At 43.6% G+C, this 60,948-nt stretch overlaps 4 protein-coding genes across 6 annotated transcripts; all 4 read left to right on the forward strand.

Annotated features, from left to right (window-relative positions):
• Nucleotides 1–3,482: 3,482 nt before the first annotated feature.
• LOC105925030 (olfactory receptor 142-like) lies at nucleotides 3,483–4,961 on the forward strand. The gene has a single exon (XM_012860783.2). It carries the CDS (start codon nucleotides 3,791–3,793, stop codon nucleotides 4,715–4,717), a length of 927 nt encoding a protein of 308 aa, XP_012716237.1. The 5' UTR covers nucleotides 3,483–3,790; the 3' UTR covers nucleotides 4,718–4,961.
• Nucleotides 4,962–18,526: 13,565 nt separating this feature from the next.
• LOC118560514 (olfactory receptor 52K1-like) lies at nucleotides 18,527–22,962 on the forward strand (the record flags this gene model as incomplete). The annotated part of the gene is made up of 2 exons (XM_036131544.1): nucleotides 18,527–19,434; nucleotides 22,941–22,962. Coding segments are annotated over exons 1-2 (930 nt in total), but the record flags the coding sequence as incomplete, so codon positions are not given.
• A 3,333-nt stretch (nucleotides 22,963–26,295) lies between these two features.
• On the forward strand, nucleotides 26,296–39,563 carry LOC105924811 (olfactory receptor 52N2-like). Of its 3 annotated transcripts, none has more exons than XM_036131603.1 (3): nucleotides 26,296–26,383; nucleotides 26,558–26,615; nucleotides 38,527–39,563. In XM_036131603.1, the coding sequence occupies exon 3, from the start codon at nucleotides 38,573–38,575 to the stop codon at nucleotides 39,530–39,532; it is 960 nt and encodes a 319-aa protein (XP_035987496.1). In that variant the 5' UTR covers nucleotides 26,296–26,383; nucleotides 26,558–26,615; nucleotides 38,527–38,572; the 3' UTR covers nucleotides 39,533–39,563. The 3 variants fall into 3 exon arrangements, with proteins under 3 accessions (XP_035987496.1, XP_035987497.1, XP_012716036.2); XM_036131604.1 differs by having other exon boundaries at nucleotides 26,348–26,383; nucleotides 26,506–26,615; XM_012860582.3 differs by lacking the exons at nucleotides 26,296–26,383; nucleotides 26,558–26,615 and adding exons at nucleotides 36,187–36,237; nucleotides 36,336–36,454.
• Nucleotides 39,564–41,805: 2,242 nt separating this feature from the next.
• or112-1 (odorant receptor, family A, subfamily 112, member 1) lies at nucleotides 41,806–55,192 on the forward strand. The gene is made up of 4 exons (XM_036131557.1): nucleotides 41,806–42,227; nucleotides 42,660–43,280; nucleotides 45,130–45,191; nucleotides 53,376–55,192. Exon 4 carries the CDS (start codon nucleotides 53,387–53,389, stop codon nucleotides 54,380–54,382), a length of 996 nt encoding a protein of 331 aa, XP_035987450.1. The 5' UTR covers nucleotides 41,806–42,227; nucleotides 42,660–43,280; nucleotides 45,130–45,191; nucleotides 53,376–53,386; the 3' UTR covers nucleotides 54,383–55,192.
• The last annotated feature ends 5,756 nt before the right edge of the window (nucleotides 55,193–60,948 follow it).

Raw genomic sequence — 60,948 nt, forward strand, 5'->3', positions numbered from 1 at the left:
GAACAAACTGAGTGCAGCCAGAAAGATAGGATTGAAACCAGGCTAGGGGAGTGTGAGTGATGCCAATTGTGTAAAGTCGATGGAGTAGGGTAGAGTGTGAAACTGTGTCGAAGGCTGCACTTAGATCAAGAAGAATGAGGATGGAAATTAGACCAGAGTCAGCTGCTATTAAAAGATCATTGATTATTTTTAAGAGAGCGGTTTCAGTGCTATGACGGAATGGTAGCCAGACTGGAACTGTTCATAAAGGTTGTTGTGAGTTAAGTGAGAATGAAGTTGAGAAGCGACTGTTTTTCCATTATTTTTGAAATAAAAGGTAAATTTGAAATTGGCCTGAGATTATTGTAATTGTTGGGATCTAGTCCAGGTTTCTTCACAATAGGAGTGATAACAGCAGTTTTGAAAAGAGATGGAACAATTCCAGAACCAAGAGTAGGTAGTAGGTACACCGTCTGGCGTTCTGTTAACTGTGACATCATCCAGGGAAGACACATCCCCCGCTATTACCATCTAATGTAGAACAGATTACTGATTCCCTTAAAAAGGACATTGTTTTTAACAATCTGTATAATCTGATTGAATTTGAATTTGGAAAGTGCCTTGAGATGACATGTTCCATGAATTGGCGCTATATAAATAAACTTTTATTGAATTGAATTAATAATAATGTAAAATATTAAAACATGATAATTGTCAGGGTTTTGTTTACCGATGAACTCAGGACGCACACACGGGACTAAAAGTTTGAGTCTTTATTGAAGGAAGTATGCTGAGTGGTGAATGATGAAGACCGGAGGTTCAGGACTGCAGAAGGTCAGGGATGAATGTGATTGACAGGAGCTGACGGCCCGGAGACAGAGAGTCCACACTTGCTAGGGGCTGCTCGGCTAGCAGGCCTCATAGCACTCAGGTTAGCAGTTCATTGGAGACTTTTTAAATCACTTTGAACTGCAACTGGGTCTCTTCTCGTCAGGATAGTTATTTGCTGTTATTCACAGTATAATGGTTATATAAGCATTTTTCCAGGAATAAGCATTTTCCAGGAAGGCATTTGTTTGGGTTATGTGTCACATATGCACCTATGTAAACCAAATCCTATAAAAAAAAAGAGATTGTTAGGCTCATGTTTGGGATTTTTCAGTATAAAGGGATGACTGTACATGTTGTGAAGACGTGCCAAGAAACATCCCTTGTCTGGCTGAGAAGGAAGCAGCTTTGTCTCATCTCGACTTTTTCGTTTTTATTCTAAGTTCCAAAGTTCTCCCACATGAGGAGTTCCCAATTGCAGAACCTCTCACAGAGAGAGAGAGTGCTTTGAGCAAAATTGGTTCTACAGAAGGGGACCTTGCAGTTGTCATTTAATGTTTTTTAATATATCCTGCCTGGAAGTGTAGCATTAATAATTGCTATCTTAGAGAGCAATTAGAGAGCCCTGCAGATTTTACTTTCGCGAGTGGAGCAATGCTAGTTTCATCATAGTGTTGCGCCTGATTATATGCAAAACACTTTCTTAGATTTTATTCTGGGGCTATTTCATCTTAACTGGATACAAAATTAGGATAAGAAAAAGATAAGAAAAAGTGCTAAAAGGGAGAAAAGGTGAAAAAATAGAGGAGAGGATAAGGAGAGAACAAGATAACATCCTCTGAGTCTGCTTCTACACCTGCAAAGAGAGATATAAAAAGAACAGCAAAACCAATTGATAAAGTATTACAGGTAGAAACAACGAATATCATTCGATATCACAGAAGAATACACAGTATTATTTACGACAGCTAAAGCTAATTTTAGGGGTTTCCTGTATAGAAGTGAATTTGTAAGCACCTGTGGGTGTTTGTGAGAGTGCACTTGTGTATGTAAGGTTTATCCATGAGAAAAATGCTCAATACACCCCACCCCGATCCCAGCCAAGACGACCCAGGGGCCCATCCACCCAGAGATGGGGCCAACACGAACCGAACGGGCCAGCCAACTAGAGCCCACTACACGAACCCAGAGGGGCTGCCTCTCTCGCACCCTACCCTCCATTTTTAAGTATCACCCCCATATTCCTGAGGAGAGCAGAAGTGCCTGCCCCAGCTGACCCCCAGGACATAACCCATCCCAGACCCCGATTGGGTGGATCGCTCCATACTCCAGGCCCCAAACTCTGGATGGCAATCGGAGAACAGGGGTGTGAAAAAGACCAAGCCTGCTTCCGCCTGCTTATTTTTCCTTTAACGTCACAAACTGGAACTAGCATGCCCAGAAAGCCTGTGGCAGTTCTCCGTTGTTCTGCAAGGTTCCTCTTCAACTAGAAGTCTGGGACTCAAGCGAGTGGATTCTGAACCATTTCCTCTTGGTTTAGGTAATTTGCAGTAGAGAATGTAAGAAAACAATAATGGTTTGAAATATATATTTTATTGCTGTAGCTCTGTAGACTGCTGTAGCTAGTCGTCTGCATCGGCAATGCAGACGACTGTCCACTGTGGCTCTACGCTCTTTCAGGAGGAGTGAATGCTGCTTGGAGAGACTTGATGCAACCTGCTGGGTTTCCTTAGAGAGGAAACTTTCTCACCAACCTGGACGATTTGATTGATTTGATTTGATTTGAGATGTACATTGCACATGTGCATCTCATGCACATGCACACACACATTGATTACTGGATCAATGTGTGCTTCTGTGCTTTTTTATCTCTCTTGTGTCTCTGCTCTGTCTTCTCTAACCCCCAGTCGGTCGAGGCAGATGACCGTTCATACTGAGCCCGGTTCTGCCGGAGGTTTTCCTTGTACCTTGTTGAGTCAAAATGCTAGTTGTTGGTTTTGGTGAAGGACTGAGGTGTTTTTTCTGTTTTTGCCAACTCATAATGGTTTGCAGTTGAGCTTGGGGCTCATTTATGATGATTGGCGGACTCTGTTGTGTGAACCTGCTTTGCCTAGCTGTTTAAGGATACTTTCTTTTGTAGAGTTTATTAGATCAAGGGTAGTTAATATGCCCTTCGTAGTATATGTGTAATCGTCTAGATATTATGGGTACGGATGATGCCTGGGATTTTGTCTGTGAATTCTTATAGCTCCTGTGACCCCTGGTATTGTTTCATTCCTCATGTTCCACGTCCTACTGACATTAATTTATATTTAGTTACATTTTTGGTAAATTTTAAAGATGTGTTTCTTTCTGAGGGTATTGTGAATTAACATGCAAATCTTGTTTTTGTTGTGCCTGATGGCAATATTTGGTTTGTTGAACATTATTATTATTATTATTATTATTATTATTACTACTATTATTATTATTATTATTATTATTATTATTATTATTATTATTATTATTACTGTTGGGGTTATTGTAATAATAATAACTTCCTTGAACTTCCTGCACTTCATCAAACTTCTGTTAATGATGTCCCACTGCAGCTGTGTGGGTGTCTTGATTACACGTAGAAAAAAAGCGTAATAAAAGACCAGAGAGACGAGCACCAGCTCCATTTTGAAGGGAAGGGGGACTCATTGATGTTTCCATACTGACTGTGGGAAGTAGGCTGTTTGTGTCTCAGTGTTTTAATGAATCTCTGGTGCTTTGAGAGCTTCATCAGGAGATGGTGCTGTAGATGTTGGTTCTTATTTCCAGTTACCATTGGCTTCAGCCTTCAGCCTGATTATGACTGGATGATGGAAAATACTCCCAGTATTATAAAATTGTGTTCAATGTCTAGGATGGAAGCTGTGGTTAAATTCAGTTTAATTTGCGAGACCATTTAACTAAAGGAAACATTTTCATGCTCTAACTGTTGGGGATGTGAGACGTTATGATAAACTCTTCACAGGTTTCATTTTTTTTTATGACTGCTTATATTGACTCCACGGCTCTGACATATTTATATTTCGTTGTCATCTTGCTTTTGTATGTTTTCATAATCTTCTCTAACGTGCTGCTGATTGTGGTGATCTGTGTGAACAGCAGCTTACATGAACCTATGTACATGTTTCTGTGCAGCCTGTTTGTGAATGAACTGTACGGCAGCTCAGGCTTGTTCCCCTTCCTGCTGGTCCAGATCCTCTCTGATGTTCACATTATTTCTGCTCCGCTCTGCTTACTGCAGGTTTTTGTTGTCCATTCATATGGAGCTGTTGAGTTTTTAAACTTAGCCGTCATGTCGTACGACCGGTACCTCGCTATCTGTTACCCTCTGCAGTACAACACCAGAATGACACCTAAAAAGATCGCCGTGCTGATCGCTCTGGCCTGGTTGTATCCGTTTGTAGCGATGTCCTTCATGATGTCTCTGGTACCGGTGAAGCTGTGCCGGAACCAGATTAACAAAGTCTACTGTGACATGCACTCTCTGGTCAAACTGGCTTGTACGGAGACGGCCTTAACGAACATTTATGGTCTCACTGCTACGTTCAGCACCATCTTCATCTCGCTGCTTCTAATCCTCTACACCTACATCAAGATCCTTGTTGTGTGTTTCTCTGGATCCAAACAGACCCGTCAGAAAGCTCTGAACACCTGCACGCCTCATCTGGCCTCCATCTTGAACTTTTCCTTTGCTGGCAGCTTTGAGATTTCTCAGAGCAGATTTAACATGAGTTTTCTGCCAAACGTTCTGCGGATTTTCCTCTCACTCTACTTCCTAACTGCCCAGCCGCTTTTCAACCCGCTGATGTACGGCCTGAAGATGTCAAAAATCAGAAATGTTTGTAAAAATCTTCTTCTGAATGTAAAATACTGACATGCTTTTATTTAGAAATAATAGTAATTGTTTTAGAAACTGATGTTGAATCTTAAAACAAATCAAAGGTTTTATTCCTGCTTAAACAGAGGACTATTAAAGCATATTTTCACAAACAAACCTTCATTCAGTTATGCGTGTTTTTGGACAAAAAGAGTCTGAGGAAGGTATTTTATAAAGGTATCCAGAAGAAAATCAGCATATTGTGATTATGGATTATGTTGGTCTGTAGGAGTTAAACTGACTGAAAGACTGTTTTATGTTTTAGAAATGTTTCTCTGTACATTTTTGATGGTTCTATAATTTACCATAATCTATGAAATGGTGAAACACATTGGAGAAAGAAATGAGAATAAAGAAAGCTTTCCCTAGACAAACATGAGTTTCGTCTGGCTGCTGCTTGGCCATAATTACTTTTTTTATTCTGCTGTCTTTTCAAAAAAAAGTTAAAACAAATTTAATGTTTACAAACCACAATTTTCCAAATTAGTCAGTGGGTTTAAAACTGTCATAAAGTGTCTCATAAATAAAGAGAGGCAGACGATGAAGACCAGTAGGTAGCAGTCACCATGCACAGAGATGGATTGGGCCCTCAAGCCTCCGACCCACATGGATGCAACAGATTAATACTGATTATTTCACAAAATTAACATTTAGTCAAGCTTGATGGTTAAAATAATCATTATTATCCAACTGCACGTGTTTCCTCTTGTGTGGATATTCCCGTGTGTTGGATCTGACGGATGATTTAAAGAACATGATATGAATACAGAGACATCAGGTTGCAGCAAGGAAAGCTTTACAACTTTGAGAGAAGTTTAACTCTACACTGACCAGCTACAATTCCAAGGTTCCTACTGGTTCTGACTGGTGCTTGTGCTTAGTAACCAAACGGGTTCAGATAAAGGGTTCAGATAAAAGCTTCTGTGGTTCCACAAGCAAAAAGGCAAGGGAGACATTTGGAGATGTGAACTGAATTTACATCAAGAATCAAGAAGCTTTATTGTCATAATGTGTTACCATAAGGAAATCTTTTGGTGAGGCAGACATTGGCTCAGAATGCACATAAATACACATTACATACAGGAACAACAAGACATACATACACAAACACACACACACCCACATAGATAGATAGATAGATAGATAGATAGATAGATAGATAGATAGATAGATAGATAGATAGATAGATAGATAGATAGATAGATAGATAGATAGATAGATAGATAGATAGATAGATAGATAGATAGATAGATAGATAGCACTGTGATCCTTGAGATGCTTGGCAAAGGTAACGTTAAGAGTGGCCAAAATGGTCAATGTCCCCCATGGAAGAGAAGGTTGGAAGGCAACATGGAAAGAAATAAGCCAATTGTCAGAACTCCAGAAGGGGAATCCCCCAGAGATACACACAGATACTCATACCTGAGGCCCTGGAAACCACCAAACAAAGGCTACGTTCACACTGCAGCCTGAAGTGACCCAATTCCGATTTTTTTTGCCCATGTGCGACCTTTACCTGATCTTTTTATGACAGTCTGAACAACACAGATCAGATTTTTTCAAATGCGACCCAGGCCGCTTGGATATGTGGTCCTGAATCCGATACGTATCTGATCTTTTCAAATGCGACCTGTGTCTGTACGGCCGGGTCGCATTTATCCGACCTGTACGTCACCGATACTCGACAAACGTCACTATTCTGCGTCCTGCTATGCAGAAGCGGGAAGAGATACGACACCTATAGCGGACAACAATGAGGAGAGCCTTCAGTGGAGAGAAATCCATGTTTACTTTTGCAAACACTGAGGACGCTTGCTACGTGTGACGTCATCGCGTCCTCGAGTGCGCATGCGGGACACTTTGGTTGAACGCATTCAGTTCACACAGGAGATCACATACAAGTCGCATATATAGATTTCACAAAAAAATCGGATTTGAGCATCAAGACCTGCAGTTTGAACGTAGCCAAAGACTCCAAGACTTGGTTTCCAGACTGAAGAGATACAAAAAGGAGATAGAAACCAGAAGAATAAACAGGCTGTTCTCTATGGAACCAGCTAAAGTGTGCTCCCTATTGCAGGGTAATAACCCACAAGCCAACCCACCAAGGCAAGAGACTGAACAATACTGGAAAGGGATATGGGAGAAGCATCACATAACAGTGATGCACAGGGGCTAATAGATCTTAGAGCAGACTACAATAATCTCCCTGAACAACGTCCAGTGAACATCACAATTGCAGACATCCAACAAAGACTCTCAGGTATGAAGAACTGGACAGCACCAAGGCTGGATATGATCCACACCTACAGGCTGAACACGTTGACTTCTCTCCATGAACGCTTAGCGGCACAAATGTACCAACTTCTGACTCATAGCAGCTAGGATAAGTGGGAAAATGGATCAACACATGACAGAGGCCCAGAAAGGCATAGGTGAAAACATCCGAGGAGCCAAACACCAGCTGCTGGTTGACAGAACAGTCGCCCTAGACCGCAAAAGCAGACAAACAAACGTGTGCACTGCATGGATTGATTACACGAAAGCCTATAATTCAATGCTACACACACCCTGGAATACCTGAAACTGTACAAGGTCAACAGTACTCAGAGCCTTCATTGCAAACTCCATGAGGCTGTGGAAAACCACCCTTAGGGCCAGCTTCAAGCCAATTGCACAGATCTCCATCAATTGTGGAATATACCAAGAAGATGCTCTGTGCCCTCTGCTGTCCTGCATAGGCCTGAACCCTCTTAGCCAAATCATCAACAGGTCTGGCTATGGATACCAACTCAGAAATAGGGCCACCATCAGTCATCTCCTGTACACTCCCTGAGGGGCTTAGATCTCAGATGGAACTCCAGACAAAGGAGCATTTTAAGGGCCTCCTTCATCTGGTCATCTCCCCTCTGGAGGAGGCAGTCTGAGGGAGCAGGAACTAGAGAGTTTGTCCTGTAACCTGTAAGTTGCCAGTTGAAAACCCTGCTCTTACTATTTCAGTTGTTGCAGTATGTCAGACAACAAAACAGTGCAAAAGTGACTCAAAATATTAAAGCAAACATTGATTCAAAAGCGAAGTATATTATAAAATGTTATATAATAAAAACATCACTGTCTTTAAGTCCAGTCAACATTGCAGTCTTTAACACTGGCAGACTCTAGACTGTCCACAGTCAGAGGGAAGAAGTTTTTTTCTAAGCCAGTTGGTACGTGCCCTTTGTACCTTCATTCTACTCGATGGAAGGGGAAGAAGTGGCAGCGTACTCAGGTGGGCTGAGTAGATGTCTTCAACCCGAGGCAGAGGATCTGATGTGTGTTGTTTTGGTAGCCTTCTGCAAGCTGTTCTTCTCCACTGCATTGCAGTTGGAGTACCAGATCATCGGAAGTGAGTCAGTGGGGACTTTACTGTGCATCAGTAGAATCTGATCAGCAGCTCCTTGGGTAGACCACACCATCAGAGAGTTCTCAAAAACAAGAGTCTCTGCTGGGCCTTTTTAAGATAATCCTGGATTGATTATTTTGATCCATCCAGAGTTTTATTAAGCTGCATAATTTCCAGTATGGAGTTCTTGATAATTATTTTAGGTAGATTTTGCTTCTTCTTCAATACTTTGTTTACTTTCCTGTCTGCTATTAGAATTAGAATTCAATTTTATTGTCATTGCACTGTCACAAGTACAAGCAACGAAATATGGTATCTCTGCTTTTAACCCATCCCCTTGGGGAGCAGTGGGCTGCCATGTGCGTCGCCTGGGGAGCAATCTGGGGTTAAGGGTCTTGCTCAGGGACCCAGAGTGCAGGCAGTGGGGATTGAACCGGGTACTTGCATCCTTCTCTAAGTGCAAGCGCGCTGCTCTAACCACTAGGCCACCACTCCCCATCGCCAAGGCCACAAACATTCTGATCTTTCATAGACCATGTCCACTGTCTCATCAATAGGAACATGCATGGAGAGTGGTGTGGCAGCTAAAGAGACCACAGTTTCATTTGTTTCCATCATGACATCCCTCACCTGGTCCACAACCTCCATGGTGTTCTGTAGGTGATGTTCTGAGCTGCCAACTAAAGGATCAGGTACAGCCACCAGATATTTGGAAACATTTTAAGTGACAGAGTTAATTGTGCTAACAATGGGTCTTACTGGTGCATCTTGTTTGTGAATTTTGGGTAAACCATATTGACTGGTTGGCTTCACCTGGGAGTACAGAATATAGTCAACAGCATTGTCCTGGTCCAAGGTTTTTAGGCACTTTATCAACTTCTTGTAACCTGGACCTCTTTTCAGAGGCTCGTATGTGGTTAAGTCCCTAATGAAGGTCATGATTTTCTCATGATAATCTTTCTGGATCAAAACCATTGTGCACCTTTGTTTGTATACTGGGAGGATGATGATGTTCTTCTCCTTGTTCAGGGTGGCTAGAGCATCTCTCTCCTCTCTCTGATCTTAGTAGGTGGTGGTTTGGCGTTGCCTCATAGAAGTTGTACTAGACTATAAGTTGCAGGAATAGACAAAAAGTGTGACTTTCATTCAGGTGTGTTGGACCAGGCAATTGAAGACCCCTGTAATATATATCTTCAAAACCCCAACAAGATTTGCCTAACTTCCATAAGTACTACTTGGCAAATAGACTACAATATATCACTAAATGGATAAAGCAAAATCCGTTAGACGAGCCCTGGATAGATATAGAACAGAAAATATGCAATAATATCATGATTTCAGATTTGCCGTTTATTAGCTCAAATATAAAACGGCATACATGCTTTAAAAATATCAATATCAGCTCTACTCTGACAGCATGGTGGGAGTTTCTTAAAATGACAAAGTCGTCACTTATCCAATGCAGTCGTACACCCATCTGGAACAACCCTGACATCCTACAAAATAATAATATGATAAACTTTACATACTGGAAGAATAAAGGTATTGAATATCTGGAACATTTACTTGATGGAACTGAGTTCATCAATTTTTCCAAACTAAATATGCAATATGGCATTAGTAAAAATAAATTTTTGGAATATGAACAACTTAAATCTATAATTAGAAAAAAATTTAAGCATATTAAAGGTGGTTTACAAATTCCAAGTAATATATTAGAGTTCCTAGATTTAAACCCCCCCCCCCCCCAAACTACTGTCTAAATCATACAGGACACTGACTAAAATAGATGATTCAATATCTCTTCCTATTACGAAATGGGAAGAGGATCTATCAGTCAACTTTGAACAAGACTTCTGGGCTCAGATATGTATAAGAACTTTCAAATTGACTAGTAACACCAACTTACAACTAATACAATACAAAATCCTTCACAGAGTACACTACACAGGACAAAGATTATTCAAGATGGGTCTGGCACAATCTAATATCTGTCCACACTGCATAGGCAATCATCCTAATAAATATATTCATGCGTTATGGTTATGCACACCAGTCCAGAGGTTCTGGACACAGATATGTAAGGACTTATCAAAGTGCTTGAGCTGTAAAATTACACCTTCCCCATCAGTTTGCTTGCTTGGTAATTTTGAGGAAAGCCCTCTGGGGAATAAAATAGTTTACATGGTTTTCACTGCACTATGTATCGCAAAGAAAACTATCCTTATGAATTGGAAAAGTAAGGAGAATCTCAGTATCAATCAATATAGAGATCTTTTGTTGGATCATATTAATCTTGAGACAGCATCTGCATCCACATCTGTTCGATCTCTTTGGGCTCCTTTGATTAGCACTATCACTTAGTGGAATGGGGGGTGGTGGGTTGCTTCCTGCAGGGCGCAGTGGCTGGGTGGAGGGGTTCCTGGGACTCTGGGGGCACTTGGAGTGGGGCGCTTGGTGGGTCTGACTCCAGGGTCTGTTGCCCCCATATGGGAGGAGCTTGGGAGGCCTACGGGTGGCCCACAGCACCGCTTGCGGCGCTCTTGGGGAGCTACGCGGGGACGGACGTGGGTTACTGACCTGGTAGCTGTGCTGTCGCTGGGCGGGTCCTGGGTGGGTCTGGGGGCCTGGGGTCCCTGGTAGGGGGGCATGGTCATTAACATCTCAGGGCAGATGCTCTTCCCCTTCTTTGGGTTGGCATTCTGCTAGTGGGGGGAGGGGAGGGAGGGGGAGTAGTGACTTACCCAGCCTGGATGTCTAGTGTCGAATGTATGGTGAGATGTTTGAATGTTAGTGTTGGGGAGGGTTTAAATCTACGGGTGGTGTGGGGGGTTGGTGGACGTTCTGGTGGGCTTGTGTCCCCTGTCCCGGTCCTGGTCCGTGTAGTCTCCCGGTGCGGGTCTCACCTGGGGGGTGGGGTTTGGGATGGCTCGTGTGGGCTGGCTGGCCAGGGTCCCCCATCTTATTAATTTATTTACTTAATTATTATTATTATTATTATTATTATTATTATTATTTTTTATTTATTTTTTTTTTTATTTTTTTTTTTTGGGGGGGGGTTAAATACAGTAGGCATGGGGGGTGGGCTGGGGGAGGTAGAGGTGTTGGTCCTGGTGGGTGGTTGGCTGGCGGGCCCTGCGGCCTCTCCCCAGCCCCCGGGCTATGGTGGTGCCGCTGGAGGGGCCCCTTTCTCCGGGTGGGGCTTTCGGGGAGCGGGGGTGCCTATTGGAGTCAGTAGGGGAGCTGGCTCCCTGGGTTGGCTCCCCAGTCCTTTGCTCCCCATCCCCGGACTCCTCCCTCTGCCTGCTCCATCACGCCGCCACACATGTAGGTCCTTGGGGAGAGGGCGTTACTGGAGGTTTCCACCTTTTGGTGACGTCCCTCTCCCCAATTTTATCATGCATTTTAGACACTTTCACTCCAAACATTTTCACAACGCACATCCATGTAGGCCACGATATGGGGGGGGGGGGGGGTGGGGGGAAGACGTCTGGGGGGGGGGCTTATGTTGTGTGAGCCTCGCCCCGGGCGGCTCCCTTCACCCCCTCTCGCATTTAGACATTGAGGGTTCTTCTGGGTAGTTGCTTGGAGGGGGGGCGCTGGCACCAGCTCCCTTCCGGAGGGGGGGTGGGCTGTGCCGTGCACCCCCTTCGGTGCTCCCAGTTTTAAACACACCTGAGAACAACATGCAACAACACAACATCTGAGCGGGCGTAGGGAGGATCGGGGGTCTTTTGCACACCCCCGATCTCCGATCGCGGCACGGAGTCTGGGGCCTGGAGGAGGTGCGGGCCACTGGGTACGGGGTCTTGGTGGGGGGCTGTTGCGGCTGGCCAGCGGCTTACCGGATCTGGGGCTGACGCCTCTGCTCTCCCCAGGAAGGGATGGGGGGCAGGGGTGGCTAGGGTAAGGTCGGGGTGGGAGGGGGTTTATTAGGTATATAGTGGGTGATGGGGGGCTCTGGTCGGATGGCCCGTACGGGTCGTGTCGGCCCCCCCTCTTTGGGGGGCCTGGTCCGGGGGGCGCCTGGTCCGGGGGCGGGGCCGGGGGTCGGGCACAGGCAGTCGTATTGTTGAATTGTGGTGACCCCCCCCCCCCACTTGGGATTTTTGGATGTGAATGCTATGTGGGAATGTGTGTAAAGCGTCCTTTTTTTTAATTTATTTTTTATTTTATTTATATATATTTTTTTTTTGGTGTCTGTGTGCGGCGAGTGGGGCACAAGGGAGGGATGGTGTGAATGAGGTTTTTTTTTTTTTTTTTTTTTTTTTTTTCCAGGTTTGGGTTCGGTCCGCTCCCTCTCCCAAGATCATCTCAAGTCTCCGCTAGGTGTGGAGCCCATCCCCCCACGTCCTGCCCTCCTCCGCTGCGTTGGCGGGCGCCTTGACCCTCTGGCGCGTTGACGGTCCTCGGGTTTGGGGCGGGTTCCCGGGTGGGCGCCGGCCCATTCCCGGCGGTGGCTTCGCGGGGCCTGGCCCCCCGGGGGGCGGCCGGGGCCCCTGCCGCGGGGGCGGGGCGCCCCTGGGGCCTCTGGCCCCCGGGGCCCATGGCCAGGACCACTTCAGCGCGGCCGGCTGCCGGCGGAGCCCACGGGCTCGTCCCCGCGGCTCTTGAGGGCGTCGGCATTGCGGTGGCTGGGGGATTTCCTCGGGGTCGTCTCTCCTCTTTCCTCAGGGGGGGGGTTGTAGATTTCCTGTGAAGGCCCCTCTCGGGCGCACTGCTTTGGGGGCCCCTTTGGGAGTCCGGGGTTATGGGTCCCCTGACCCCTGCCTCTGTGCTCGGGGAAGGTGGGTCTTCGGTTCTCCACAATCACTATCAAGCCATTTCCTTCTGGATAATTTTCACCTAAACTAGTGCACTCTCACAATCTCCCACAGGTGCTGGGTCCCAGGTATTAAATGTTCACTTATATACAGAAAGGCTATAATTTATTTACTTTCTTTTACTTTTTTTTTTTTTTTAGGTATCACATTACACATGTCAGCTTAAATAATAATACATATGATTTAGCAATGGTATCAAGGTGTTACACGATTGTATCTGTTGCTTTATGTCTGTTGGTTGTGCTGTTCTTTTTGTGTCTCTTTCCAGGTGATGGAGCAGACAGAGGAAGTTTTATCATTCTCTTCCTTTCATCTCTTCTTTCTTTCACCTCTTCTTTCTCTTTTTTTTTCTCTTCTTGTTTTTCTTTTACTCTCCTACTTTCCCATTGTAGTGTCCATATAATTTGAAATTCTCCCTGCAGGAATCACAATAAAGCTATTTACACGCACAAATCAAGCGGAGCATTATGGCGAAAGCTGTTTGCTCCACTTGATCCTCCAAGATATCAATTTTTATTGCCACATTGCTAGACAGGACACTGGGAAAAAAAAAAAAAAACCCAACAAATGAATCCAGCAATGATTCAACCTAAAGTTTTATAACTATAAGAAACTGTTTTCTCATTCTTTTTTATTAGACAATCTTCTCCTGCTCCTTTAGGCTTAAAATCCCCCAAAAAGTTGCATTGTTATTGTATAAAGATATATTGACTAAAATTACATGAGAGAGTTTCTGAAAGTCCAGCTTCCAGTTTGGACAGAAACACTAAAAGGTTATTTTTAAACTGGGATCCATAAAGGTGACTGAATCAGGATTTACATAATAATTTATAGGTGAGGAGCCATTCAACAAAAGAATACCAATCTGTAGATTATATCGCTAAAAATAATACCATTTTAAAAAATGTATTTGATTATTTACAACATTTATCTGATTACGTAAACTTTGTCCTTTCTTTGCTGCTGTTATTTCCAAAGCAGCCTGCTGAAGCTGCCTGGCAGTAACCATGCATCCTCCCCTGGCCTCTCCTATTGCTGCGTGCACTAATTGTCCTGTGTCCAAACGTCCACACAGAGTTGTCCTCTGGGCACCGTGTCAACTCCGCCGGGGCTCATTACTGCTGCGACAACAGCAAGCATGATGCAACCACACTGATGACCTCCAACTGTGACTCTGACACCACCCTGCAGCTCAGAGTGGAAACATTGGGCCATTTTAATATATTTCAGCTGTTTAATTACTTATTAAATGAAAATCATGGATGCAGGTTAAAATAAAACCACAGCAGCCCTTCTACAAAACCTATGACATTGTGACCAAGCTGTTACTCAGTGCTTGTGTTGTCATTTCCCCAAATATTGCTTTAAAAACGATTTTTTTAAAGAAACTATTTACTTCTACTTAAGTAAACTGATGCTTTCACTACTTGACCAGAGCACTCAGCTCTGGTATGCGGTGGTATCAAGGTATGGGCTCATTTCCACGTCTGTGATGGCAGCTTTCATGCAGGAAAATCCAGCAGACAGTTTAACATTTCCTACTTTCAAAAAACACATTCATTCTCTGGAGAAGCTCTTTCCAAACACACTCTAAAGCTGAGGAAGAGGAGGGTACATCTGCTGGACTGGCCTTTGTGTTGTCCTAAACTTTCTCCAGTTTGGTTGATGGATCAGGAATTATAGAGTTGTGACATAAAATGGACAGTCAGTCCAAAACACCAGAGGAGGATAAAGCCTTTTCCCCCCTAATCACCATCATGGATCCACATCTCCCAGCTTTCATGATTTGTTGAATGAGACAGAGATCTTTCTTATCCACAGTATTAATCTGATACGGTATGACAGCAGCTTTACACAACTTCACCAAGTCAGCACTCAGCCGGAGCGAGGCCAGGTTCCCTGAACAGGCCTCATTGATGCTGTCTCCACTGAATCCCATGAGCACCTTAACCATTTCAGAATCAGAATCAGCTGTATCTGCCAGGTATGTGAACATAAACAAGGAAACTGACTCTGGATTGTACAACGCTCACGATACGCTTATACAGTAATACAATAACACAATAATGCAGTAGTAAAAATCAAACACAGTCAACAGTACGGAAAACACATGATCACATTATAAATAAGTTGGAACATGATGTGGCTGGGGGGGGGGTGATGGATCTGCAGTGATGTTTCTGGCCTGTTTCCTGACTTTGAAGATGTACTGGTCCTGAATGGATGTCAGAGCACAGACTGGGTGATGACTGTGTAGAAGTGGATCAGCTCCTCCTGGCAGGTTGAGATTCCTGAGCTGGAGCAGGAAGTACATCCTCTGCTGGGCCATGATGGTGGCAATGTTTAGCTCCCTGTTTAGGTCCTGCAATGTAGGACCTAAGGACCTGGGATAAAGAGTCTGTCCACCTTTTAATTACCTCAGTATCACAAATGGCAGCAATGTTGTTTCTTCCCCTTCACAAATTGATGCTTTCGTTGATGATGTTACTTCCTCGTTGCGTTTTGCATTAGACAATGTAGCCCCCTTGAAAAAGCAGGTGATTATTCACAGGAAGTATGTGAACATTTACAAAGTAATGACCAATTTGAAGAGTTTCAGTCAGGCTTTAGAGCTCATCATAGCACTGAAACAGCTCTGGTGAAGGTCACTAATGATATTCTCATGGCCTCAGATAATGGACTTGTGTCTGTACTTGTCCTGTTAGATCTCAGTGCTGCATTTGATACAGTTGATCACGATATTCTCCTACAAAGACTTGAACATACTGTAGGGATTAAGGGGAAAGCATTAGGCTGGTTTAAATCTTATCTGTCTGACAGATTCCAGTTTGTTCATGTTAATAATAAAAAATCTGCTTCAAACTCTAGGGTCACTTGTGAAGTACCACAGGGTTCAGTCCTTGGACCAATTCTCTTTACTATATATATATATATATATATATATATATATATATATATATATATATATATATATATATATATATGCATTTGTTACTTCCAGGCTGGACTATTGTAATTCTTTACTATCAGGAAGTCCACAAAATGCAGTTCAAAGCCTTCAGCTGATCCAAAATGCTGCAGCAAGAGTTCTGATGAAAATCAACAAGAGGGATCATATTTCTCCCATTTTAGCTTCCCTTCATTGGCTTCCTGTTAAATCAAGAATAGAATTTAAAATTCTCCTTCTAACGTATAAAGCCCTTAATAATCAAGCTCCATCATATATCAGAGCTCTGATTACCCCGTATGTTCCTAACAGAGCACTTCGCTCTCAGACTGCAGGTCTGCTGGTGGTTCCTAGAGTCTCTAAAAGTAGAATGGGAGGCAGATCCTTTAGCTATCAGGCTCCTCTCCTGTGGAACCAACTCCCAGTTTTGGTCCGTGAGGCAGACACCCCGTCTACTTTTAAGACTAATCTTAAAACTTTCCTTTGTGACAAAACTTCTAGTCAGAGTGGCTCATGTTACCCTGAGCTACCTCTATAGTTATGCTGCTATAGGCTTAGGCTGCTGGAGGACATCAGGGTCTATTTCTCTCTCTCTGCTGAGTTCTCCTACTGCTCTCCAGTCTGCATTGTTTGTTGTTATTCCAGCTTTTAACTTTTTGTTCTCTGTCATTTATCTCTTCATAGAAGGTACACCTGGTCTGGTGTTCTGTTAGCTGTGACATCATCAGGGGAGGCAGATCATCCTCTATTACCATCTAACATAGAAAGTACTCCTGGGTTAATGTGAGCTTCTGTGCTTTCTGTGTCTCTGCTCTGTCTTCTCTAACATAGAAAGTACTCCTGGGTCAATGTGAGCTTCTGAGCTTTCTGTGTCTCTGCTCTGTCTTCTCTACCATAGAAAGTACTCCTGGGTCAATGTGAGCTTCTGAGCTTTCTGTGTCTCTGCTCTGTCTTCTCTAACATAGAAAGTACTCCTGGGTCAATGTGAGCTTCTGTGCTTTCTGTGTCTCTGCTCTGTCTTCTCTACCATAGAAAGTACTCCTGGGTCAATGTGAGCTTCTGTGCTTTCTGTGTCTCTGCTCTGTCTTCTCTAAGCCCCAGTGGGTGGAGGCAGATGAGCGTTCACACTGAGCCTGGTTCTGGTTCTGCTGGAGGTTCTCCTCCCTGTTAAAGGGGAGTTTTCCTCTCCACTGTCGCTTCATGCATGTCAGTATGAGGGATTGCTGCAAAGCCATCAACAATGCAGACGACTGCCCAACTACCAAGATGATCCTGGATAAAAGAAAGAAAGAAAGAAAGAAAGAAAGAAAGAAAGAAAGAAAGAAAGAAAGAAAGAAAGAAAGAAAGAAAGACAGACAGACAGACAGACAGACAGACAACAGTTCCTGTTAATCAGACTCAGTTATGGGACTTGTTACAGCATCATAAGGAAGCTTTTCATTGGATTTCAATGCTTCTTGTGCATTTGAAGCCTTTGCTGTGTAGTTTCTCTGCAGCAGTGCATCTCTCTGGGGATTTGAGCTTCCAGCAGAGTCACATCGAGACTATAAAGATGCAGCATCGGAGGTTAACCACTAACAGATCTTCTCACTGTTCCAGCAACCTGTAGGTATCTTTGCTACACAGCTGATCTGCCAGGTCCCATTCCCAGCTCTTATATCTGTTAGGTTTTAAAGATGCTGATGGGTTTTTCCAAACTTTCTACACAGTCAGAAGATCTTCCTGTAGTGAAATGTTCTCCATCTCCTGCTTAAACTATTGTGTGCATTTACTGTAAAACTAGGTTTTGTGTTTTTAGTATAGTAAATATTTCATGGTATTGACTTGTTTTTTCTATTCTGCTTTTTGAATACAGGAACTACTATTTATCACATCTCTTTATAAGGATTTCTAGATACTTTAGTTCTGAAAAAGCAGACCTCTAAATTCCTTCTCAGTTGGTGTGATTATTGATCTTTTACTTTAAGACACTAACTGTGTAACATGAGAGTGAGAGATAAATGTATGGAAATCCAAAAAGGGTCACATGTCAGGTGCTTTGGGACATCTTGTAGATTCTGGTTAAATGTGTCAAATATGCCGACCAATCTATCTCATTCCCTGGTAGATCTTTCTGAGGTCTCATGCCTTGTGTTTTATCATCAGTAACCGGAGGACCATTTAGATGTTTTTTCTGCATCATATATCTCATTTAAATAAATGGATCAGGTTCTTTCATATGTTAGACAGGGTATTAAACAATGTGAATAATTGGTGACCATCCCCGAGAACTGGAATTACTCACCCTGTTCTGGATCTTCCATCAGTTATGGGACATCTTCTCTTTAACTACAGCATCATTTCCACCTATGTTGCTACATTATTCTATATTACAGGTGACATATATTACTGACATGTGACAGATTTATTCATTTGCGCAGATTTTATGCATCATAAATATGTACTTTAAGCTTCTGGACTCTAAAGCATTGTGCTTTGTCTTCAAATGTAATTCTCTGAAGTTCAACCCTTCATATCTTTATGTCTTCATGTCGTTAACTAAAGACAAACCTAATTGATTTGTTCACAGCCTCAGACTGAAGGTGATTTAATTATTCTGTCTGTTTTCAGGCTGACCGAATCAAAGCTGTAACCAGGCTGGATTCAGTAGAAAGATGCAGAACGTCTCCTCACACAAGCACTTCATCCTCACTGGTTTTCAAGAACTCGGAGAACTGAGGCCGGTCCTCTTCGTCCCGTTCTTCCTCATGTTCATCGTGGCTCTGCTGGCCAACTCCCTGCTGGTGTATGTTGTCATTTCTCAGAGAAGCCTTCATCAGCCCATGAGCATCCTCATCGCCGGCATGGCGTGTGTTGATCTCTGCCTCCCAGTGTTCTTTGTCCCCAACATGCTGCTGAGCTTCCTGTTTGACTGGAAGGGGATCTCTCTGATTGGCTGTCTGGTTCAGATGCACTTCATTCACTTCTTTGGATCTTTTCAGTCCACCTTCCTGGTCTGGATGGCTCTGGACCGATACTTTGCCATTTGCACGCCTCTCTGCTACCATGAACTGATGTCGCTGCAGAGATTCCTGAAGTTTATCATCCCGCTCGCTGTCAGAAACATGCTGCTCATCACTCTGTTTGTGAGTTTGGCAGGAAAGCTGTCGTTCTGCAGTAATGTGATGAACCACTGTTTCTGTGAGCACATGGCCTTGGTGGAGCTGGCCTGTGGGAGCACCAACATCAACAACCTTGTAGGTTTGATTGCCGTCTTCCTCATCCCTGTATTTGACTTCTTGTTTATTGCGGCCTCCTACATTTTCATATTCCGCTCCCTGTTGAGGTCGAGTACCACCAGCGTCAAAGGCCTACACACCTGCATCACTCATGCAATAGTGATCACTCTCAGTTTAACAGTGGCGCTTATTGCTTTTCTCTCATATCGGATTAAGAACGGCCTCCCTGCAGCCACCCGGGTTTTCTTCAGCACCATGTATCTGTTGTTTCCCAGCTGCTTCAACCCGATCATCTACGGCATCAGAACCACTGAGATCAGACAGCAAATGCAGAAGACGCTGACAAACTGGAGACATTTTGTCCAAACTGAACCAAAGTCTTCTTAAATGATCAATTAAAGATGCTGTTTTTTTTATTTGGTTTTGCATTGAAAAATGTTGACGGGAGAATTAAAACACATTGGTGCTGGGTCCTTGCTTTCTGTGGCCATGTGGTGGGGCGTTGCAGACAGATTAATCGTTCTATAATTTTCAGATGGTAAGTCTTGCTGTAAATAGTTCTATCTTTGATCAAATCAACTGCTATTCAGTGGAAATCACTGGGTGCAATTGAGCAGGATGCAGTGCTGGATGCGTTTTGTCATTTCACTGATTGCTTTAGCCACAATTTGATAATACAGACCCCCACCAGCAACTAATTTTAAAAAGCTCACCATGCCTTCGCTAACCCCTTGAATGTTGGAGACCCAGTACACAAGTTTGCATTCAGGTCGTCACATTTTAAATAAATACTTAAAAAATTGTCACCAATGAGCCAAAATGGCCGCCAGCTTCTCTGCTTTTGATAAATAACTTGAAGTACCTTGGGGTTCCTTAATAGTTTCCTGTCTAACATTCTAACCAACACTACTTGGCTTTTGTGGTCACAGAGGAGCAGCCAAAAAATGTAAATGCTAGAGAAAAAAATCAATGATGAAGAGCAAAGGATTTATGATCACCAACTGAGTGGTGAGTGTCTTGAACAGGTTGTTCAACAATGACCTGTGAAATCCTTGAACATACTGATGGTCCTTCTACGGGTTTCCCAAGAACCACCTATTAATGGATGAAGATGAAGAAACCTAGATGTGGGCCTTCATTATCTAAAGGACCCCCCCCCCCCCTTTTACTGTAAGTAAAAAAAAAAGAACAAAACAGCAGCTTGGAGGCATTCGTCACTTTGAGCATGCGCTTCCTGCTATCTTCTTCATTCCCAGGATACTCTCCTGAATCCTGACCAATGTTTTTACATCAGCAGTACCTTCCCATTGTAATTCTACCTGCAGTCAGATCTCATCCTGCGACCTGCACAGACATGATGAGTTTCTTTGACTGCATCAGGATGCACAGGATGGCCAACCTGCATGTGATGAGCACACAACGTGGCCTGGCACGATTCATCCGTAAGGTTGGGAACAGAGCGTATGGGATGTGTGGCTCCCATATTCAAGCATCCCAGTATTAATCCTCCTGATGCTCATTCAGCATCTGTAAAAGAATAAAGTGTGGATAGATGGTGGCAGACGCCCAGGCGTTTATTTTATTCCATTTCTGTGGAAGACTGTTTAGGACATTATTCTAGGAAATGTTTTTAAATTAGCAACCACTCATCAAGCTCCTTTTCTCCCATTAGACTGAGGGTATGGTAGTAAGTATGTAGTGCCTACAGTTTTCCACAGGAGGGCATGTTGAACACATTCAGTCCACCTAACACAGAAAGCCAACGCCAATCCAGTTACAGATCAACTGCTAAAGGCCAGAGACATTAATTCCTGCTTTCATGTCTGTTAACGGTCAACTAAGATCAAATTAAAAAAAACACACATAGAATACACAGATGCATTACTGAAGTGTGCAACACGTGGGACCCATAACGACTACATTCCTCTTGTGTTTACAGTATCCTTTATATTTATGGAATTAATATGTATTACAAATGTAATAAAAGTAGACCGTAGTAACTGTATTGGTCTAGTTTTTTCATCAGATCAACAGGCAGATGCATCGTCAATTTTCAAACATTGTTAACAAGCTGGATAAAAAGGTATAAATATATGTTCATACATGTGACTTTTAGCAGAGGTTTGCAACAGGGTTCTGGAAGCAACCAAGTCCTGTCCTGAAAGCTAATTCCTGCATAGAACTAGGACAAATAGAACAAAGTACTAGATGTCACCTCAACAATAAATAAATTCTCAATTTGTGAGGATTCGGTTATGTATCAACTCACATATAAAAAACATACTTCAATGGCTAGATAATGTAAGTTAAGTTTATTTATACAGCACGTTTCAGTAAACAAGACAATTCAAAGTGCTGTACATGTCCAGAATAAGATTACAGACAGAGCAAAAACAAAGGAATAAACTAAACAAATCCTTGACTAGAACTCTTGCATATATTAACAAACATACAGAAAGACTTAACTCTTTCTATTAATAATAAGAAATGACATAAGTGTGTTCTTGGGGATTTTGTAATTTTGTCCAAGCTTTCTAAAGCAACAAATGGAATAACTTGTTTTGTTTCATTGTTTCACTGGAAAGAGCTTAATCACTAAAAATTCAAAGCTTAATTTTTTCCATTAATGCTTCCTCAAACCTACAACTTAGGGTCTCTGATTTGACCTTTCTAAACCACAGCAAAAGTGGGAGAATTGTTTCTATTCAGGATAAAGTTTCACTGGAACAAGCTTCATCACTAAAAATTCTAAGAAAGCTACAGAAAGCAGCAAAGTAAGGGAAGAAAGCAGAGTAGAGACGGTGTGTGTGTGTGTGTCTATGTGTTTTATTGTAAACATGCGTGCGTGCGTGCGTGCGTGCGTGCGTGCGTGCGTGCGTGCGTGCGTGCGTGCGTGCGTGCGTGCGTGCGTGCAAGTGGCACTGAGTTTGACAGCAGAACTCAGTCAGAGTTCAGATTGGATAAATCTACTGACATATAAGCATGCAATAGCATCTCAATCATATTTGAAAATTGCAAAGATTGTTCACCTACAGAACCTTTAATTTCTAATTTTGTTGATTTTTAGGCATTTGGGGGTGGAGTTTGGATTAATGTCTGGCTGCAAAACTTGAGTCCACTGCAGGTTAGTGACACAAAGTGAAGGCCAAACAGCCTCCTTCCTGAATCACTTTTATCTCAGTACCCAAAGCATTTTGACAACATGAAGATGGTATTTGGTAAATGTGAGACGTCTCATTGTGTTTATTTGGGTCAGCAGCAGTTCTTGCCTGGAAACTCTCCGATGGAGGTAATAGACCCCTTGCATCTGACGTCACAGTCACGTGATTGGGGGTGCGCGCCTCCATCTTGGTGGGCACGCTAGCCTGACAGCCTGTCTACTACGTGACAAAACGGGTGATTTAGAGCGTACTTTTACTTCGTTTATTTATGGAATCTAAACAATGCCTACGACTTGTTGTGCTCCCGGTTGCACACAGAGGCATTCCAAATCGTTGGATGTACGTTTCTGTCGTTTACCGAAGGAGGAAGGACGAAGAAAGAAATCGATATTTTCAATGAAAAGAGCGCAGGCAGACACTCCCAATGGACTGGGGGGGGGCATCATACTATGAGAGAATTTGCAGTCTACGCTTCATCTCCGGTAAATTACAACTTAATTCTGCTCTATTCATTGTTCTACTTAAATAGCGGCGGAGGGGAGGTGGCGATCGCTACACGGGCCGCTTCTCCGAAGCAGCAGACAGCGGCGGCTGCGGCGGCTGCTGTAGTGATCATTACACGGGCCGGAGAAGCCGCTGTTGCTGCTGTAGCAGCCGCTGTCTGGAGCAGCAGGAAGCGGGTGCTGCTTCAGACAGCGGCGGCTCTCAGGCCCGTGTAGCGATCGCCACCTCCCCTCCGCCCGTTCACGGGCGCTAGTACTTCTGTGTTTACGCTGCAATGTCGCCGACACCCCCACCCATTTTAACAAGACAAAAACACCTAAATAATCCGTAGTGAGTGATGTTTTTTTAACCTACCTGGCGGGTCTTCCTCTCTGCTTTCTGCTGTTACACAAACATGTCTGAACATCCATCCATTTTCTGACCCGCCTAATCCCTCATGGCGTCGCGGGGGTTGCTGGAGCCTTTTTCCTGATATAAAATAATTGCAGCCGTCCAGTAGTTTCAGGGGCTTTCGTGCTCTCTTGTCCGTACTGGCCTGCGTGTTTATAAAGCAGCTGTGTCGCGGTACGGAACCCTTGGCCAGCATTTCACAGACTCGCTCTGTCCCTTCAGGCTTTTGCTGTGTGGATCTGGCAGTCTGATACCATCAACCATCAACTTACTCTTAAAACGATCTTGTGATTCGTTATCTAAAGAACAAAAATACCTGGAGAACTCGTCATTTTGTCAAATGGCGTGCCAACCAATATGGCCGCCACGCAAGGGGTTCTGGGTAACGGAGTCTTGTGGTTGCAAGGGGTCTATTGTTTCCCTGTCTCATTTACTGATGAATCAAGAACTCTGATTCTAACTGAGGCAAATTAGGTTTGCAGAGCTAGACATGTTGTTCTGGGATCTTCTTTCACCTGGATAAGTTATTAATGAACTCTTGGAGTAATTTTGGTAGGCCAGCAGCTCCTGGGAAGGTGCACCAATCGTTTATGTTTTCTCCATTCGAGAGTAATGGTTCTCACTGTGGTTTTCTGAATAATGCAGCTGTAAAAGGGGCACAATGTCATATGTCTTATTTGTATCAGTCCCAAGCCTAGATAAATGTAAAGGGTTGATCCAGGAAAGGAACCCAGTGTGAAACCTTGGACACATTTACATGCACATGAAGGACATGATCTCCAGACTGGATTGGTAGAGGCCCTGGTTAACATCAGCCATCCTCAGGACTGGTGATTGATAGGGTACAGGTGTAAATTTAGTTACTGTTGGTCAGCAAACAAGAAGAAGATGTGTCCATAGGCAAAGAGAGAGGGGGAAAGGCAAGAGATTAGGAAACAGAGTAGAAACTTTGAATGTTGGGACCATGACAAGAAAAGCCAGAGAGTTGCCTTGTAATGACTGGAAACGGAGAACCCAGAATTCAGCCAGACAAGATCAGATAGTGTTTAAAAAAAAGGTTATTGAGAAGTAAACTGCTGCAGGCCGAGGGTGAATCATCAGCATCTGGGACAGGAACCACTTTTCACAATCCGTAAACAGGCTGGGAAGATGAGTGAAGGCTCCTGTTGGCGGGTAACGTCACTTGTGAAGCCCAATGTGATCCAGAGTCCAATTAGGGCAGCTTGATCTGGCAGGTAATTGGTGGTCAAAGGACAGGCACAAGGTCAGAACCGTGATGGCAGAGACAGGCAGGATAATCAGGGGAAAAAACCAGAGTCCAAAGTCCGAGAGCAGATCTAGGGACAGAGCCAGGTGATATGAGATCCAGGGAAAATCCAAGACAGAATCCGGGGGCAGAGTCAGGGCACAGAAGCAGGTCAGAGATCCAGATAGCACAACAATCAGGTCCAACAGGGGTTAGGCAGGCTCAGAGAATCAGGAGGCAGAAACAGGTCAGGTTACAGGCAGGCAGACAGGATTCAGGAACGCTGGATTAAACACACCGGTGGCTCGTAATAATCTGGCACTAGTGACTGGTCTGAGAGCTGGTTAAATAGTCAGAGGTCCAGGTGAATCAGGTGAAGGCTAATGAAAATGGGGTGCAGCTGCACAGGTGTGTCAAGTGGTGAATCAGACCAGCACTAGTGCCAAGATCATGACATGCTTGACATGATGTGGAGGAGGAAGGTGGAGATACCGTGCGTTTAGGAGACCAAGTGGGTATGTATCAAGCCTAGTAACGTAAAAGCAGGGTTCAAGCTGTTCCACCATGCTGTGGATGGAAAGAGAAATGGTGTGGGAGATATGTTGAAGGATGAGTTTGTCAGGAATGTTCTGGAGTTGAAAACAGAGTCAGACAGGCTGGTGAGTCTGAAGCTAGAAACTGTAGGTGTGATGTTCAATGTTGTTAGTGGTTATGTCCCACAAGCGGGGTGTGAGTTAGAGGAGAAGGAGAAATTTTGGAGTGGAGTAGATGAAGTGATGAAGGTTATCCCCAGAGGCGAGAGAGTGGTGATTGCTGCAGATTTCAATGGACACAATGGAGCTGGGAACAGAGATGATGAGGAAGGTTAGCGTCATCAAGGATTGACATGGAAATGTACTGACAGATGCAACAAGTATGATGGGAAAACTTTGAAGATTTGATGAATAAAGAAAAATTAGAAGGAACAAAGAACAGAAGAAGCTATCTTTGTGGATGATGTAAGGAAAGTATTGAAAAGGATGAAGAATGTAAAGGTAGTTGATCCAGTACAAACTCTCACATGAATATTGGGTCTTGTGAGTCCGATGGTCCTTAAGGGACCCTCTACGCAACAAATGTGTCAGAAAAATAAATCTGGTCAGAGCATGGAGGTTCGAATGTAAGCGATGCATCTCAGCCTTTATACAAATGGTTTGCATTGTCCAGTTCTGAAGTTCTAATAACTAACAAGACATTCCAAGTGTGAGGTAGCAGAACTGAGATTAGTGAGGTCTCCTGTACTCAACTGTAGTACCGAGGAAAATGGCATTAGATAATTTTCTGTAAAACCTTTTGCAGCATTGTGTCTTAGAGATCTGTATTAACAAAATGTTATTTAAACGGTGATGAAAGGAAAGGGTTCTAAGGAAGTAATGTTGCTTTTTTGTGCTACACATGATATGTGAAAATCGAGAGTGTGAAGCCGGGAGTAAGTAGACCTGTAGACATTTTAGGTCAACCCGATTCTAAGATAGCAGTAAAACTTTAATTTAACCAAATCACTTTTGTTGTCCATGGAATTTTAAGATTTTAAATTTTATCCGTCTTCTTATTAATTCAGACAAAAAGCCTGAGAATTCAAACTTAAATTCAACGTTCCCTTACTCTTTAGGAAAATTTTTATTTCCCTTACTTTGGACAAAACTACAAACAGAAAAGTGGCGGACATTTGTAGAAGCAATGACACTGATAAAATAAACATTAGACCTGTATTGACAGACTATAAATAAAAGTTGAAGGAAATTTAAGAGTTACTGCTGTTTTTTGTTTTTTTGGCATTTGTATCCCAACATTTACATATTTGGAGTTGTAATAATTCAGCGATGTGCTCCACCTTTCCTTCAACCAATGGCTGTGTGTGACAGAAGATATAAAAGGGCCAAGCCAGTGGGTGTCTGTTCACACGGCTGGATGAAGAAGACATGTTCAGTAAGAAACTCCAATAAACAACAGGTGAAACATTCAGAGATGAAAAGCCAGCAGAGCATAACGTTGACTCCCAGTTTAACCATCAGTTCATTTCTCCTCTAAATGATGTTCTAACTTTGTTGTCTGCTAATTGTTGTTTGTTTCAGGGATTTGAGCATCTAAAACACGATCAGTGAATATTCTGATTTCTGTTTTCAGCATATTTGTTGATGCAAAACCAAACTCTGAGGAATGAATAACTTCTGCTTTTTCTAAGGTTTGTCTGATGTCTAAACTCCTCATTCTTAGCTCTCCTGACAACAGAAGGATTTTAAATGTTTGTGTTGGGAGTCTCTTTCCTGAAGATAGAAATTATGGTTTCATACTCTATGAGGTCAGATAGAAGCATTCTTATTTTTGATGAGTTGTTTCTTATATTATATTGTTTCTGTTTTTCCTACACTTTGTTGCAGAACATTTTAATTAGCAAGCTCTACAGAAATAAAACACTGCATCATTTACTTCCTTATAGATTTCTGCAGGTTTTTTGACCCACTTTTTCACAGCACTGCACAGCAGCTGTAAGTAACCCATCATTTACGATTAATAACTCAATTGTTCAGGGGTTCAGATTTTACTTCAGGCATGTCAGTGAGACAGCTAACTGTACATGAGATGTCACTGGTTTCCAGATGCTTTTCCTTCATCTTTTGAATATGTTTAAAAGTGTCCCTTTAGAAATTATTGTTCATATATAGGCCTCTGCTGTCAAATAATAGAGTAAAATGTGTTGTTTATGGTAAGATAAGGCATTTCTACCATCTTTAAACCCTTCTGTGAATGCTCAGATAGAACTAACTGAAATATAGGGGTTATATCCATCAAATTGTTCCCTTTTATGCACTTCAGTCATCATCTGGTGTAAATAAAAATTCTCTACATTTGTTTTTTTAGTTTTTTGTCCTCTCTGACTTTGCTCAGAGGCTGTTAATGGGTCCTTACACACAGGAAGCTGTGGGCAGTGCAAACAAATCACAAGTAATCATGCACACAAATCCAAACGGTTTGTGTCTGCCACCTCCCAAGACTTGTGCGTCTCCTTTCTCCTTACAGGTTCCTCTGGCTTGAGTTTTAGTGTAGAAACAGGGGGCGTCATCATGGAGGTCTGATACACCTTTTTAGTGGAAGCAGGGGAAAGACGTCTTTCTGTTCAGCATATTTGAACCCTAACCCTAAGTCTATAGCAGCATAACTATAGAGATAGCTCAGGGTAACATGAGCCACTCTAACTATAAGCTTTGTCAAAAAGGAAAGTTTTAAGATTAGTCTTAAAAGTAGACGGGGTGTCTGCCTCACGGACCAAAACTGGGAGTTGGTTCTACAGGAGAGGAGCCTGATAGCTAAAGGATCTGCCTCCCATTCTACTTTTAGAGACTCTAGGAACCAGCAGCAGACCTGCAGTCTGAGAGCGAAGTGCTCTGTTAGGAACATACGGGGTAATCAGAGCTCTGATATATGATGGAGCTTGATTATTAAGGGCTTTATGGATATATGAATGGATGGATAAACACTGAGACATGATTAATGACTTATTTGTCTTATTCATTTGTTTTTCAGGCTGATCTTGGAGCTCTGGTCCAGGAGGGTTTGGTAGAAGACGAGGATGGAACCACTGAAGGAAAACATCTCCTCACACAAACACTTCATCTTCAGTGGCTTCAGCGAGCTCGGAGCCATGAAGTCCTTCATTTCTATCCCCTTTTTCATCCTGTTCATGGTGTCTCTGTTTGCCAACTCCCTGCTCATCTATGTGGTCATCTCCCAGAGAAGCCTCCACTCGCCCATGTACATCCTCATCGCCTGCATGGCCTCTGTGGACATGAGCCTGCCGCTGCTTCTCATCCCCAACCTGCTGCTGAACGTCTTGTTCAACTTGAGGGGAATCTCTCTGAGCGCCTGCCTGCTTCAGATGTTTCTGATTCACATGTTAGGAGCTTATCAGTCTGCTCTTCTGGTCTGGATGGCATTGGACCGATACTTTGCCATCTGCAGGCCCCTTTCCTACCATGATCACATGTCTTTGCCTGGATTCCTCAAGTTTGTGATCCCAGTTCTGATCAGGGATGTAATCTTGGTATCAGTGGTGGTGCTTCTAGCAGGAACATTAACATTTTGCTTTAAGAATATGATAAACCACTGCTTCTGTGAGCACATGGCTTTAGTGGAGCTGGCCTGTGGAAGCACCGCCATCAACAGTCTGGTTGGGTTATTAGGAGTCTTCTTAATCACTATGGTTGATTTCCTCTGCATCTCCATTTCATACATAATCATTTTCCGCTCGGTTCTGCGCTCCGGTAAAGCAAACGCTAAAGCTCTGCATACCTGCATCACTCACATCATCGTCATGGTCATCAGTTTGACCCTCGTGCTCACGGCTTTCTTGTCGTACCGGATGAAAAACAGTCTCCCTAATACTGCCCGTGTCCTTGTCAGTATCATGTACCTGTTCCTTCCAAGCTGCATAAACCCAATCGTCTACGGTGTCAGAACCACCGAAATCCGACAACATATTTTAAAGACACTGTCGTTTTGTCTGTCATTAAAAACAGTGAATTATTCATAAAAAGTATATTTCTCCACACATCAATAAATTACTTTTTCAGCCATTCTGTTGTAGATCTTCTGCTGTGTTTGGGATCATTGTTCATTGATGGCTCTGTTGTACTCTGCATGTTTTTGCTTCATTCTTCTCTCTGCCACATTCTGTGATCACTTTCACAGAAAAAGCGTTTTATCTCAAATTCAAATGACAAGGTCAACGAGCAGGCGTGCTCACGTCAGCGTCAGAGACTCTGCTTAACCTTCACCCCACCGGCCTGATGCCCACTGGATGGATCTGCTGCCTGAAACGTGGCTCAGAAAGCTGTTTCATGGGAATCACAACGTGGCGCCTTTGGGGGAAAAAGAGGAGACGGAGTCTGCTTTTACATAAACAAATGTTTGTTTACTGATGTCACACCTTTTTGTTACTATTATCATTATTATTTACTTTATATATATATATATATATATATATATATATATATATATATATATATTTGTATATATATAGGGCTGAAATGTTACGAACCAAACTGCTGTTCACTGACTGGCTGAGGAATGAGAAGAAAGAGAAAGTTTTCTCTGAGGAAGCCCAGGGAGAAGTTAAAGTGAAGAGCAACTGTATTAATATAAAGGATATCAATGAACAGAAATATAATTTTTCATGATTATGAAATGTCCTGAAATGTCCTGAAATGTCCATGGTGCGGCAGGCAAGGCTGCACCATGACATAATTTTATTATTTTTGATTGAACCATAGCAAGTAAGTAAACTTTATTTATATGGCACCTGACCTTTCACAGGATAAAACCACAAAGTGCTTCACAATAAAAATAACCATAAAACAACACAAAATAAAAAGATAAAACTGCATAAATGCAGCATCAGAGCATAAAACTAGTTATAAACAAGTGGGTGTTCAGCTGCTTCTTAAAGAATGAACAGAGTGACGACAGCGTAAAGATAAAGCCAAACTGGGGTAATGTTCTGTCTTTTTCTTGTGTTGGTTAAAAGCCCTGCAGCAGGATTCTGCACTGACTGCAGACGGCCAAGATCTTTCTTATTCAAACATATAAAAAGGTTGTTACAATAGTCAAGACAAGATTAAATAAAAGCATCAATAATCATCTTTAATTCAGCCTTTGACCCCCAAAGTTCAAAGCTTAGAAATATTTCTTAGCTGAAAAAGCAGTTTTTGATTAATCGTGAGAATGACGCTCTAGTGACACGGCAGAAACAGAAATTACACCAAGGTTTCTGAGGCTAGGTTTGACAGAGGAGACATTTCTTAATTTCTGTTTCTCTCACCAGACTGTATGTCTAGGACTAATCTGCAGAATGCAAACACTTTGGGTTTTTAAGTTATTTGCACCAGCTTTGATCAACAAAAGTGTACATAAATATTGGTGGCCTTTCCCCTAAAAGACACCCACCTGAAATCCGCTGCAATCAACCAATTAATTCTCCACCCAATAAAGCCAGAGAACAGAGCCCTCCACTCTGGCAGTCAATTCAGTGTTTCTAACATAAATTACTGTCTTTTAAACCACTGGAAACCAAGCAAGCAAAATAGTTAACATGTGCATGAATATTAATATAAATAAACTGAATTGTTCTTAAACTAATTGGATGTTTCACTGGAGACAATGAAAAACATAAATCAATAAATGTGTTTTTATACCACTGTTACACACAATAGAGTGACTAAAGTGCTTCACAACTAAAACAAAATTTCTCCTGTATTCCACGTCGCTGTAGCTGCTCCTCTAATTGGGGAAAATACATATTTTTTAGTATTTTAGAAAGAAAGGGCCATTTAGATATCTGCCTTAAGTTTGACAGAATATTAGGGTCAATACGGCAACAGGGACCCGCTAAAAGGACAGAGAGGCGTTAATTAAATCAACATTAAGTGGACATTCAGCAGTTTAGAAGAAATACTATCACCACAGATAGGCAAACAAAGATGAGATGTTTCATGACCTTCCTGTTTGCGGTAAGGCGTATTGTATCACTTCCTGTTTTCACTGCGTGAGCAACGGTTTGTTGCTCCAGATTCTCTCGCTTTTATCTTTAATCTCTTTGCTGTAACATCTGTTTCTAACACATAAGCACTTTTAAAACATTTTCTGTTGCTGCACATCACGCTTGGGAACTCCTCGTGTTTCACGGTTTGCTCTCTTGGCGTGGTAGAAGGGCGCTAGCCTAGCTTTAGCCTAGCCTAGCTTTAGCTCCACAATGGCTTCCTCTCCTACTATTACTTCAGCTTCTCCGTCTCTGACTAAGTCTCCCCTTATCTCCTGCTCTCTGTGTCAGATGTTTAGCTATTCCTCTGCCTCCTTTAGTGATAATGGTACTTGTAATAAATGTAGTGTTTTTGTAGCTTTGGAGGCGAGGGTGTCAGAATTAGAGTCCCGGCTCCGTGCTATGGAAAGACCAGCTGATAGCCGCCCCTCTGCTAGCGCGGAGCCACATAGACCTAGCGTTAGTTCACTTAGTGGTCCTCCAGAAGCACCCGAGCAGCCGGGTAAGCAGGCCGGCTGGGTGACAGTTCGTAGGAAGCATAGCTCTAGATTTCAGCCCCCAGTTCACCACCAACCCGTCTGCGTTTCAAATAAATTTTCCCCACTCAGCGACACACCCGCTGAGAAGCCGATCCTGGTTATTGGGAGCTCAATAGTCAGAAACGTGGCACTAGAGACACCAGGGACCATAGTTAAATGCCTGCCAGGGGCCAGAACGGGCGACATAGAATCTTACCTAAAACTGCTGGCTAAGGATAAGCGTAAATACAGTAAGATTGTTATTCACGCTGGCGGTAATGACACCCGATCACGCCGATCGGAGGTCACTAAAGTTGGTGTTGCTTCGGTGTGTGAGTTTGCTAAAGCAATGTCGGACTCCGTAATTTTCTCTGGTCCCCTGCCTGATTTGACCAGTGATGACATGTTTAGCCGCATGTCATCATTCAACCGCTGGTTGTCTAGGTGGTGTCCTGAAAACGACGTGGGCTACATTGATAACTGGAGAACTTTCTGGGGAAAACCTGGTCTGATCCGGAGAGACGGCATCCATCCTACTTTGGATGGTGCAGCTCTTCTTTCTAGAAATCTGGCCGGATTTATTAGTCCTCCTAAATGCTGACAATCCAGGGTCCAGACCAGGAAGCAGAGCCGTAGTTTAACACACCTCTCTGCAGCTTCTGTACTGTTACCCATCCATTATCCTATTGAGACGGTGTCTTTCCCACGGCCAAAACTTAACAGATCAAAAACTTATCTAAAAGGAACAAATCATAAAAACCTAATAAAAATCAATACGGTTCACCTTGAACCTAAAAATAAAACAATTAAATGTGGTCTATTAAATATAAGGTCTCTCCCTCCAAAGACTTTGTTAGTTAACGAATTGATTTCTGATAAACAGATTGATTTGTTTTGTCTCACAGAAACCTGGCTACAAGAGGACTACGTTAGTATAAATGAGTCAACTCCCTCCAATTATTCAAATTTCCACATTCCCAGATCTGTGGGAAGAGGAGGAGGAGTGGCAACTATCTTTCAGTCTGATTTATTAATTAGTCCCAGGCCAACTAATAATTACAGTTCTTTTGAACATTTAACCCTCAGTTTCCCTCATCCAAGCTGCAAAGCAATAAAACCTCTTCTGTTTGTTGTTTTGTATCGTCCACCAGGCCCTTACACTCAGTTTTTGGATGAGTTGTCAGATTTCTTATCTGATTTGGTGTTAAATACTGATAAGGCTATTATAGTGGGTGATTTTAACATCCATGTTGACACAGAATGTGATAACCTTAGTGTAGCCTTTAAAACTATCCTAGATTCAATTGGTTTTGCTCAAAATGTGCATGAACCGACGCACTCTCGGCTCCATACTTTAGACCTTGTTCTGACATATGGCATTGATTGTGAAGAATTAACAGTATTTCCTCACAACCCTGTCCTATCTGATCATTTTTTAATAACATTTGAGTTTAATCTAACTGAGTTCTCCACCCCCAAAAGAGGGTTCCATTATAGTAGATCTTTATCGGATAATGCTGTATCAAAACTTAAAGAGTCTGTCCCCTTTTTAATATCCTCCGTATTGCAGAAATGCCCTGCAGATAGCAGCAATGTTGTTTCTTCCAATTCACAAATAGATGTCTTTGTAAACGGTATGACTTCGTCATTGCGTTCTGCATTAGACAATGTAGCTCCCTTGAAAAAGAAGGTGATTATTCACAGGAAGCTGGCTCCTTGGTTTAATTCAGAGCTGCGTTCCTTGAAGCACAATGTTAGGAAATTGGAGAGAAAATGGCGCTCTACACACCAAGAGGAATCCTACCTAATCTGGAAGAACAGTCTATTGTTGTATAAAAGACCCTTCGCAGAGCTAGAGCAGCATATTTTTCATCATTAATTGAGGAGAATAAGAATAATCCTAGATTTCTCTTCAGTACAGTTGCCAAACTTACTCAGAGCCACAGCTCTGTTGATCCATCCATTCCCTTAGCTCTTAGCAGTAATGATTTTATGGGATTCTTCATAAATAAAATTGATTCCATTAAAAATAAAATAATTGGCATCCTCCCAAACATGATTACCTCATCCTCAGTAAGTGAGGCAGCATTGGAGGAATCCTTAGAACCTGCGCAGTGTCTGAACTGTTTAAAAGCAGTAGAGCTTTCTGAGCTATCTAAAATTTTAGCTTCATCTAAACCTTCTACCTGTATGTTAGACCCAATCCCAACCAAGTTGTTTAAGGAGGTATTCCCTCTGATCAGTGGTCCTATTTTAGACATGATTAATGTATCCTTGGTAAATGGATATGTACCACAGGCTTTTAAAGTAGCTGTTATTAAACCTTTACTTAAGAAACCATCTCTTGATCAAGATGAGTTAGTAAATTACAGACCTATATCTAATCTTCTTTTCTTATCTAAAATTCTTGAGAAAGTAGTTGCTAATCAACTATGTGAACATTTACAAAGTAATGACCTACTTGAGGAGTTTCAGTCAGGCTTCAGAGCTCATCATAGCACTGAAACAGCTCTGGTGAAGGTCACTAATGATATTCTCATGGCCTCAGATAATGGACTTGTGTCTATACTTGTCCTGTTAGATCTCAGTGCTGCATTTGATACAGTTGATCACAATATTCTCCTACAAAGACTTGAGCATACTGTAGGGATTAAGGGAAAAGCATTAGGCTGGTTTAAATCTTATCTGTCGGACAGATTCCAGTTTGTTCATGTTAATAATAAATCTTCCTCAAACTCTAGGGTCACTTGTGGAGTACCACAGGGTTCAGTCCTTGGACCAATTCTATTTACTATATATATGCTTCCGATTGGCAAAATTATCAGACAGCATGGGATTAATTTCCACTGTTATGCTGATGATACTCAGCTATATTTATCCATAAATCCTGATGAATCCAATCAGTTACTTCGACTGCAGTCATGTCTTGATGACATCAAAAGCTGGATGACTTTAAATTTCCTGCATTTAAATTCTGACAAGACAGAAGTTGTAATCTTTGGGCCAGAGTCTTCAAAAAATAAAGTTCTTAATCAATCCCTTAATCTGGATGGCATTAACTTGGCCTCTGGTAATAAAGTTAAAAATCTTGGTGTTGTTTTCGACCAAGACATGTCATTTAAATCCCATATTAAACAGGTTTCCAGAGTTTCCTTTTTCACCTCCGGAATATCGCCAAAATTAGAAACATTCTGTCCAGGAGTGATGCTGAAAAACTGGTCCATGCATTTGTTTCTTCAAGGCTGGACTATTGTAATTCTTTACTATCAGGAAGTCCACAAAATGCAGTTCGAAGTCTTCAGCTGATTCAAAATGCTGCGGCAAGAGTTCTGATGAAAATCAACAAGAGGGATCATATTTCTCCAATTTTAGCTTCCCTTCATTGGCTTCCTGTTAAATCAAGAATAGAATTTAAAATTCTCCTTCTAACGTATAAAGCCCTTAATAATCAAGCTCCACCATATATCAGAGCTCTGATTACCCCGTATGTTCCTAACAGAGCACTTCGCTCTCAGACTGCAGGTCTGCTGGTGGTTCCTAGAGTCTCTAAAAGTAGAATGGGAGGCAGATCCTTTAGCTATCAGGCTCCTCTCCTGTGGAACCAACTCCCAGTTTTGGTCCGTGAGGCAGACACCCCGTCTACTTTTAAGACTAATCTTAAAACTTTCCTTTGTGACAAAGCTTCTAGTCAGAGTGGCTCATGTTACCCTGAGCTACCTCTATAGTTATGCTGCTATAGGCTTAGGCTGCTGGAGGACATCAGGGCCTAATTTTCTCACTCTACTGATTTCTACTGTTCTTCAGTCTATTGTTCTCCAGTTTTGCATTGTATTACATTGAAATGACTGTCGTCATTTCAGCTTTTAACTTTTTGCTCTCTCTCTTTTTCTTCATAGTAGGTACACCTGGTCTGGCGTTCTGTTAACTGTGACATCATCCAGAGAAGACGGCTCACCCGCTACTACCATCTAATGTAGAACAGATTACTAGATCAATGTGTGCTTCTGTGCTTGTTTGTCTGTCTTGTTGTGTCTCTGTTCTGTCTTCTGTAACCCCAGTCGGTCGAGGCAGATGACCGTTCATACTGAGCCCGGTTCTGCCGGAGGTTTTTCCTTCCCGTTAATGGGTGGTTTTTCTTCCCACTGTCGCTTCATGCTTGCTCAGTATGAGGGATTGCAGCAAAGCCATGTACAATGCAGATGACTCTTCCTGTGGCTCTACGGTTCCCCAGGAGTGAATGCTGCTTGTCGGGACTTTGATGCAATCAACTGGTTTCCTTATATAGGACATTTTTGACCAATCTGTATAATCTGACCCAATCTGTATAATATGATTGAACTTGACTTTGTAAAGTGCCTTGAGATGACATGTTTCATGATTTGGCGCTATATAAATAAATTGAATTGAATTGAATTGAATTGAATGTTGTATTAGAAACTAAAATAAAGACCAGGAGGATTCTGACATGTTGGACACCAGAAGATGTGTTTGCAGGAAGAAACAGACAAAATAACACCTGAAATTCTTTATTCCTCTGTGTCCAAAAAGGAAAGAAAAGCTTTAAGTATTATAAAAAAGAACAGGGACATTATAAAGTGGGAAAATCTGCACTGAAGCAACTTTTGATGGACTGTCTGCAGGGATGCATGGACCTGCAGCCAATGGCAGCTTCTGACAGAGGGAATAAAGGTGCTGAGTCAGCGGGTTTCTGTTCACAGCTGGGTGAACAGACGACAAACGACAACCAGCAGCAGGTGAAACATCCAGAGCTGGACTGTCAGCAAAGCTTCATTAACTCCCAGTTTAACCAGCGAATCATTTCTGTTGCCTATTTATTCTCTTTATGTGTCAGAGACAGCAGCATCTAGAAGAAAGGCGGCTGATCTGAGAGCAGATTGACTCTAAATGTTGTGATTTCAGGATCTCTGTTGACTGGAAGTTAAACAGCAGCTTCTCCTGCTGTTCCTGAAGGTTTGTTTGATGTTTCAGCTCCTCGTTCTCCACAGAATCTATCAGTCTGGGCCGGTTTCCACTTTTTTCAGTGTTTCTTGTGTAAATCAGAAATGTGAAACCACAGACGTCTGATTTGGATAAAAGAATGTTTTGTTTTTTTAAAGCAGAGAAGCTTTAAGGAATTTCAGACATGAGTCTGATTTAAACTCTAAACCCATTCATTTTCTCACTTTATGAGATCTGATGACGCGTTCAATCAATCTGTGTTTTGTGATCATTTCTGGATGCTGTCTGGATTTGAACAGCTTCCAGATCAGTTATCAGTTTTAGCTCTTTGTGTTCTTTATCTGTTGCTTTCTCAGAAGTCATAAATCTATCCTTCAAAGTGCAGAAACCATAGAAAGAAGTGCAGAAAGTCAACGTCAAGGCCAAACACTGCAACTGTAGGTATGAATCAAAAGTAATAGGAGATAAACCTTGAGTCTAGTTCTTGAATTCCTGCATATTTCAGACGTGTCCCTGCTTTTACACACCTGCATCCAATGAAAGGTGTGTTATCAGGCCTCTCCAGAACTTTGCCTATTTGCTCATGGCAATTAATCTTTTGAGTTGGCTGTGTTGGAAAAGGGACAAATCTAAAACATGCAGAACAAAAGATCCTCAAGTTCTGGAATTGGCTCCAACAGAGTTAAACTGTCAGCTTAAAACCAACTGGTGGTGGGAAAGGATGCGGGTCAGAACCAAAGAGAATAAATAGAGTGTGCAGGACATCTCACACGAGCTCCCCAACATTTTTAGGGAAGCTTTTGTTTTTAGGTCTGAATGGGCGACCGTTGCTGGAACATGTCGATACATCTGCAGCCCATTGGTGGTTCACAGTCATTTAAAAAACTCAGCGTGTTCATTTATCTTAGAATCATGCAAGTCAACTAAAGCTGCTGGGTTAATCTTGGTCCATGCAGGTCAGAAAAACCTGGGGTCTCATTTAGAAAACGCAGTTGGGATCTATAAAAAAAAAAAAGACTTGATGGGAAGATGTGCAGTTCTCACCGCAGCTCTGACAAAGGCGAATGCTTGTTTGGGAGACGGGGAAAACTGGTAGATGGTGAAGTGATGAATTGCAGCCAAACTGCATCATTGTTCCTCTTAGAAGTTAAATTTCACTCTATATCAGACTTTAATCATAGATGGACGTCATCATCAGCATTCAAACACCCGCTGTTATTCATGCTCGTACTAATGACACATAACTCTACATAAGGCACATTTCAAATAAATAAAAGAATGCCTATAAGCCATGTTAAATCTGCATTTTATCAGGTTTGCCACCATGACTAACCCTTTATCCTCCGTCTCTCCTCTGAAGGTCGATCTAAACGCACATTCTCAGAGGAATTTCACATGAACACGGCTTTCATCCGACGTTTAAAACAGCAACCAAGTTTACTTATTAACAGGGTATTTTAATCATATGTACTTTAACCTCTGATTTTCATATTTAATCAACTTCTCTCTGAATTTTATCCCAGTTTCTTTGCTTTTTCTGCGTGTTTGAATGAAAAAACAATCAGCTGATTTCATTTTTAACACACGTCAACATTCATGAGGTGCTTTGCATCGACCATTTATAGTTGAATGAGGGCAAAACCTGAGGAGGAACCTGGAACCAGATGTTCAGGTACAGCTGTGATCTATAAGGGGAAATGCTGGTGTGTGTGCATGGTTTTATAAATCAGAGTTTTTTGTGAACGCCATTTTCTTTTTTTGGGCGTACGTACGCTTTTAGTCTGGATTCCACACAAAGTTTTATAAATTACACCCCAGATAATTTCCTGACATATAAGTTCTGTTTGGACTCTGTGTGAGTGATCATTAAACCTACAGCAATATGTGCTGGATGAGACGGAGGGGTCACCTGATCTCCATTAGGTTGGTTCTGGAGAGAGGAATGGATGTCAGACAGGTTCTGTTCACTCAGCCAGGTGGTTTGGGTGAGCGAGAAGTAACAGGCAGCAGGTGGATGGATGGATGGATGGAAGAACACTGAGACGTGATTAATGACTTATTTGTCTTATTCGTTTGTTTTTCAGGCTGATCCTGGAGCTCTGGTCCAGGAGGGTTTGGTAGAAGACGAGGATGGAACCACTGAAGGAAAACATCTCCTCACACAAACACTTCATCTTCAGTGGCTTCAGCGAGCTCGGAGCCATGAAGTCCTTCATTTCTATCCCCTTTTTCATCCTGTTCATGGTGTCTCTGTTTGCCAACTCCCTGCTCATCTATGTGGTCATCTCCCAGAGAAGCCTCCACTCGCCCATGTACATCCTCATCGCCTGCATGGCGTCTGTGGACATGAGCCTGCCGCTGCTTCTCATCCCCAACCTGCTGCTGAACGTCTTGTTCAACTTGAGGGGAATCTCTCTGAGCGCCTGCCTGCTTCAGATGTTCTTTGTTCACTTTGTGGGAACGTGTCAGTCCACTCTGTTGTTCTGGATGGCATTGGACCGATACTTTGCCATCTGCAGGCCTCTTTCCTACCATGATCACATGTCTTTGCCCGGATTCCTCAAGTTCGTGATCCCGGTTCTGATCCGGAACCTCGTGATGATCTTGATGGTGGTGGTTCTGGCAGGAACATTGTCCTTTTGCCTCCATGACGTGATAAACCACTGCATCTGTGAGCACATGGCTTTGGTGGAGCTGGCCTGTGGAAGCACCGCCATCAACAGCCTGGTGGGGTTGATGACGGTGTTCCTGGTCACCGTGTTTGATTTCCTCTGCATCTCCACTTCTTACGTAGTGATTTTCTGCTCGGTGCTGCGCTCCGGTAAAGCCAACGCTAAAGCTCTGCATACCTGCATCACTCACATCATCGTCATGGCCGTCAGTTTGACCCTCGTGCTCACGGCTTTCTTGTCGTATCGGATCAGAAACAGTCTGCCAGCTGCTGGCCGACTGTTTGTCAGCATCATGTACCTGTTCCTTCCCGGCTGCTTCAACCCCATCATCTACGGCATCAGAACCACAGAGATCCGACAACACATCTCCAGGACGTTGTCGTCTTGCTTGCCCCTTCGAACTGTTGATTGTTGCTGAACGCTCCAAGCTTGTTGTCAGACTCACATTTACTGATAGAAGCGATTAAAACTCTGCTAAAAATCAATGTGTTTATCTGACGTCGCTGTTTTAAACGGGATCTTCCCAAAGGTAACTGCTAATGAACGGAGCCAAATCAGCTCAAAACCCAAAGACCAGTGGCGGCTGGCCCATAGGGGGCGCTAGGGCGCTGCCCTCCCTAGATGTGTAGGGGAAAAGTCAATATATGTTTGGATTTTAAAAGTATTAATAATGTCAGTTTTTACTTAATAGTACGTGGCTACATGTAATAAGAATTAATATAACACTTCTACTAATCATTTAACAGTGCATTTCCACCAACAGAACGTATAATTTCTCTTCTTCTACACTTGTGGGGCTGTCATTCAAGGAGCCTTACAGGTGTAGCAAAATAACCAATCGTATACTGTTGCTAGGGAAGATTTATAAATATTTGGCCAATCAGCATCGCCAAAATGAATGGGTTTAGGGCTCCTGGAGAAGTAGCCCTAGCTGCACAGTGATAGGTGCACTTCACGCGTGACGTCACGAGCTACATCCGGGTCATGGTAGTCGGCAAACACAGCACTGTTTTCGCTTACCAGCGTGACAAAACGGGTGAATTAGAGCGTACTTTTAGTTTATTTTCGGAATCTAAACAATGCCTACGACTTGCTGTGCTCCCGGTTGCACACAGAGGCATTCCAAATCGTCGGATGTACATTTCTGTCGTTTACCAAAGGACGAAGAAAGAAGAAACTTAAATCATTATATAAATAAAAAATTAGGATATATATTTAAGTCAAGACCTAAACGTTCATTTCATAATAATATACGTACATGTACAATGTATGCAAACCCTCTGGCATGAGTCTGTGAAAAGGATTAATAAGACAAAACCACCAAAATAATCCTTTGTGAACAATGTTTTTTTTAGTAAAGTAATTTTCCGACTTTTAATTTAAATGCATGTACTGGGTTAGGCAGGGAAATCTTCAGCTCAGGCTGAAGCTGCTGCAGGGCTGCTCTCCTGCTCTTTGCTCCTGAACCATCCGGTCATGGTTCACAGGGTGAGGAACACAGATGCAGGATGATTTGAGACAAAGCACGCTGCTTCTGATAATTGACTTAGCGAGCAGCGCAGAGATCTCGTTAGAGCTGCAGCTCTAATTATCTAAGAAATGGATAATTTCAATGAAAAGAGCGCAGGCAGACACTCCCAATGGACTGGGGGAGCCATCATACCACGACAGAATTTGCAGTCTACACTTCATCTCCGGTAAATACAACTTAATTTTGCACTGGTCCCTGTTCAACTTAAATCATTATATAAATAAAAAATTAGGATATATATTTAAGTCAAGACGTAAACGTTTGTTTTGTAATAATATACGTACATGTACAATGTATGCAAACCCTCTGGCATGAGTCTGTGAAAAGGATTAATAAGACAAAAACACCAAAATAATCTTTTGTGAACAATGTTTTTTTATTAATTAAATGCTTACTGTGGAATCGTAGTAATTTTCCGACTTTTAATTTAAATGCATGTACTGGGTTAGGCAGGGAAATCTATTGGCCAGCCCCACCAAGATTTTTTTTCACCAGCCGCCACTACCAAAAAAGAGGTTTTAGTAAGAAAGCACCTCGAATCTGAACATGGAGCCCATGCAGTCATCACATTAACATCTTGGGAACGACTCTGACCTTTATGGAGTTTTCTTTATATCTAATTTGCTCTGGTAAGGCAAGTCTGTGGTTGAAACAAACTTGAATGATTAAAATGAAGCTTGTTAAACCCAGGGCTGTTCTAAAAACATGACGGCCAAAAAGACGGCAGTTTATGGGTATGAACCAAAGCATACGGTGAGAATTATTCCTATTATTATTGCACAGGCTTTAATATGCAGCCGTCCACAAACAGCTTCAGCTCCTTGGTGAAGGTTTCCTGCAGGTTCACCATATTTGTGAGGCATGTTTCAGTTTCTGCAGGTGTTCAGTCAGGTAGAGGTCAGTGAAGATCCTGTGGACCTTATTATACGCACTGATGCATAGTCTCTGTGGAGCAGCAGGAGGCCCAAAGTAAAGAGCAGAATACTACACAAAATAATCACGCTACAGCAGTTAGTGTCTGCTATTTGACAGAACCCTGATGGAACGAAAAGTACATTTAATGAACACATCCTAAAGAATAATACAAAACTGTAAGACACCCTTCCCAGCTCCAATAAAACTAAATGTTTAACCTTATGTGATGTAGTGGGCTGGTGGCTGCAGGTAGTTAGTAGTCAGCATGTAGTTTTCACCTCACTCCTTGTGTCGTGATGCCATTTTCATTTTTATTAAACCTTTATAATTACAGGTTGTTATCCCATTTAAAAGAGAGAAATGTTTCTGCTGAATGAAATCTATGCAAACATAAAGAGAACCACTCAGGTCTCAGTTGTGAGGAGCCTCTGTGGTCTGTAACGGTCGCTGACCCGTATCTGGGCCATCATCATGAACCTTCCTCAGCTGCAGTCTCAGCACCGAGTCCTCCTGCAGGCCCGGTTAATCCCGTCTGATCTACCGTTTCTCCACCATCTGTGATGACTTGGATTCATTGTTGTCCCACAAACATCTCCTGCCTGTCGTTCTCCTGACGCCTGTCCATCATCAGGTCCATCATCAGGTCCATCATCAGGTCCATCATCAGGTCCATCATCAGGTCCATCATCAGGTCCATCATCAGGTCCATCATCAGGTAACATCATCAGGTAACATCATCAGGTAACATCATCAGGTCCATCATCAGGTCCATCATCAGGTCCATCATCAGGTAACATCATCAGGTAACATCATCAGGTCCATCATTAGGTAACATCATCAGGTCCATCATCAGGTAACATCATCAGGTCCATCATCAGGTCCATCATCAGGTAACATCATCAGGTAACATCATCAGGTCCATCATCAGGTCCATCATCAGGTCCATCATTAGGTAACATCATCAGGTCCATCATCAGGTAACATCATCAGGTCCATCATCAGGTCCATCATCAGGTAACATCATCAGGTCCATCATCAGGTCCATCATCAGGTCCATCATCAGGTCCATCATCAGGTCCATCATCAGGTCCATCATCAGGTCCATCATCAGGTAACATCCCAGTATCCGACACGGAGGAAACCTGTCAGAGCTCAGGCTGAAGCTGCTCTCCTGCTCTTTGCTCCTGAACCATCCGGTCATGGTTCAGAGGGTGAGGAACACAGATGCAGGATAATTTGAAACAAGGCGCGCTGCTTCTGGTAATTGAGTTAGCGAGCAGCGCAGAGATCTTGTTAGAGCTGCAGCTCAGGGACTCCCGGCAGTCTGACAGAAAAGGCTAATTAAGCAGAGCCGATAACGAACACCAGCGTCCTCCGCAGAGGAAACTTCACTCCGCTGCTCTGACCTCTGGGCCAATTAGCTTCAACGAACCAGGGCAGCGAATCTGACGTCTCCTGATTCAATGTCAGGAAGAAAACTGACGAGATGGACAGTTTCTGAAACACCTGACCTGATCGCCATTTATGGAGGAAGATCTTCTCCTCAGAGCAAACATGGAGATGTAACCCTTAGAGAGTCGGTTTGATCAGAAGCAGCTGGAGCCAATCACAGCGCTGCTGCCTTCAGGGTCAGCCGTCCTGTGGGACGTCTGGACGTTGGCTATAAGACGAGCAGAGAAGAGACGCTGAGTGTCCTGCAGAGGAGACGTTGCAGCAGCAGGTAGGAACTTTAACTCCGTTTTCGGTTCTTGGAGCGTTTCTGTTGCCCTCTGAACGTTTTCTGACACTAACTCAGGTTATTTAAGCAGAAGTCAGAGAGTAAACCTGGATATGTCCGGTTATGGTTTAGGAACTCCATGTTTGCTCGAGTGTTTCAGTTTTATGTTAAAGTTCGACTTATCAGAACATTTTGATGAAACCTAACAGACCCTGCAGAGGTGTGTGTATTTCTCTGTCCTCCGCTCACTCACTTCTTTATTTGATCAGATTCCTGATGGAGGAAGATCGTATTCAGGTCTGCAGTTTTTAAAAGGATCACTTGAAGTTTTCACTTGAATATTATTTGTTTTCAGTGATTATTGATTATTAGGATGTTTGTTTTTTTATTTAAGGATAAAATTAGAAATGTATCTATTTTATTTTTGTTAGTAATTTTTTCATTTTTGTAAGATAATTTTGTTGTAAACGTGGCGGTTTTGTTCAGTCACTGGTTTGTCTGTGTGGCTCAAAGACGTTCTGCTGACTGGTCTGGCACAAAGAATAGAGTTTGTTTTAGATAAAGATACAATCACAAACTCAGCCGCCTTTAATACCGATGCTTTAAATAAAGCTTCAGAAGGATCTAAAGTCTGGTCCCTTCAGCTCAGACGCGACGCTGTTTTATTGACACCCTTCTAGACGAGGAGTTAGGTATTAACTTCCTGTGATGGACTTGAAGTTTCTTCTTTATGTTTTCTGAGCTTGGTCAGAAGATCGTCGCATCCATCACCCAGAAACGAAGACATATCTGAAGTAACAACAGGAAGCTGTTTTACACATTTGTGAATTTCTGATTTGGGTCTAACTTTATATCGTCAATTTTGAGTCTTTATGCTCCTCCTGTTGCTGCTGTCCACAGAAACATCGATATCTCAGGAGTTTCAGAGGGGAACGAGACGGGGCTGCCCCTTCCCTCTGGTTCCTTTCTGCACTGCTCTTTGAGCCATTTTCTTTTAGACAAAATACTGATTCATAAGGTTCCCTTCAAGTAATTCTGGAACATAAAGTTCCCCTTTATGCTGATGATATGTTGTATTTTATACCAGAAGCTTTACAAAGCCTTAAGCTTTCAGCTTCACTTCCAGGGTTTGGCTAAATATAGAGTTATAAAGTGAATTTTCCAAAAAGTTAACAGGAATTTTATTTTCCTTCTTTTGCAATCTCTTCCAGTTTTTTATTTTTTGTTGGTTTTTTTTGGGGGGTGGGGGGGTTATACCAAGAAACCCTAAGAACTAAGAAACAATCACAAATGTATTAATGCCAAAGAAAACAGGGTTGTGGTTTTATCATTGGATTGGAGTCCAGTTCTTACACATTCACTGAAAACACCAATTTAGACGTCGTTTTTCATTTTATCGTTGGTTACACCACCTCAGAGGCGCCGTTTGTGCACTCCATCTATCAAGATAAACAAATGGGTAAAGTTTGGAGTAAATGTACTTTTCAGCACTTAGTGCCAACATTTAATATTTCAAAAACTACTTTTTTAGATACCTGCAACTCAGACATTTTTTCACGTAATATTCATATATTTTCTCTTCGTGTGCATCTCCAACTCTTCTGGGAGATATTTTCAAACGTGAAGGGAAATGTGCTAACGGTACAATGTAGGAACTGGAATCACAGAGGAACAACGATTCCAGAGTTTGCTACAAGTCCTTCAGATTAGTCACTAATTAGGATTCACAAAAAAAGACATAAATTATGCTTTCCTCCTGTTTTGTGTGTCTGAACGTCCGAGGCATTTTGTGGTAAAATCGTTGATGATTCTGTTTGTAATCGAGTTTCATGTGTCTGTTTTTTATTCTCAGCAGTGAATGCATCACCAACCACCTGAAACCAGAACCGTCTGGATGACTGGAAGCCAGAAGAAGTAAGAAATGCTTCATATCCTTTTTATTATTCAAATTAAGCCAGGAAACACAGTAAATCCTCCATTTTATTTTGACTTTTTGCTTTAGTTTAAACATCATTTTGTCACATTTGACCCAAATCTCATTTCCAGGTGATACTGGGACCGCATCAGTTTAAACAGCAGCGAAAAATTAATTTTAAATTCTTTAATAAAGTGTGTCTGATAAAACAGAAAATATCTGAGCTTCATGTTAACTGAAAGAACATATAAAAAAAAAAACTATTTCTTGATTTTAATGTTTCACACCAAGTTTGCTTGTTTACAGGTTGTTGATGTTCTGTTCTTGTAAGGTTTAGACAATAAAAGCTGTTCTGTTAATTTGAAGACCTAATTATTCAGGATTTATCATTAAATGACTCTTTATTTAAAACTAAATGTTCTGTATGTCATGTTAGGTTTAAGGTGTCGGGCCCACATGCAGAATCACACTCGGTTACACAGGTATAAGTTAAGAATTTTATTCACTCGAGAGGTTCAGACAGCAGAACCAGTCTGCGGACGGGAGGATAACTCAGAGACAGTGGGACGGTCTGGGGAACGAGGTGACGGCTCGGGCAGGCTCGGGAACGGGGAACCGGATCGTTCTAGGAGTAAGGTAAGTGGTTAGTGCTAGCATAGGCTAACAGAGATAACTACAGAGCGTAAGCTTACCACAAGGTGCGAGAGTACGCGGCCGGGAGGGTTGTGTGTGTAAGGACTCAGCTTGATGTTGATGGCAGGTGTTCGGGTTGCCGTTGAGCGGGGCGAGGAGGTCCGAGCAGCACCGTGGCACCGGGATCCTGAACAGCGAGGGGAACCGGAGGTTGTAGGAGTGAGCCTTGGATCCGGGCTCGACTCGGGAGGAGGTCGAGGGAACAGATGCGTCACGAAGGGGATCTTGGAGCTCGAGAAGGTAACCTTTAGGGAAACACAGAGACAAAGCTTTAGCATCGAGGGAAGAACTGGCGAGAGGTCGTGGCTGCTGAAGCATACCGCAACGAAAACACTCTGGCGTCCTCTCGCTGTTCGAACGCTGTTCTTGTAGTCAGTCGAGTGCTGCTGGATGAGTCGCAGGTGTGCGTCTCCGCCCACCAGTCAACCACGAACACCTGTGAAGGGAAAATAGCAGGACTGGCCGGGAGCTGCACAGCCCTGCTGTCTGAGTCCTGACACCACCCCCCCCTCAAGGATCGCCACCTGGCGATTCCGAGGATGACGAGGAGGGACGGGAGGAACGGAAGGAGTCGATAAGAGACTGATCCGGGATGGAGGAGCCGGCGAGCCATGTCCGATCCTCGGGACCGCGGCCAACCCAGTCCACGAGGTATTGAAACCCCTTACCACGCCGACGGGAGGTCACGATCCGCTGGATGCGGCGCCCATGATGGTCCTGGGCGGGTGGAGGGGGTTCGGCCGGAGGGCACAAGGAGCTGGAGACGACGGGCTTGATTTGAGAGACGTGGAACGTTGGATGAACTCGGGAGTGAGATGGGAGACGGAGACGGACAGTTGTGGGGCTGACAATGGAGATGATCTCGTAAGGGCCGGTGAAACGTGGGGACAGCTTCTTGGAGGCTGCTCGGGAGGGGAGGTCTCGGGTGGAAAGCCAGACTCGCTGACCGGGATGGTAACTGGGGGCAGGGACGCGCCTCCGGTCAGCGAATCGGCGATTGGTCTCGGCAGTGTTCTTGAGGGCTTGGATGGTCTGGTTCCAATACTGCTTACAACGGGCGATATGGTCCTTTACTGAGGGGACTGTGATACGTGAGTTGTCTTCTGGGAGTAGAGGAGGCTGATAACCTAAAGACACTTCAAAGGGGGATAAACCAGTGGCTGAGGAAACATGGCTATTGTGCGCATATTCGACCCAAGGGAGGAACTTACTCCAGTCAGTTGGGTTCTGAGAAGTGAGACAACGGAGGGCGGTTTCCAGCTCCTGGTTCAGACGTTCTGTCTGACCGTTGGTCTGTGGGTGATAACCGGAGGTTAAAGTATACCGGGCACCCAGGGCCACGGCAAACTCCCTCCACACACGAGAAACAAACTGTGGACCACGGTCAGACAGAACCTCCTGCGGAATTCCGTGGAGGCGGAGAACGTGTCTGACCAGGAGCTGGGCCGTTTGAAGTGCTGAGGGAAGCTTTCGGAGTGGGATTAGGTGACAGGCTTTAGAAAAACGGTCGATTATAGTGAGAATGGTTGTCATTCCTTGGGACGGGGGAAGACCGGTGACAAAGTCCAGGGCTATGTGGGACCAGGGGCGCTCAGGTATGGGTAAGGGCTGTAGGAGACCCGCAGGCGGTCGGTTAGATGGCTTGTTCTGTGCACATACGGGGCAAGAGAGGACAAAGGTCTTGACGTCACGGGATAAGGAGGGCCACCAAAAATGACGGGAGATGAACGTGTGGGTACGGTGGATGCCAGGGTGCGCGGAGAACTTCTCAGAATGGGCCCACTGTAGGACTCGGGGACGGACGGAAGTGGGAACAAACAATCGGCCAGGAGGTCCGGTTCCGGGGTCAGGTTCAGTCCGCAGAGCCTGAGTAATCAAATCCTGGATCTCCCACTGGAGGGCACCAAAAACACAGGATGGAGGGATGATAGTGGCTGGTTCCTCCTCCGAGTCGGGGGGAGAGTGAAGGCGAGACAGGGCGTCTGGTTTCAGGTTCTTGGAACCGGGGCGGTATGAGATGGACAAGTTAAACCGAGAAAAGAAGAGGGACCAGCGGGCCTGCCTGGGGTTTAGCCTCCTCGCTGTTTGAATGTAGGCCAGGTTCTTATGGTCGGTCCAGACGTGAACGGGCTGCTCGGACCCCTCAAGCCAGTGGCGCCACTCCTCCAGGGCGAGCTTGATGGCGAGCAGCTCTCTGTCCCCGACGTCGTAGTTTCGTTCTGCTGGGGTTAGGCGTCGGGAGAAAAAGGCACAGGGATGTAGCTTATGGTCTGGGTCTGAATTCTGGGAAAGCACTGCTCCGACTCCCGTATCGGAGGCGTCAATCTCAACGATGAACTGCTTCTTCGGATCGGGGTGAACAAGGACGGGGGCCTGAGAGAATCTCTTCTTGAGATCGGCGAACGCTGAGTCAGCTTGGGGATTCCATATGTAGGGTACTTTGACTGAGGTGAGGGAGTGAAGGGGAGCGGCGATCTGGCTATAACCCCGGATGAAACGCCTGTAAAAGTTGGCGAACCCCAGGAAACGTTGGAGCTGCTTCCTGGTTTCGGGGACTGGCCATTCGAGGACTGCCTTGATCTTTTCGGGGTCCGAACGAACTCGTCCTCCTTCTAGAATTAAACCAAGGAAGGTTACTGAGGACTTGTGAAATTCACACTTTTCAGCCTTAACAAATAACTTGTTCTCAAGCAGGCGTTGGAGGACTAGGCGCACATGTTGTTGATGCTCAGAGAGGTTACGAGAATAAATAAGGATGTCGTCTAGATAGACGAACACAAACACATTTAGGAAATCTCGGAGGACGTCATTCACTAGGGCTTGGAAGACGGCAGGGGCGTTGCATAGGCCGAAAGGCATGACTCGGTACTCAAAATGACCCAAAGGAGTCTTGAAGGCTGTCTTCCACTCGTCCCCCCGGCGGACCCGCACCAAGTGGTAAGCGTTACGTAGATCTAATTTGGAAAAGACTGTAGCTGACTGAACCGGTTCAAGGGCCGAGGAGAGAAGGGGAAGGGGATACCTATTCTTCACCGTAATAGCATTAAGACCTCGATAATCAATACAGGGACGTAGAGAACCGTCCTTCTTAGAAACAAAAAAGAATCCTGCCCCTAACGGCGAGGAAGAGGTCTGGATAAGCCCGGCAGCCAGGGACTCCTTAATATACTTTTCTAGAGCCTGACGCTCCGCCTGAGAAATATTATAGAGACGGCTGGCCGGCAGCGGGGCACCCGGCAGGAGATCTATAGCGCAATCGTAGGGCCTATGCGGGGGCAAGGAGCAGGCTTGTGATTTACTGAAAACCTGCCTGAGGTCGTGATAGCACTCAGGCACCGATCTTAGGGATTCAGGATCTGCCTGAAGGGGCGGCTGCGGCGGGGCCTGACAAGAAGGGACCGCAGACTGTAAACAGACTGCATGGCAGTTAGACGACCAGGACTCCACCCGGTGGTCCACCCAGTTAATGTGGGGATTGTGCTGTTGCAGCCAGGGGACGCCGAGAACCAACGGGGCGTGTTTTACGGGAAAAACAAAAAAGGAAAGCCGTTCTCTGTGATTACCAGAAATAACTAACTCAAACGGCTGGGTTCTGTAGGAAATACTCGGGAGATCTCCTCCATCTAAGGCCGAAACATGAAGTGGCGAATCGAGAGGAAAAATCTTCAGCCCCGCCCGTCGGGCGAAAGAGCTGTCAATCAAATTAAAATCACACCCTGAATCAACTAGGGCGGATAACGAAAGGGTAGCTCGAGGAGAAACAATGGTTGCTTTTAGGCAAAGCCGCGGAGGAGACGAACAAGTTAACTTAGGTTGGTCCGTCGGTACCTCCGTTATTACCGACGGACCTGATCTTTTGGCCGTTCAGGGCAGTTCCTAACATAATGAGCAGCGGAGGCACAATACAAGCACAGCCTTGAACTCATGCGCTGCTCTCTTTCCTCAGGGGTGAGCCGAACCCTGCCCAACTGCATGGGTTCGGGTGGCGGCAGCGGAGGATCAGCGGGTCTAGGGAGGTCTCGCTCGTGGTACTGTGGCCGAGGAGCGAGCGGTCCGAGAGGGCGATTCTTTGAGCGGGAACGGAGACGATTGTCTAGGCGGATAGCTAGTGAGATAAACTCATTGAGCGTAGCTGGTTCCTCTTGGCGGCTTAATTCGTCCTTAAGGGATTCGTCTAATGCCTGGAAGAACACAGTCTTCAACGCGCGCTGCTCCCAGCCAGCCGCGGCGGCCAGTGTGCGGAACTCGATGGCAAAGTCAGCCAAACGTCTACCCCGCTGTCGGAGAGCCAACAGTCGCCTGGAGTCCTGAACCTGGTCTGCCTCTGCGGCGAAGATCATCTTAAACTCAGCCAAAAACTCATCAAAAGTAACACCAAACTGTTGGCAGTCAGGGAAACGTGCCTCAGCCCATCTAAGAGCGCGACCCGTAAGTAACCGTAAAATAAAAGTGATCTTAGCCTCGTCTTGGGCAAATAAACGCGGGGATCGGTTAAAAACTAAAGTGCATTGAAACAAAAATCCTCCACAATCTCCGCTGTCTCCGGAGAATTTCTCCGGAGAAGGGGAGGAGGTTTCTGTACCGGGTGATGACGTTGCAGGAGGGACGACAGGCTCAGGGGCGGGGCCGGGCGAAGCCGGAACAGGAGGCTGCTGGTTAGCGCTTAGCATAGCGGTAAGCTGGCTAATCTGGCCGGCTAAACTCTGCAACTGGCCTTGCAGGCCCAGAACGGTGGATTCCAGCCCCCTAATTTGGTCCTGCTGGGCCGCTACGGTCCCACCGAGTGTGTCTGCTGGGTCGAACTGGTGGCCAGAGTGTTCTTCTGTCATGTTAGGTTTAAGGTGTCGGGCCCACATGCAGAATCACACTCGGTTACACAGGTATAAGTTAAGAATTTTATTCACTCGAGAGGTTCAGACAGCAGAACCAGTCTGCGGACGGGAGGATAACTCAGAGACAGTGGGACGGTCTGGGGAACGAGGTGACGGCTCGGGCAGGCTCGGGAACGGGGAACCGGATCGTTCTAGGAGTAAGGTAAGTGGTTAGTGCTAGCATAGGCTAACAGAGATAACTACAGAGCGTAAGCTTACCACAAGGTGCGAGAGTACGCGGCCGGGAGGGTTGTGTGTGTAAGGACTCAGCTTGATGTTGATGGCAGGTGTTCGGGTTGCCGTTGAGCGGGGCGAGGAGGTCCGAGCAGCACCGTGGCACCGGGATCCTGAACAGCGAGGGGAACCGGAGGTTGTAGGAGTGAGCCTTGGATCCGGGCTCGACTCGGGAGGAGGTCGAGGGAACAGATGCGTCACGAAGGGGATCTTGGAGCTCGAGAAGGTAACCTTTAGGGAAACACAGAGACAAAGCTTTAGCATCGAGGGAAGAACTGGCGAGAGGTCGTGGCTGCTGAAGCATACCGCAACGAAAACACTCTGGCGTCCTCTCGCTGTTCGAACGCTGTTCTTGTAGTCAGTCGAGTGCTGCTGGATGAGTCGCAGGTGTGCGTCTCCGCCCACCAGTCAACCACGAACACCTGTGAAGGGAAAATAGCAGGACTGGCCGGGAGCTGCACAGCCCTGCTGTCTGAGTCCTGACACTGTATTGTTTCATTCGTGGTTAAACACTGGCTGAAGTTTGTATTGAGCAGCTGTTTGAAGAAATATTTTAAGGATAAACAAAAGTTAAAATTTCAATTTAATATCTTAACACAAGCTTGCAATCACAAAATAGCGACTAAACATGGATACTGTCTGTTAAACATTGGTAGAACCATCTCAGAACCTACAGGAATTACAGTAAAAAGATTTTCAGCTTCTCCTCGTCTTAACGAGCTTGAAGACGATGAGACGATATTTCCAGAGAATCTAGAAATGTTTTTCTAAAAGATTCTCCAATCAGCAGTAACACTAGTACCAGGTGAGGCTTGGCTATAAATGGAGCAACTTCTTCAACCAATTACCTGAGACTGGGGCGTTGAACCAGCAACCTCAGCTACCTGCTGCATGCCATCTGGATCTGCACTCAAATGCCTTAAATCACAAACGAAAACAGTTTTTAACATCTTCAGATCCGAGTTTCTTATTCTTTAAATGATTTATTGTTAATAAAACTAGGAAAAAAAGCCACAAAATGTCCCCAGGATCCCGTGTGGCAGTAACCATTCTCCTGAACACGGGTCGTCTTTCTCAAACTTCTGCTCCAAAGGTTCAGAAGTTTTTAAATTGACAAGTTTAAAGTTGTTCACTCGTGAACAAGCGCTTCCTTACCGTCTTGGCACCAAGACAGGAAGCAGTTCTTCCAGCAGGATCTCTGGCACCACTATGAATGCTGGGAGATGTAGTTTGATCAGTCCTTTCTTCTCAGGTAGCTGAGACTATAAAAAGCATCTTTAATGGCTTATTTGGTCTATTAACAGGTTATTATGCAAGAGAAATAAATTGTGTTTTTGCTATCGAACAGATTCTAATTTAAACATTGTTAATTTTAAAATAATACAAACAATAGAGGTACATTTATATATTTATTTACCATATGAGTAAAATTATAAATAACTGGGCATAAATCACAAAATGGCGGGAAGCGCTTCTAGTGTGGGAACCATAGACATCATATACGTAGACGCGTCATAGGGCGCAGATTCGCACGTCAACGTCACCGCCATATTGTATGTGGCAGAAAAAAGTCGAGTTCTGTTATTGTGAACGTGAATCAGAGAAGATGCCTCACTCCTGTGCTGCAATAAATACACACACACACGCATATATATATATATATATATATATATATATATATATATATATATATATATATATATATATATATATATATATATGTGTGTGTGTTTATGTGTTATGAATATAAGGATAAATTTGTTAAATCTAAACATTGTGGTCTTCATTATTTCATAAACCCGTGTCACATGTGAACCTTTAGGAACAGACTTTTTGGATGAGTATTAAAGAGGTAAAATTAATAATATGAGGAAAAAAAAGTCCTAAAGTAAAAATAAACTAACAAACACAAAAGTGATAATGTTATGATAAAAACATCATATTATGAGAATTAAGGGGGAACATTTCCAGAATAATCACAGTTTGCAGAATTATTTCACTCCTGGAGTAATAGGGCCAGGTTAGATTATTTTAATTATTTTTATTCTTTAGGAGAATAAATTCAGGAGAATGAAGCTAAAGGGATACGAAAATAAACTTGTAATATTACAAAAAAGAAATACTACGAATACAAAGTATATTCAGAGATTAAAGTCCCTTTGATACTGTTTAAGTGACTGAGTAACTGCATATTTGCCACATTTAAGATGGCGGACGCTCTGACGCATCGCAGCATAGTCAGAACCCGCCCAATGACGCGTCTACTATTATATTATGTCTATGGTGGGAACAATAAGCACGTCCACAAAATGAGGAACTGAGCCCAGCAGAGGGCGCTGATTCAGTCTGCTTCACATCTGTCCGTCCTCTTCTTCTTGTCTCCAGGTGAAGCGGCCATGTTGGAGGCTCTTCCTTGGAGGAACTTCTCCCACACCAGCTTCCAGTTCAGATGTTTCCCTGAGCTACAGGAACACCGCTGGATTCTGGCGCTCCTGTTCTTCCTCTGCTTCCTGTGCGTGCTGCTGGGAAACTCACTGCTGGTGTTCGTTATCCGCAGGGTGGAGCGTCTGCACAGCCCCATGTACGTCCTCATCTGCATGCTGTGCGTTGTGGACATCCTGGTGGTCACCACCATCCTCCCCAACATGCTCCTCACCCTGCTCTTCAACCGGAGCCATATCTCGCTGGCCGGCTGCCTCATCCAGATGTTCTTCACCCACTTCCTGTCCTCCCTGGAGTCCACGCTGCTGCTGGCCATGGCGCTGGACCGCTACGTGGCCATCTGCAGGCCGCTGCACTACACCGACGTCATGAACTCGTCCATGTTCCTCAAACTGCTTCTTTTCACGCTCGTGCGCAGCGTCTCCATCATGTCGACACTGGTGGTTCTGGCTGGTTCTCTGAGGTTCTGCGGCTCCAACACCATCCAGCACTGTTACTGTGACCACATGGCGCTGGTCAGCCTGGCCTGCACCAGTAAAGAGAGGAACCACGCGGCCGGCTTGGCGGTGATCATCTGCTTCGTCGGGGTGGACATCCCCATCATCTTCTTCTCCTACATGAAGATCCTGAGCGTTGTGCTGCAAGCGGCGGCGGCCAGCGAGGACCGCCGGAAGGCCTTCCACACCTGCAGCACCCATCTGATGGTTTTGGTGTGTTTCTACCTGGTGGGCACCATCACCTTCCTGTCCGGCGGCCTGGACATCCCCATAGCGACGGGCATCAACACCCTGATGGGTGTCATGTACATCCTGATCCCAGCGACGGTCAATCCCATCATCTACGGCGTTCGCACCAAAGAGATCCGGCATGGCCTTCAAAGGCTGTTTAGACTCAGAGCAAAGAGGATCCTGTCTCTGAAGGTCTTGCCTTCTGGAAAAGGACAAGCGTGACAGACTGGAGAGTCGGTCCGGACGGGAACCTGAGAGCTTAGTGAGGCCATCCCATCAGGAGTAATAATCCAAAGTCCTGTCTTCAAAGTATTTCCACTACATTGTCAAAAGCTTTCGCTCATCTGCCTTCACACACACACGTGTTCTTGAGTGGCACCTCCGGCTTAATCCATCGGATTTATCATGATTTCAGATCATCCTTTGCAGCTGCAGCAGCTTCAGGAAGGATTTACACCAAATTTAGGGATGAATTCATGGGAACCTTTGATTGTTATTCTAAAAGCAGAATTGTGAGGTCAGACATAAGAAGGTCTGGATCACAGTCCCCTCCATAATTCATCCCAAAGGTATGTTGAAACAGAAAGGTCTTAAACTGTTGCTACAAAGATCCGAGCGTTAAATTGTCCTGAATGTCTTGGTTTGCTGCAGCATTGGGAGTTCCTTTTATTGAAGCTAAAGGACCGACCATAATCCTCCTTCCATCAAACTTTACGCTTTACAAAATGCAGTCAGGCAAGCACTGTTCTCCTGGTCAGCAGATGTGTCTTTTCATTGTTTTATCGTTGCACTTGGTGAAGAAGGGTTTGGATTAGTGTTACGTCGATGCCATTTTTTGGCCCAGATCCCGACACCATCTGTTTGAAATTGATGTGTGTGTGTGTATATATGAAGAACTGCATACTACTTAGGGTAGTAGAACTTTTCATTTCCTACCTGGAATGGATGACAATAGTTAAATAAACTTTTGGCTCTCAAAGGCCAAAATAGTGCAACATTCGTGAAATTATAACATGTATAATAGTAGTGCAACAGTAAAACAGTAAAATTACATTAATAATTGAATAAATCTCTTTTAAACTCTGAGTTTTGGCTCTCAAATGCCAAAATAGTGCAACTTTCATGAACTTATATAACATGTATAATACTAGCCGGGAGAGAGAAGGCTGCGTTCACGTGACATAGAAACATCAAAATGGTATCAGTGCCTATTTATTGGTACTCGTCGATACCGATGCCACCATTTTAGTGCTGGATCGGAGCCCCGCCCCATACTGGTATCGGTATCGGTGCAACACTAGTTAGGATAAAGCAGCTTGGATCTGGAAATGCATTTCAAGAAGCTCTCTTCTCACTATCATTGAGCTAATCTAAAACCCACAATAAAAAAAAAATAAAAAAATAAAAAATAAAATTGAAGTCTGTGGCTGTCCACTCTGCAGAAAGTTGGTGTCCTCTGTGCAACAAGAGCTTCTGAGCATTCTGTGTCTCTGCTCTGTCTTCTCTAACATAGAAAGTACTCCTGGGTCAATGTGAGCTTCTGTGCTTTCTGTGTCTCTGCTCTGTCTTCTCTAACATAGAAAGTACTCCTGGGTCAATGTGAGCTTCTGTGCTTTCTGTGTCTCTGCTCTGTCTTCTCTAACATAGAAAGTACTCCTGGGTCAATGTGAGCTTCTGAGCTTTCTGTGTCTCTGCTCTGTCTTCTCTACCATAGAAAGTACTCCTGGGTCAATGTGAGCTTCTGTGCTTTCTGTGTCTCTGCTCTGTCTTCTCTAACATAGAAAGTACTCCTGGGTCAATGTGAGCTTCTGTGCTTTCTGTGTCTCTGCTCTGTCTTCTCTAACATAGAAAGTACTCCTGGGTCAATGTGAGCTTCTGAGCTTTCTGTGTCTCTGCTCTGTCTCCTCTAAGCCCCAGTGGGTGGAGGCAGATGAGCGTTCACACTGAGCCTGGTTCTGGTTCTGCTGGAGGTTCTCCTCCCTGTTAAAGGGGGGTTTTCCTCTCCACTGTCGCTTCATGCATGCTCAGTATGAGGGATTGCTGCAAAGCCATCTACAATGCAGACGACTGTCCACTGTGGCTCTACGCTCTTTCAGGAGGAGTGAATGTTGCTTCCATTCATTGTCTAAACCCACTTATCCTTGCAGGGTTCCAGGGGGCTGCTGCCCATCTCCAGCAGATGGAGGCTGGGTCCATCCTCCACAGGTTGCCCATCCAACACAGCAAACACACACCCCTTAAGAGTTCTTTTAGAGAAACCTTTAAATCTATACATGTTTTCAGACCGTGGAAGGACCCAGCGGGACTGCACCCATCCATGGGAAGAACATGCAAACTCCATGCAGAAAGAGCCGGTCTGGGATTCAAACCCAGGACTTTCTTGCTTATTCATTTGCACAAATGGTAATGAATGTGAATATTTAATAGCCAGTTTAACAATTTAGCTTATTGCACAGGTGGCATCCTGTCAGGAAACCGAGCAAGAGTTCACTGAGCTCCTGAGAGCGACCCGCTCTTTCTCTTAGGCTACGTTCACACTGCAGCCTGAAGTGACCCAATACCGATTTTTTTTGCCCATGTGCGACCTGGATCTGATCTTTTTATGACAGTCTGAACAACACAGATCAGATTTTTTCAAATGCGACCCAGGCCACTTGGATATGTGGTCCTGAATCTGATACGTATCTGATCTTTTCAAATGCGACCTGTGTCTGTACGGCCGGGTCGCATTTATCCCACCTGTACGTCATTGATACTCGACAAGCGTCACTATTCTGCGTCCTGCTATGCAGAAACTGGAAGAAAGACGACACCCATAGCGGACTACAATGAGAAGAACAGTCAGTGGACGGAAAGCTCCGGTTAGAAAATAAATTAATGACCGCAAAATGCACGCCAGCATTATAATCCATGTTTACTTCTGCAAACATTGAGGACGCTTTGCTACGTGTGACATCATCGCGTCCTCGAGTGCACATGCGGGACACTTAGGCTGAACGCATTCAGTTCACAAAGGAGATCACATACAAGTCGCATATATTTGGAAATGTGAACGACCACGCAAAAAAATCTGATTTCACAAAAAAATCGGAATTGAGCATCAAGACCTGCAGTGTGAACGTAGCCTAACAGTCTGAACTCTTTGTTGCTGGATGGGCGTGGAAGTAGCTGGGAAACCTGAAATTAATCAGTATGTCAGGTGAGCAAAAACCTTTGGCAATATAGTGAATCTCTCAGTCCCATTATCTGTCTGACACACAATTATATTTGACATTTAAATGTTTAACTCTGTGTCAATGAAGGACCAGAACAGCTGATATCGTCTGCTAAATGCGTTTCTGACACACTGTTAATAATCTGACTGAGTGAGCATTTAGCAAAGACCAACTGGATCTCATGTGAATTATATAAACTCTCAATCCTCTATATGGAGTTTGAGGCCTGGAGCATTCAGGGAATTAACCAAAATCTGCTTCTGTAAGTTATAAAACAGATTAAGAAAAGGGTAGAAAGTATGAGCAAAATTATATTTTTGCATCATCATTTGGCAGAAATGAATATTCTTTGATGCTTTTGGCATGTGGAGGCTGTATATTGGAGAGAACAACATACTTAATGTCTCTAATGGAGTAAGGTTAATGAGAACCAGATGCACTGATTGTTGACCTGAAGATCTGTGATCGATTGTTCTGGTCTTGTAACTCAAAAGCCACAGAATGATGCAGTAAAGACATGCATAGGTTAAAATCGGTTAAATGCGTTTTATCTAATGTTACTTTTCTAATTATTATTGTATCCAGTATTTTGGAGAATGGTGCCTTTTCAGATTTTATGTTTTAGTATTATTATTTGCAGATCTTGCCTCGATTGATTGAGTCTGAATTGAAACAGGTGAAATGTCCATAACTGTGTCCGTGTCTGTTATTTCATTATTCCCCTTTACAGGGGTGTAACATTTCAAATCATATGTTCTTATAAGGTGTATTTTTAAAAAATCCCTCATCAAACCTTTTGAAGTTAAAGCTGTTTCAGGTCATGCAGTTTAATTATATTATTTGGTTCTTACAGGATTTGTTTTAATACATAAAACAGTGCCTACTATTGTGGGATCAGTTGTGCTTTTCTGCATATTTTCTAAAACAAGCTGGGAAGTTCTGCCTAAATCCTGGTTCTGACAAACAAACCTGCCGTAGTCTCAGACACACACAGCTGGAGGGTTTCCACACAAAACAGCCAAAACTTGATCAGTCCGGGAGTTTGAGACCAGCTCTAGTTGAACATTTGAGTTGAAGTTTCACCTGAGGTCCAGGAGGAAAACCAAGACACCCCGTTTCTTTTCAGACATGATTCACATCTCAGGACCATGAGGGTTTGAAATTGAATGAAGATTTATCTTTCAGCTCAACTCCAGTTCCCCACCACAGCCATGGGTCCAGACTCAGACTTGAGCGGTCTTCAGCTGTCCAGCCTTTCCCAGCTGGGATACCTTCAAGTTTTGCTACCTTTTACCTTCAAAATTCTCTTATATATGTTTTTTTCCCCTTGAGATCTGCAATAAAGAACTGAACTACATTGTGTGCACAATTATTTGGCAAGTTAGTATTTTGACCATAATCAATTTTAGGCATTTTTTTTTTTTCTAACTCCAAGCAGGATAAACCTGAAAGCTTTATGAATTTTAGCTCAGCAGTTGATGCAGTTAACGAGGGAGGCTGTGGCCAACGTCACACTCTATATCAAGGTGTGCTTAGTTATTAGGCAGCTTCTTTTCTTCAGGCAAAATTGGCCAAAAAAGAGACTTAATTGACTGAAAAGGGATGTAAAACTCTAGAAAATGCTAAGGTATTGAGCCGTGGTAACAGAACCATCAAAGGTTTTGTTGCAAATAGTCAACAAAGTTGCAAGAAACGGGTTGAGAGAAAAAGGCACAAAGGAACGGCTGAATATTAGAGAAGAATCAAACATGAAGCTACTAGTAACCCTTTAACTTCCAATTCTGTCATAATTCTCAGCTGGAACTGACCATGGCAAGATGTTCAAGGTAAAGAAGGCTGACACCAGACCGCCACTGAACAACGTGAGCTGAAGCCTCTAGACTGGGCCAGGAAACATCTGAAGGCAGGTTTCTCTAAGGTTTTATGGAGAGATGAAAATGATAAACCCTTTGGTTACAGGGCGAACTCGTGGCTCCTGCCCTGGCATAGAAATGAGAGTAACTCTTGATGGACCGGATGGACTGTGGTCTGTGGCTGGATCAGCACTGGGCTCAGACACCAGCCAGGTGGAGGTGGGGTTCTGGTAGGGGCTGGTTCTATAAAGGATGAGCCGGTTGGACCTCTTAGGTTGAAGATGGGCTAAAGATCAACTCCCAAACCCTACTGCCAGTTTTTAGACGACACGTTCTACAAGCAGCGGTCCAGGAAGAAGTCTGCATCTTTCAAAGAGACAATGATCTTTGTGCCAGGCGATGCTCCATCACACGCATCCAAGTAGACTCCATGACTGGAGGCTGATCGCTGTTATTAAAGAAAGGAGGCTTTACTGGGCACAGATTCTTTGGTGTAAATGTCAGAAATGTTCATGGGGAAGTTTTGAGTTGGTTATAATCACTATATCACTTAAAGGAGCATAACATAAGTTCCAGGAATTTTACAGACGTCTGCCCCCTCTGGTGACAAGTTGTAATGTCAGCAGTGTTGTGCACGTGCTTGGGAAAGAGGAAAAGCATCTGCCACTGTGACTGTAGATGTCTGTTGTTTAGAGGCGTAATTACTTCAGAGGTACAACAGCTGTAAATATTGAAGTTAACTCCTATTTTCTTGCAAATGCATCAATTAAGACGGAGACTCAACAAAGTAGTCGGGTGAACGAGAGCGCTCAGTGCGTCACACCCAGAGGATTTATCCTGAATCACTCTCATGAATTGAGACCACAGTTCATCTAGACCAGGGCTGTCAAACTCATTTCTACATGGGGCCACTTTAACGCCTTGAAGTCATTAAAAGGTGCCGGTTCCACCTGTATTGATGATGCTTTTCAGAATATCATTACAGTTCATATAGAAATATAAAAAATGCACAGAAGCATTAAAGCAGGACCTTAGGCCCAGTTTATAGAGTTTATCTGCAAAAAATAGATATTATGGTGAGTTACACTTTAAACTCATCATTCTGCATCACTTTTTGTCTTTTTGGACATTTCTGGGTTGTTTTAACATGTTGTGGGAAAACTGACATCTAGTGGCACGATGCTGTTACTACACAGTTAAAAAAAAAAACATTTGCTACAGGAGGCTCAGTTTTAGACACTTTATACACTTTAAAAGGATATATGCCTCTACTTTATGACATGATGTGCCTTTTCTGTCTCTGGCAGGCCGGATAAATTGCCTTGACGGGCCGGATTCGGCCCACGGGCCTTGAGTTTGACAGGTGCTCTAGAGACAACTGCAGTAAACAGAGGAAACTCATTTTACACGTTAGGCAATTATAAGAGCATGTATGGGAAAGAAAATAAATAATATTTAACTTCAAAACGTGCACTATGCACCTTTCAAGAAATTAAAATTAAAAAGTGAGATGTGAAAATGTGTTTTTCTTTAATTTAGTTGTGCAATAATTCTGCACAGTAATAATAGCCCAATAATTGCACGCACAAGCTAAAACCTCACTTTTACTGTCTTAAATAGTCCCGTTTGAGGTTCATTAACATTTTGGATTAACTGAGAGCTCTGCAGATAGGATGAACACAAATAATCCTCATGAATAATAATAATAATTGTGCACGTA

Source organism: Fundulus heteroclitus, unplaced genomic scaffold, assembly GCF_011125445.2.
Source record: "Fundulus heteroclitus isolate FHET01 unplaced genomic scaffold, MU-UCD_Fhet_4.1 scaffold_44, whole genome shotgun sequence".
Classification (NCBI taxonomy): Eukaryota; Metazoa; Chordata; class Actinopteri; order Cyprinodontiformes; family Fundulidae; genus Fundulus; species Fundulus heteroclitus.

Coding starts and splice junctions, on each gene's coding strand:
- LOC105925030 (XM_012860783.2), top strand. CDS start 3,791: ATGATAAACTCTTCACAGGTTTCATTTTTTTTTATGACTGCTTATATT.
- LOC105924811 (XM_036131603.1), top strand. CDS start 38,573: ATGGAACCACTGAAGGAAAACATCTCCTCACACAAACACTTCATCTTC.
- or112-1 (XM_036131557.1), top strand. CDS start 53,387: ATGTTGGAGGCTCTTCCTTGGAGGAACTTCTCCCACACCAGCTTCCAG.